The sequence below is a fragment of the Colius striatus genome, unplaced genomic scaffold (genome assembly GCF_028858725.1).
Source record: "Colius striatus isolate bColStr4 unplaced genomic scaffold, bColStr4.1.hap1 scaffold_38, whole genome shotgun sequence".
In the NCBI taxonomy this organism is placed as follows: Eukaryota; Metazoa; Chordata; class Aves; order Coliiformes; family Coliidae; genus Colius; species Colius striatus.
In genome coordinates this window covers 976035-1045488 of record NW_026908522.1, presented here as the reverse complement: position 1 = coordinate 1045488, position 69454 = coordinate 976035, and the positions used below count along the sequence as shown (strand labels likewise).

General features: G+C 52.9%; 2 protein-coding genes, 1 pseudogene and 1 gene segment (V, D, J or C); 1 reads left to right on the top strand and 3 right to left on the bottom strand.

Moving 5' to 3' along the window:
- LOC133629309 (acrosin-like) overlaps nucleotides 1–2252 on the bottom strand; it is a 2681-nt gene extending 429 nt beyond the window's left edge. Inside the window, exons 1-5 of the mRNA XM_062019962.1 lie at nucleotides 2179–2252; nucleotides 1447–1647; nucleotides 989–1257; nucleotides 338–483; nucleotides 1–143 (exon numbers count right to left, since the gene is read on the bottom strand). The exon at nucleotides 1–143 is cut by the window's left edge and continues 76 nt beyond it. Coding sequence (XP_061875946.1) covers nucleotides 1–143; nucleotides 338–483; nucleotides 989–1257; nucleotides 1447–1647; nucleotides 2179–2252 — 833 coding nt within the window. The remainder of the gene's footprint in view (nucleotides 144–337; nucleotides 484–988; nucleotides 1258–1446; nucleotides 1648–2178) is intronic.
- Nucleotides 2253–22125: 19873 nt separating this feature from the next.
- On the top strand, nucleotides 22126–24314 carry LOC133629308 (acrosin-like; the record flags this gene model as incomplete). The annotated part of the gene is made up of 6 exons (XM_062019961.1): nucleotides 22126–22274; nucleotides 22579–22844; nucleotides 23265–23276; nucleotides 23559–23701; nucleotides 23797–23995; nucleotides 24037–24314. Coding segments are annotated over 6 exons (1047 nt in total), but the record flags the coding sequence as incomplete, so codon positions are not given.
- A 12674-nt stretch (nucleotides 24315–36988) lies between these two features.
- On the bottom strand, nucleotides 36989–45487 carry LOC133629307 (T cell receptor delta constant-like; annotated as a pseudogene).
- Nucleotides 45488–49204: 3717 nt separating this feature from the next.
- On the bottom strand, nucleotides 49205–49909 carry LOC133629306 (Ig heavy chain V region C3-like). The segment is given in 2 exon segments: nucleotides 49205–49539; nucleotides 49852–49909. Coding segments are annotated over 2 exon segments (393 nt in total).
- Nucleotides 49910–69454: the final 19545 nt, after the last annotated feature.

Genomic DNA, 69454 nt, shown 5'->3' with positions numbered 1-69454 from the left:
ACCCAGTTGAAGAAGTGCTGGGTGGAGGTGTAGACCCCAGGCTGCTTTGGTCTGGCACAGCCTTTCCCCCAGCTGGTCAGGCCCACGAGCCAGAAGAAGTTGGCGTGTGGAGCTCTGCAGACGAGCGGGCCCCCGCTGTCACCCTGCAGCACAGGACAGAGGGTGAGGGGGGTGTTGGGGAGCCCCAGCAGTGTGAGGGTGATGCTGGGAAGCCCCAGCAGGGTGAGGGGGGTGTTGAGGAGCCCTAGCAGGGTGAGGGGAGTGTTGGGGAGCCCCGGCAGCCCCACGTGGGCCAGGGCTGCGGGTGCTGCCGGGGCTGGCCCGTGGCTGCTCCTACCTGGCAGGTGTCGATGCCGCCCCGCGGGTAGCCAGCACACAGGTTGTAGCTGCGCACGGCCCCTCCGTACCACTCGCTGCTGTTGCAGAGCTTGACATTGATGAGGCGGACCTTGGCCTCCTGCAGCACGTCGGATGTTTCTGCAGCTGTGAGCATGGCAAAGAATTAGCCCCCAGCAGCTCTGGGCCACTTCCCCTCCCCTGTCTGGGCAGAGCCCTTCCCTGAGCCTTGGCTTTGCACCCCCAAAGAGGCACTCGACCCTTGTCTGATTTTAGGCCATGACTCAGAATCATAGAATCCCAGATGGTGGGGTTGGAAGGGACCTCTAAACATCATCTAGTCTGACCCCTCTGCTCAAGCAGATTCCTCTAGATCAGGTCACACGGGAACGTGTCCAGGAGGGTTTGGAAGACCTCCAAGGAAGGAGCCTCCACGCCCTCCCTGGGCAGCCAGGGCCAGGGCTCCCTCATCTAAAGAGCAAAAAATCATCCCGGGTCCTGCAGCCTTTCCTGACGGGAAAGTCCCCTCAGTATCGCGGCAGCCTGAGGTAGCTCAGGCCCCTGCCTGCAGCCTGAGCCCGGCCCTCGGGCAGCCCGAGCCGTCTCCCCAGGCTCGCCCCAGGCACACAGGCGCTTTCCCGGGGGCACTCACAGCCTTCCGCGGTGTAGCCCCAGCCAGCGACGCGGCAGTCTGTGAGCTGCGACACCACCACGTCGGAGAAGTGAGTCACACACGCCAGCTGCACGTAGTCGCTGCACTGCACGGGCTCGTCCAGCTCCAGCAGGGCGATGTCGTTCTCCAAGGCGCCTTTGCGGTAGCTCTCGTGGATCAGCAGCCGCTTGCTCTTGCGCACTTGGGCCTCGGGGCCCAGCTCAGACAGCCGGGTGGCCCCGATCACCATGCGCCACGTCGGGACGTTCCTGGGGGGCAGATGGGGAGCAGAGGGCTCAGAGGGAGCCCAGCAGTTCCCTGCCTCCAGCTCGCCGAGGGAGAGGCCAGGTGCCCCGCGAGCCCCGGGCTGCAGGAACGGCACCAGCCCAGCCCGTGCCGAGCACGGGACGGGAACTCTGCCAGTGCTGGGGGCACGGCCCTGCCCTGCTCCTACTCACCTGTACTTGTCAAAGCAGTGTCCTGCGGTCAGGACCCACCGGGGATGGATGAGGGAGCCTCCGCAGATGTGCCCGCTGCCCGCTGCCCCGGGAAGCTGGATGCTGACGATCCAGGGCCAGGCTCCCGGGGAGGCATCGCTGCCGCCCACGATGCGCGACAGCCCGTGCTGCTCAGCCAAGGGCCGGGTCCCGCAGCTTCTCCTGTCACCAGAAAGTCACGAGTGTCCTGCTGGAGGGCTGGCTGCTGCTGGGGCTGCAGGGCAGCCGTCTGCCCTCCCCACCGGGCAGCGCACGGACAGCGGGGCCGGGGAACCCTGCGCCCCGGCTTCTGCCTTCGCCCCGCAGACGAGTGGTGCCAGCAGCCCAGCTCCCAGCTCCTGGGGTTTGGGAAGCTGTGGCAGGGCCATGGGGAACCAGTGAAGCCCATCATATCATCGAATCACACAGTCACAGAATGGTGGGGGTTGGAAGGGACCTTTAGAGATCATCCGGTCCAACCCCCCTGCAGAAGCAGCTCCCACCTTGATCAGGTCACACAGGAGGGTCTTGAAGCCCTCCAAGGAAGGAGCCTCCACACCCTCCCTGGGCAGCCTGGGCCAGGGCTCCCTCACCTCACAGAAAAAACTGCTGCCCCAACCTCCTGACACCCACCCTTTAGATGTTTGTAACTATTAAGAAGATGCCCCCTCAGCCTCCTCTTTTCTGCCCAAGCTCCCTCCCAGAGCCACTTACCCACAGCTTTGCACTGAGGCACTCACAGGCCAGCAGCACAGGCCCAGCAGGACCAGGACAATCAGAACTTTCATCACGCTGACAGCACGTGGCAGCTCCAAGAGCCAAGGGCACGTGGCAGCTCCAAGAGCCAAGGGCACGTCACCCCCAGCGCTGTGTCTGATGCCGTAGTGCTGATAGTGCCTGGAAAGCCTCGGCCGGGGCGCTGATGTCACAGAGCTGCTGCTTCCAGGGGGATTCTGTGTGGGGCACCACGAGGGGCCCAAGCTGGGGGGAGGCAGAAGCAGGGGTGGACACCTGAGGTCACACCACGCTCAAAAAGCCCCTTTTCCTCCTCTTTGCTCTTGGTCAAAATTGGTTTGGGAGCAGCATGACTTGTCAGAGAGCCGAGATCTGGGTTGTAGCCGCAACCCCAAATCTCCAGGGTGCTGTTTGGCTGCGCACAAGGGCCAAAGGCCTGTGTGTGTACTGCCTGCAGCAGGGAAATGCCACTTGGCTTTCCCTGGCTCTCGGTACCACCTCCTGTCCTCTCAGGATCCAGCATTTGGTCAGCAGAGAGCCTCAGCAAAGTTGTTTCACCTTAACTGCGGTGGGATGAGGATGAGGCACAGGAGGGGGTCCTGTTCTCAGGGACTTGTAAGGGTTGCTGGGTAGCTGAGTAGTTGTCGTGTGCAGTGTTCAGCGGCTTCACCGCCCCAGAGCTCCTGTAAGTTCAGTCAGTGGTGGCTACAGAGTGATGTCACTTGACTAGCCAGCAGCTATGTTGGGTGACTTGGACCCTGGTCTTTTTGGATTGCAGTGGGAACTCAGGCAGCTGACACAGCCCCTGTATTTACATGCTCACTGACTCACAGCGTCAGTAAGCACCAGGGGACATCCCACTAGGCTCATCCCAAAGCAGCCTCCATTGCTCCTTCCCTTGATGAAAAGCTGAGCCTTCCTTTTCTGGTAAATAAGCCAGTCATTGCACGGTTACTGAGCCCCTCTCACTTGCTGGCAGAATTTGCAAGCCTGGGACCTCGGACTTGCCTGACAGATGTGACAGTTTCCCTGGCTCTCGGTCTAAATGGTCTTCGTGGTGTTCTGAGGAAAAGGAACAAGAGCTCAGTGACACCTCGACGAGCAGGAAGAGCTTATGGTTACATCTTCCTCTGTCAAGTGCCCTCAGCTCAGTCTCTGCTCCCAGGTCTCAAGGGTCACCCCCAGACACAGGTCAGAGTGCCAGAAGCTGCTCTGCTGTCCCTCTGTGCTCTTGACCAAGGTCTTGTCTGCAGAGGCTGAAGGAAAGCAAAGAGGTGGGCAGCTGCTGCTGAGCTCTGATGTTTGGTACCTTACGGTGTGCACAGGTTTCTGAAGGTCTTGCAAGGAGGCCAGTGCTGAGGTGAAAGTGACTTTCCAGCCTAGGCCCCTTTTTGGGCTGAGACAAAGGCGACCATTGCTCTGCATCAGCTTTGCTCCTCATGGATTGTGTTTCCTCTTTCGGCAGGTTCTTGCCCCCGTAGACTGTTTTCCTGGTGGAAAGCCTGACCTGTCTCGCCTGCTCTGCTTGTGTGGACGAGTCACTGAGGCTGCACAAGTGGCCTGCTGAACTGTGACAGGAAGGAGGCTGTTTCAAGGGACATTTTGAGTGCAGCTGGCTCCACATCTCCACCTGGCCCTTGGGATGCCCAGGAAACAAAAACACCAGCACCACCATTTTGCACCCTAAATGTGCACATGAAGAATTCAAGTTCCTTTAGACACAACAGTGTCCAAAGTCTTGGAGTCTCTGAAGTGTGCCAAGGCGTGTCTCCCTTGCCCCAGAGAGATAAACTTCATCAGAAGGAAATCTAGGCTGGAAGAGGTGGTTTTCCAGTGCTCAGTGCTCACTGCACAGGACAGCTGCCACCCAGCTTGCAGAAGAAAGGGCACAGTGCAAAGCAAGTAGAATCAAACTTGACTGTGCTGTATATGAAGGAAACCTAAAATGCAGGTTCTGTGTGCTGAACACAAGAGTGTTCTGTGGGAGGTGGAACTGAAAATGCTGTGTGCCTGTCTGAAGGGAATCCCTTCAGGGCCAGTGTAGGTCGAATTCCCTGCACTAGATCATTGCCACTAGCAAAAGCTTCTCACAGGGACAACTGCCCAGTGCTGCCTCTGTGCCTGGGGGCCCTCAGCAGAAGAGCATTTCTTCTCTGCACAACAGTGTGCTCTGACCACAGATGGGATTTTTAAAGCACAGCAAGTGTCAAGTTCAGCTTTAAGTCTTCCAACCCATCCAAGCAATTTGGGTATTTGGGCGCAATGGGCAGAGGAGCAGGAGAGCCAACTGTTCCTGCTTAGCAGAGGGACGGGGAGTAAGAAACAACAAGGATTGTTCTAACCAATGATGAAACTCAGATAGTTCCAGCAGAATGAGCTGTCTGAGAAGGCTTCCAGGTGGTGTTAACTGAAGTCAAGGAGCTCACAGACGTACAGGAACTGGGGGGGTGCTGGGTTTGCTGATTCTCTGGAATTCTATTGGTAGCAAAACTGAGTGATGGTGTTTCAATGACGCAGCTGCCTGTTCTTTCCTGCTCTTCTCCAGCCCAGTGTTTCCTCACTAACCCAGCATCTGGAAGAGCAAACAATGGGTGCTTTAAAAGTCTCCCTCTCACTGCAGTGGTGACAGGTTTCTGTTGATCTCCTAAGGACTTTACTTTGGCTTTGGTTTGACATTTTGGCCACCTGGACTTGAGAATTCTCCCTCCCTTTTCCACCCCCCTTTTCACATTTGTTGCCTGGGATTCTCCCTTTACAGTTCTTGCTGGACATTTATCCACACTCTGTGCTCTGCACTTGAAACAACCAGCAAATGATTTCCGATGGAACCTGAGGCTCTCTACACCGGCCTGATGCAAAGGCAGTTTGCATCAAAACTCCTCCAAAATCCTTTTTCTCTCTCAGAATTGCACCAAAACCTCATTTTATCCCTCACAACTCCCCCAAACCCCACTTTTTCCCCTCGAAACAATTCCAAAACTCCACTTTTTCCCTCAAGATGGCACTTTTTTACCCAGCACTTCCCAAAAATCCCACTTTTTCCCTCAGAATAGCACCCAAAACCCACTTTTCCTCTGAAAATACCTCCAAAACCTCACTTTTTCACTCAGAACTCCACCAAAACACCACTATTTCCCTCAAAACTGCACCAAAACCCCGCTTCTTCCTCACAAAGTTCCCCAAAACTGCACTTCTCCCCTCAGAACTCCACCAAACCCCACTTTTTCCCCTCAAAACTGCACCAAAACCCCATTTTCCGCCTCAAAACACCACCCAAACTCCACTTTTACCCTCAGAATTTCCACAAAACCCCACTTTTCCCCTCAAAACCCCACAAAAAAAATTGTTTTTTCAAACATCCACCCAAACCCCACTTTTTCCCTTTAAAAATTTACCAAAACCCCACTTTTTCCCTCAAAACTCCACCCAAATCCCACCTTTTCCCCTCAGAATTGCACCAAAACCTCATTTTATCCCACAACTCCACTGCTTTTGGCCCTCAGAAATGTACTCCATCCCCACTTTGCCTCTCAAAACTCTTCCAAACTACACTTTTCCCTGCAAAGATGCACCAAAACCCACTTTTTCTCCTAAAACTCCAACAAAACCTCACTTTTGCTCTCAGAAATAAACAAAAACTCTACTTTTTCCCTCAGAATTGCTCAAAAACACCGCTTTTCCTCTATCAAATTCCACCCAAATCCCAACTGTTTTCCTTTAAAATGCCAAACCTCACCTTTCCCCTCAGATTTGCCCCCACACCTCATGTTATCCCTCAGAAATCCCACAAACCCCCTCCCCCAGCACCCAAACCCCCTCCCCCAGCACTCAAACCCCCTCCCTCAGCACCCAGCCCCCCTCCAAAACTCCTTCCCCAGCACCCAAACCCCCTCCCCACCACCCAGGCCCCCTCCCAAACCCCCTCCCTCAGCATCCAAACCCCCTCCCTATCCCCCTCCTCAGCACCCAAATCCCCTCCCAAACTCCCTCCCCAGCACCCAACTCCCCCTCCCCAGCACCCAACCCCCTCCAAAACTCCTTCCTCAGCACCCAAACCCCCTCCCCAGCACCCTGAGCCCTCCCCATCCCCATCCCCCATCCCATCCCCCCCCAATACCCCATTAACCCCTTCTGTGCCGCCGCCCTCCCCAGACGTGGACGAGTGTTCGGGCCCCCCCCGCTGCCAGCCCGGCCGCTGCCTCAACACCGCGAGCTCGTTCCGCTGCCTGTGCCCCCCCGGCCTGGCCCCGCCGCTGCCTCCCCCGCGCCTGAGCCGCCCCCCGCCGTATTTATTGTGTAGATCAAGAGATTTAAGGCGGGGGGGGGGGGGCGGCATTGTGGCCCTCGGGATGATGGCGGGGGGGGACACCTATGTGTGTGTCCCCCCCCTTGGCACCCGCTGTGCTCCCCCCTTCTCAGTGTTGGGGGGTCGCGGGGGGAGGTTTGGGGGACCCCCCACCCCAACACACACTGTTACAGAATAAAGGTTTTGTATAAAATGAGGGGGTTTTGTTTCGCCCCCCCCCGTGAGAAATGGACGGGCCGAGGGGAGGGGCGGGGCCTGGCGCTGAGGGGAAAAGGGGCGGCTTTGGGTCTAAAGGCGGGAAAAAGGGGGTTTTGAGGGGAAAAAGGGGTTTTGGGGTCTTAAGGGATAAAAGAGGGGTTTTGAGAGGAAAAGGGGGGGTTTGAGGGGAAAAATGGAGGCTTTGAGGGGAAAATGGGAGGTTTTGGGGTCTAAAGGGATAAAAGAGGGGTTTTGAGGGGAAAAGGGGGGGTTTGAGGGGAAAAGGGGGGGTTTTGAGGGGAAAATGGGAGGTTTTGGGGTCTAAAGGGATGAAAGAGGGGTTTTGCGGAAAAAGTGAGATTTTGGGGTCTTAACGGATAAAAGGGGGGGTTGAGTCGAAAAGGGGGGTTTTGAAGGGATAAAAGGGGTTTTGAGAAGAAAATGAAAGATATGGGGGTCTAAAGGGATAAAAGAGGGGTTTTGAGGGGAAAAGGAGGGTTCTGAGGGGAAAAATTGAGGTTTTGAGGGGAAAATAGGAGGTTTTGGGGTCTAAAGGGATGCAAGAGGTTTTGAGGGGGAAAAAGGGGGGGGTTGAGGGGAAAAATTGAGGTTTTGAGGGGGAAAAGGGGGGTTTTGGGGTCTTAAGGGATAAAAGGGGGGGTTCAGTCGAAAAGGGGGGTTTTGAGGGGATAAAAGGGGTTTTGAGGAGAAAATGGGAGGTTTTGTGGTCTTAAGGGATAAAAGAGGGGGTTTCAAGGGAAAAAGGGGGGATTGAGGGGAAAAACGGAGGTTTTGAGGGGATAAAGAGGGGTTTAGGGGTCTTAAGAGTTAAAAGAGGAGGTTTTGAGGGGAAAAAAGGGGTTTTAGTAGGGAAAAGGGAGGTTTTGAGTAGAAAAAGGAGAGATTTGGGGATCTTAAGTGTCCTGGTTTAGGCCCATCAGGGAACAAAGACCACGATTAGCCTCCAGTATGGAAGAGGCTGAGAATTGCTCAAGGGCAGGGAGAGCTTAATTGCCGCTGAAGGTTCAGGACAAAGCAGACCAGGCCACTCGGTTTGGGGAAGAAAATAGAGAAACAGTGTAATGCAACATCAACTAAAACATACCCCCAAAAACCCAAAACATAACCAAAATGAAACAACACAGAGCAATACATCAATGAGGAGTCCAACCAGCCTTTTGAAGAACACCTTCTTGCCACCCCTCCCCTCTTCCCGGGCTCAGAGCCCTGATCCCGGGGCTTTTACCTTGTTCCCCCCTGCACGGTCCGGGGGGGCAGGCAGTGGGGGTTTCAGTTAGTCTGTTCCCCATAGCTTCTGCCGTTTGTCCCTCCCCAGGACGGGTGAACTCCACACCAGTCCTCCCTGCGAGTCCGTGGGGTAACTCACACGCATGGCAGCCCTGCACGGGCTGCTCCGATGCCCACTGACTCCAAAGGCTGCAGCTCGTCTCTGCCTCTCGTGTGGGGCTGCTCTGCGGCGTGCAGGCTCTCCAGCACGGCCTGGGCCATGGCCCCTCCCCACACAGTCCCTCTCCCGTCCGGGCTCACTCACACGGAGCTGCTGGGAACTCTCGCTCCTGCCATGGATCTCCAGAGGCTGCAGGGGCACAGCTGCATTCTCGCCACGGCTTGCAGAGGAGTCTCTGGTCTGTTGCTTCTCCTTCCTTCCTCCTTCTCTGGCTGAAGGGTCCGCGTGGTCGCCTCCATCTCCTGTCACTCTTACACCTCCTGCCTCGCATTCCAAATTCCCGTCCCCTAAATAGTGCTGGCAGAGGCGCCAGATTGGCCCAGCCGGGCCGGAGGTGGGTGTGAACCCAGGAGCCGGGGGAGAGTCCGCAAACTCTTTCTCGGGTCTTCACTGCAACCCGCTCCCCCTGTTACTAAGCCAAAAGCTGCTCCTTGCTAAACCAGAACACAAATAAACAAAAACTCTACTTTTCCCTCAGAATTGCTCAAAAACACCGCTTTTCCTCTATCAAATTCCACCCAAATCCCAACTGTTTTCCTGTAAAATGCCACCCAAACCTCACTTTTCCCCTCAGATTTGCCCCCACACCTCATGTTATCCCTCAGAACTCCCACACACCCTCACTTTTCCCCTCCAAATCCCAACAGAAAACAACTTGTTCCTTCAAACCTCCACCCAAACCCCCACTTTGGACCTCAGATAGTTACCAAAACCTTCCTTTTTTTCTCATAACTCCACCCAGACCCCCACACTTTCCCCTCAAGATTTCCCAAAAACCTCACTTTTTCTTTAAACACCCCAACAAAAACACATATTTTCCTTCCAAACTCCACACAAACCCCCACTTTTTCTCTCAGAATTGCTCCAAAACCCCACTTTTCCTCTCAAAACTACACCCAAATCCCAATTGCTTTCCCTCACAATTACCCCAAAATTACCGTCTTTTGATCCCTCAGAACTCCCCCAAAACCCCACTTGGTCCTTCAAAACTCACACAAAACCCCTTTTCTCCTCACATCTTCCCCAAAGTCCCTCTTTTCCCCTCAGAATTACTCCAAAACCTCACTTTTTCCATCCAAACTCCACCTAAACCCCACTTTTGCTCTCAGAAATTTAACAAAACCCTGCTTTTTCCCTCAAAACACCACCCAAATCCCACCTTTTCCTTCAGAAATGCCCCAAAAATCTCATCTTTTCCCTCAAAACTCCACCCAAATGCCACTTTTCTTTCTCAGAAATGTACTCAAACCCCACTTTACAGCCTCAAATCTCCTCCAAAATCCTTGTTTTTCCTCTCAGAATTGCACTAAAACCTCATTTGATCCCTCACAACTCCCCCAAACCCCACTTTTTCCCCTCAAAACGCTTCCAAAACTCCACTTTTTCCCTCAAGATGGCACTTTTTTACCCAGCACTTCCCAAAAATCCCACTTTTTCCCTCAGAATAGCACCCAAGACCCACTTTTCCTCGGAAAATACCTCCAAAACCTCACTTTTTCACTCAGAACTCCACCAAAACACCACTGTTTCCCTCAAAACTGCACCAAAACCCCGCTTCTTCCCCCAGAAGTTCCCCAAAACCGCACCTTTCCCCTCAAAACTCGACCAAAACCCCATTTTCCCCCTCAAAACACCACCCAAACTCCACTTTTACCCTCAGAATTTCCACAAAACCACATTTTCCCCTCAAAACCCCACCAAAACACTTGTTTTTTTCAGAAATCCTCCCATACCCCACTTTTTCCCTCAAAACTCCACCCAAATCCCACCTTTTCCCCTCAGAATTGCACCATAACCTCATTTTATCCCACAACTCCACTGCTTTTGGCCCTCAGAAATGTACTCCATCCCCACTTTTCCCCTCAAAACTCTTCCAAACTACACTTTTCCCTGAAAAATTGCACCAAAACCCACTTTTTCTCCTAAAACTCCAACAAAACCTCACTTTTGCTCTCAGAAATAAACAAAAACTCTACTTTTTCCCTCAGAATTGCTCAAAAACACCGCTTTTCCTCTGTAAAATTCCACCCAAATCCCAACTGTTTTCCTGTAAAATGCCACCCAAACCTCACTTTTCCCCTCAGACACGCCCAAAAACCTCCTTTCATCCCTCACAACTCCACTGAAATCACACTTTTTCTCTCACAATTGCGCCAAAACCTTATTTTATCCCTCAGAACCTCCCCCAAGCCCTACTTTTCTTCTCAAAACTCTACTAAAACCCCACTTTTTGCCACGTAAGAGGCAGGAAGGAAAAACCAGAACAGGGAGCTATCTTCAATCCCACCCATTTGGACTGCTCAGCTCCCACTGAAACAACACATGCCCTCCCTTAACGTATACCACTGAGTATGGGAGCTACAAGAAAGCAGGAAGGCAGACCCCAGCTACAGTAGTAAGTAGGTCCCCATGCAGTCTATCAGCCAGCACGGTGTCACATTTGCAGCTGCTTTCCTGTGGGAGCTATCTTCAATCACACTCACTTTGACTCCTCAACTCCCATTGAAAAAATAAACACTGTCGGTAGAAGTTATATATCTCAATGGGAGATATAGAAAGCACAGAAAGAACCACTTAAAAATCAATGGGTGTAAGGGAACTAAAGAGAAAAAGGGACAAAATGGGGTCAGAGACTAAAAGGGACGTGGAAAGAGAAGAAGAGAAGGGAACGAGGAAAGGCAAGGGAAAAAGGAAACAAATAGGGCAGCAAATGGATGAAAAGCAACAGACAAAATTAAAAGCAATTAAGGGAACGAGGGGAAAGTTGAAAATGAGCGTCAGGGAACCACTATGGACGTGCAGAATGGACATCTAATATACTTTGGCAAAGACATTGGAGGCAAAAAACCATCAGCATGTCAAGAATTGTTGTGCTCATAGTGGGGTCAGCACAAAGGACACGGGCAGCGAGTCAAAAGGAAACAGGCTGATTGATACTGACATCTAAAGCGTGAGCATACACTACACTCCATCCACCAACTGCATCCAGTCATGGACAGTAACTAAGGAAGAGACATCGGCAGGTGCCTGAGTTCTCATCACGCAGACCCGCAGTGGCTGGGGAGCCCCAGTGCAGCCAGGACTTGCAGAACCTGTTGCTGCAACTGGGGAGTCCCACGCAGCGCGTCCACTCGTAGGGGAGGTCTCCAAGAAGGTCCAGCTCTTCTCTTCTCGAATCAACAACGTCACATCACTCCCAAAGCGGGAACAGCTGGTTGCACACTGCATTGAGATCCCCCCCGGAGCCTGGCCAGGGCTCAGGGAGGAACCAAGGGAGTTTCTTTCCCTGTTCGGCTCTGATCATGTATTTTCACGCCAGGCCAGACACCTGGTTTCATGACCTCGACAGTTGCCTCCAAACAAGCAAAGGAATCTCGTGGCATCTCTCTTCACTAACAATTCTATTCTGTCTGGCTACGTCTGTCACTAATCATCACACGTATTTCACTGATCATCAGACACTCACTTCATCTCCTATTTGGCTGTGAGGTTCATTAGAGGTCAGCTTGAGTTTGGGGCCTGCTGCTCAGGCCTCAGCACTTCAGTTGGTCTTTTGACCGACAGGTGAACCCTCACAACATTTCTTTTCCTTTGTTGGCCACATAAAACATGAAATGAGACACGGAACAGAGATTAGAACAGTGACTGCAAAGCCACCAGGCATTGCCAGCCTGGGCCCACGGTCCTGTTCCATCCCGCCCTGGGCTCAAGATGTTGATCCATCATTTGGGTTGCAGTGGCCAAGCCAGCCAGGTGCCTTCTGAGGCACAGCCAATAGCTCCTCATAGTATGTGATGAGCAGCTCTGCCATCCACATTTGCTAACAGGAATCCACAAGTGATGACAAAGCATCTGCTTGACGTGGCCTGAGCAGAGCCGGGCCAAATACCAAGCCGAGGTTGCTGCCTGACGTGCTTTTCCTCATAGTCCTGCATAAATAGGGAAAAACCCCCAAATCCCCAGGAGTTAGAGGGTTTTACCACTTCTGAAATATTTTAGATACTAAAATATTATGTCTAAAGAGGCCAAAAGTCAGTAGAAACCTGACCCTTCAGTGCAGCAGCTGGGACTGACCCTTCAGTGCAGATGCATTGGGCAGCAGCTGAGACTGACCCTTCAGTGCAGATGCATTGGGCAGCAGCTGGGACTGACCTTCAGTGCAGATGCATTGGGCAGCAGCTGGGACTGACCCTTCAGTGCAGATGCATTGGGCAGCAGCTGGGACTGACCCTTCAGTGCAGATGCACTGGGCAGCAGCTGGGACTGACCTTCAGTGCAGGTGTATTTGGCAGCAGCTGAGACTAAGGGTTTTCTAGACAGGGTGTTTTTCCCATGCCATTGGGTGAACACAGAGAATTGCCCCAGGGTTCCAAGAAAGCTCTTTTTTTGGGGGCTCATTTGAGAGTTATTTCTGACTCCACCTCAGAGCTCAAGATCAGGGATCTCAGTTGAGACCTGCCCACCAGTCCATGGGGTAAGAAGCCCATTGTTATCCACTGCCTCCATGGTGAGAGTCCTCCTGAGAAATGCCAGTCTTGATGAGTGGATGGAGTTGCCACCAACCTTCCTGTATTCCTCGGAGCTTTTCTTCAGAGCCTTCTCAATCAAGATGGTAGAGTTTGGCCTGGAAAGATTGGTTCTGGACAGTGAGGGCCTGGAGGGCAGACACACCAATAAACACCCCAACCATGTTCTCACTCCTCTTCCACTCACATGAGGCAGCATGTGCTCTGAACCCACCAAGGGAGCTGGACAGGGCTTAGAAAGCCCTGCCATGGGCTGCTTGAATATGCAGTGCCTCAGGGAAGCCCGAAACCCCCGCAGCACCTGCGGCTGCTGACCCTGCCTGGCACCGCTCTGTGAAACTGTCACCCTGTTGCCTTGGGCTGCAGCAGAACAAGCCTGTCCTTCCTTCAGATTGCTGGCATTTCTATCTCAGGCATGAAAGAGCCCATTGGTGTGGATCCTGGAGTTAGAAAGAGGCAGGAGACAGCCCACCCCTGCTTCCATCACCTTGCTGGGCTTCTAACGTGGCAACAGGCAACGCTGAGTTAGTGGTGTGGACTTTCAATGCTCATCCATCTCAGAGCTGGACACAGCAACAAGATGTTCTTTTAAGCAATTGTGTTGCTGTTACCATCCAAAGCATTCACTGAATCCCAGAATGGCAGGAGTTGGGAGGCACCTCTGGAGAGCACCTAGAGGTGGAGGCCATCCACTGCTCTCCCCTCATCTACCCAGCCAGCCATGCCATGGTAGAAGGCCATCACCTTGGTTACACCTGGTACCTCTCTCTGTGCAAGAGTAAAAGTCACAGCTGCTGTGAAACTGGTGTTCTTCTCTGGGACCTGACACCAGTGCTCTTTGCACAACTGCTGAGCTGCCTCAAACTGCCACAGCCACATGAGAAATAAAACAGTGGAGCTGCCAACCTGGAGAGACAGGGCTGGGGAATGAAACAGGGGAGCTGCCAACCTGGAGAGACAGGGGTGGGGAATGAAACAGTGGAGCTGCCCACCTGGAGAGACAGGGGTGGGGAATGAAACAGTGGAGCTGCCAACCTGGAGAGACAGGGCTGGGGAATGAAACAGGGGAGCTGCCAACCTGGAGAGACAGGGGTGGGGAATGAAACAGTGGGGCTGCCAACCTGGAGAGACAGGGCTGGGGAATGAAACAGGGGAGCTGCCAACCTGGAGAGACAGGGCTGGGGAATGAAACAGTGGGGCTGCCAACCTGGAGAGACAGGGGTGGGGAATGAAACAGTGGGGCTGCCAACCTGGAGACACAGCTGCATTTGAGCCTTTTCCATTTGGTGAGCACTGGTCAGTTCTGGGGAAGAGACAAAGACAAGACACAAGACTTTGCTCAGAGAATTGCGAGGTCCAAGAGCACAGACATCGTGAGCAAAGAGCAATTTGGGATGCAGTCTCAGGGCATGGAAATTGAGTAGGAAACCAATAGCAATATCTCCTGTGACCTTGGTCAGTTGTTGGGAGGATCAAGACTTCTGACCTAAATTTAGCCATGCCATGCTGGATCCCATCTGTGCCTACAGGAGAAGGGAAGAGACTGTTCTCAACTCATGGGATGCTCTGGCCTGTGTCTCTGATGGACAGAGCACAGAGCTAAGCAACAGGGCTGACTTTGGGGAAAGGGCTGGAAGAACCTACTGGAGCTCTTTGAAAGTCAGGGACTCGTCCTTATGTGAAAAAAACCCAAAGGAGACTGTGCAGAGAGCTGTTAAATGTCAGCTCCAGCACGTGGAGAGACACGTCTTTAGTTACTGAACCCACAGGCAAGAACCAGCTCTGTCTGCAGCATCAAATCCCGCGGAGCCATTGGAATACAGACCCGAGGGAACGGTGCTGAGGGGCAGGTTTGGGATCCCAAAGCCGCAGAGCTGAGGTGCTGAGGGCCACGGTCAGTGGTGGCCGTGGCAGGGTGAGGGCAGGGCTTGGACTCCAGCAGAGCCCCGTCGGCAAACGCCCGGGCGAGGAGCAGCCCCAGGCGGCCGCGGGGCCGGGGCTGAGGGGACGCTTTGTCACTCGGGGCTGCGGCCGCACACTCACCCAGCCCCCGCCTCTGCCGCCCGGCCCCGCTCCCAGTCTGCCCCGGGAAAGGGACACGAGCGGGGCAGAGACTGGCACCGTCACACACGGACACCAAAGGATGGGGTCAACAGAAGATTCTAGAAGCCCCTGTGATGCTGGAAGGAAGGAAAACACTGGAAAGCAGCAAACGGATCCAAATGGGCTCAGAAAGAACAACGACAAACCAAAGGGTGTCGGGGAACTGGAGAAAAAGGGATGAAATGAGGACAGAAACCATGGGCACAGCAAGAATCGTTCTGCTGGGAGCGGGGCCAGCACAAAGCACACAGGCACCGAGTCAAAAGGAAACAGGGGCAGTTTTATTGACAACTAAAGCACTAAGAGAACCAGCGAAATAACACAACAAACGGAGCCCAGCGACAGCGTGAGGAAGGCAGAGCCCCTCACTTGAACTCCAGTTACCCAGAGAAAATACATTCAAAACAATACCTAGAAAATACATGAAGGAAAGGACACGAGCAAACAGCAGTTATCACTGTCCACACCCGCTGTCCCTGCTGTCATCTGAGGCTCTCCTGATTCGCCATCCTCCCATGCACCCACACTCTGGAAATGCAGCTGCACGTTGGGTTTCCCCAGTTGCTTGTAACAAGAACTTTGATGTAAGGAAAAGCTCTGGGGAGCGGCGTGTTCTGTGAAGAGAGACAAGGAAATGCAGGCGTTCAGAGCAACAGTGCAGCCATATCTCCCCCTGCCAGCCCCGCTCCTGCTCAGGGATCAGGCTCCCCAAAGCAGCTGGGCATCCTCTGCACGTCGGCCCCGCTGGGGCTGCGCCTCCTTCCCTCGGCCCTTTGCCTCTGCTGCTTGTTCTGTGCTGACAGAGAGGCCCAGGAGGGGCTCTGACGTGTAGGGCAGCTGCTGGGCAGCCCCACCAAGCTCCCGCTGTCCCCTGGGCTCGCCTTCCCCTGCAGCCTGAGGGCAGGGGACAGAAGGGGCTGTGCTGGGAGGAGAGGACACTGTCCCACCCACCACAGGCCACAGGACGCAGCGCTGGTGCTGCCCGAGGGCTTTTGGCACTGGGCACCCCTCTTTCTGCAGGGCACAAAGGCCTTGTGCAGTGTCTGTGTGTGCAGCTGGCTCTGCTGAAGGCAGTGGCTGCAGCCAGAGATCTCTCAGAGCTTGTGCTCCCACCCGCCCGATCCTGCCCGTGTTCTCCTTTTGCTGCCACCACCACACGCTGCTCAGCTCTCACAACCCCACCAGGTCTCTCTCAAAGCGAGCCAGTGCCCAGGGAGACAGCATTCACACGCTGCCTGCTGTGCGCTTGCAGGCAAACCCTTTTTGCTCCATGGCATCTCTCCCCCGTGCACAGGCCGTGCCTTCAGAGGGAAGGGCTGAACGGCCTCTTTTGCCACGTCGTACGTGAGGGTCCCAAGCTGAGTTTCCTCTTTTCCCGACGCCTCCAGTCCCTCGGGGCAAAGCACAAGGAGAGCAGCTCAGATTCATGTCAACAAAGAGGCAACGTGCAGAATCACAGAACCAGAGCATCTCAAGGGTTGGGAGGGACCTGGAAAGCTCATCCAGTGCTACCCCCCTGCCAGAGCACGACTCCCTAGAGTAGGTCACACAGGAACTCGTCCAGCTGGGTTGGAATGTCTCCAGAGAAAGAGACTCCACAGCCCATCTGGGCAGCCCCTTGCAGTGCTCCCTCACCTCAGCAGGGAACAAATTCCTCCTTCTGTTTCTTTGGAACCTCTTCCGTTCCAGTTTGTCCCTATTGCCCCTTGTCCTGTCATTGGCCATCCCTGAGCACAGCCTGGTTCCATCCTCCTGACACCCACCCTTGATGCATTTGTAACATGAATGAGGTCACCTCTCAGTCTCCCCTCCTCCAAGCTACAGAGCCCCAGCTCCCTCAGCCTTTCAGCACAAGAGAAATGCTCCACTCCATCATCTCTGTGGCCCTATGCTGAACTCTCTCCAGCAGCTCCCTGTCCTTGCACTGAGGGGCCCACAACTGGACACACTGTTCCAGATGTGGTCTCACGAGGGCAGAGGAAAGGGGGAGCAGAACCTCTCTCCACCTGCTCACCACAGTCCTTCTAATCCAGCCCAGGATGCCATTGGCCTTCTGGGCCACGAAAGCACATTGCTGGCTCATGCTCATCCTGCTGCCCACCAAGACCCCCAGGTCCCTTTCCCCTACACTGCTCTCACAGTTCATTTCCCAACCTGTGCTGGTACATGGGGTTGTTCTCTCCCAGGTGCAAGACTCCACACTTGCCCTTGTTGAACTTCCTTAGGTTTCTCTCTGCCCATTCTCAGCCTGTCCACGTCTGGTTGGATGGCAGCACAGCCTCTGGGGTGGCAGCCACCGCCCCAGTTCAGTATCAGCAGCAAACTTGCTGGCAGTGCCTCTGTTCCCACAGCAAGGTCACTAATGAATAGACTGAACAGTACCGGGCCCAGCACCGACCCCTGAGAGACTCCACTAGACACAGGCCTCCAGCTGCACCCTGCCCCATTGGTCACCACTCTGCCTTCTGCCCTTCAGCCACTTTACACTCTACCTCATGGTCTGATCATCCAGCCCACACTGCCTCAGTTTTGCTGCCAGGATGCTGTGGGAGAAGGTGCCAGATGCTTGACTGAAACCCAGATAAACCACATCTGCTGCACTGCCACCATCTATCCACCTGCTTACACCTTCAGCAAAGGCTCTCAGGTTGGTCACACGACTCCCCCTTGGTCAAGCCACGCTGATTGCTCCCAATGACCCTCTTGTCCTTTAACTGCCTGGAGACAGCGCCCAGGAGAAGTTGTTCCATCCTTCCCAGGGATGGAGCTGAGGCTGAGTACTCTGGAGTTTCTCAGCTCCTCCTTCTTACCCTTGTTGCAGACTGGAGTGACATTTGCTCTCCTCCAGCCCTCAGGCACCTCTCCTGCCCTCCATGAATTACTGAAGAGGATGGAGGGCGGTTCAGCAATGACTGCCTCCAGCTCCCTCAGCACCCGCGGGTGCATCCCATCGGGGCCCATGGATTGATGCACATCCAGCCTGCTCAGCTGATCCTGATCCCAGTCCTCAGCAACCAAACACAACTCCTCCTTCAACCTGACTTCCTCTGGAGTCTGGGGCTCCTGAGGGCAGTCTCCAGCAATATACACAGAGGCAATGGAGGCATTCAGGAACTCTGCCTTCTCTGTCTCCTCTGTCACAAGGGCACTCACCTCGTTCAGCACTGGGCCTACATTGCCTCTGGTGTTAGTTCTACCTGCAGTGTATTTGAAGAAGCCCTTCTTGTTGTCCTTGTCCTCCCTTGCAAGGTACAACTCCAATGAGGCTTTAGCTTTCCTACTTGCCTCCCTACATCTTCTGACAACAGCCTTACATTCATCCCAAGTGGCCATCCCTTCCTTCCATCATCTCTAGACTCTCTCCTTCCACTTGAGTTTGCCCAACAGTTCCCTGCTGAACCATGTGGGTCTCCTGGCTCCCTTCCTGGACTTCCTACCCGCTGCATGCTCTGATCCTCAGCCTGGAAAAAGGGACCTTTGAATACAGACCAACTCTCTTGGGCCTCTTTGTCCTCTAACACCCTGTCCCACAAGATGTCCCCTAGCAATTGCTTGAAAAGGCCAAAGTTGGCCCTGCTAAAGCCCAGGGCTGTGATCCTGCTTGGTATTCTGTTCCTACCACACCAGATCCTGAACTCCACCATCTCATGGCTGCTGCAGCCAAGGCTGCTCTCGACCTCCACCACTTCCACCAGACCCTGCTTGCTCATGAGCACAAGATCCACTAGTGCTCCTCTCCTAGTTGGCACATCCACCACCTGCGTCAAGAAGTGATCATCCATGCACTGAAGGCATCTCCTAGACTGTAAGCGGCAGCCATGTAGGTCTGCCAGCAGGTGTCTGGGTAGTAGGATGTGCTGCACCAGCCCTGCTACCCACCCGCCCTCTCCTGGCCAATAGCCACAGCCTACTGCTGGCTGGGGAGGAGCTCAGTCTCTGCCTTGAGCTTTGGTCAAAAACCCTGAGGGGCTTTGGTCAGAATAAGTCTTGAGAGGGGTGAAAGCTCTCGAGCCCCTGAAGCACCTGGCTAGGGCACTGCAGTGCTCAGCAGAGAGCAGGGCAGCAGCCTCAGAGGGGCACAAAAGCAAGCGAGTCCCTGCCACGTCCCCCCAGGGCCAGATGCAGCCAGAAGCACCCAGCACACACTTACAGAGACAGCCACGTCTCTGGGAGCACTGCTGACAGCCACGGACAAGGAGCCTTCCTCAGGGACGTGCTGCAGAGCCACGGCACTCAGCTGGACTCGTGCTGGCAGCCTGATGACAACCTGGCCAGAATGCCCTGGGAAACACCAGCGCCTGCCCCGGGAGACATCCGTCTGCAAAGCAGCACAGGACAGCACTGAGACAGAAGCGAGTGCTGGGGCCAGCGCCGCTGCTCCTCTGGCCTGGAGCACAGGCGCCGTGTGCCTGGGGCTCTGCTCCAGCTGCAGGAGGAGGCACTGCCCTGGCCTTGGGTGGAGCTGCTTTTTGCTTGGCAACAGGGGAAGGGAACTGCAGCGCTGTCCCTGTAAGCAGCTCTCAGAACATGCCCTGGATCTGAGCTGGATCCACCTCCAGCCCGGCCAGGCCAAGCTGGTGCCTCTGCCATCACTACTGAAGAAGCGAAATCTAAGCCAGAAGAGGAGGTGGTACAAAATGGAGCAGAGCATGGGGATCCCAGTCAGAGAAGGAGGAAGGAAAGAGCAACACTGGACCAGAGACCCCCCTGTAGCCCGTGGTGAGAGAGCAGCTGTGTCCCTGCAACCCCTGGAGAGCAATGGCAGGGCTGAGAGCCACCAGCAGCTCTGGGTCAGTGCACTGGTAGGGAAGAGGGTGGCAGCGGGGTCACAGCAGGGCCCCTCAGTCCTGCTCCGCTCCCTTCCTGAGGGAAACTGCTGGTTTCTAGCAAGCCCTGCCCTGTCTTGGAGCTCTGGTTTCAGGAACCTGACCAACGCTGTGGGCTTCCACAGGAGCAGTGGCAGGCAGGCAGGCAGGCAAGCAGCACTGATGGTTTCTGCTACAGTACCTGCAGGATGGTATCAGGCCCATCCTCAGGGTACCTTCTGCTCAGAACAATGTTGGAAGATGCAATTCCAGCTGCACCTGTAGGTCTTGGAAGTTCTTGTCAGGTCAATGGTGGCACCTGTGAGGAAGGGAGAGCAGATGACTGCAAGAGCCACAGATCAGGAGGCCTCGGTGCCCCAAGATCAACTGAGCAGCTCCAAGCCTGTCACTCCTGTCCCTGTGGCAGGACAAAGGCTGAGGGTGCTGGGAGACAGCAGGCGCCCATGTGGGTGTCAGCAGAGCAAGGCTGAGGGCCTGCTGCACCAGCAGCAAAGATGACCCAGCCAGTCTCCTTCCAACTGCCATGGAGAGGAGCAGAGTCCCTCCATCAGCACAGGAACGTGTGTGGGGGCAGCAGCAGGGGCACACACGGGCTGAGGGCAGGAGTGGGAGGCTCTCTGAGAGCCACGCTGCCACAGCCTTCCTCTTGGGCTGCAGTGAGCGTGGCAGCTCCCCCACTTTGGAGCAGTGCCTGGAGCACAGTCTCCTTGGGGCTTGCTGCACACAGGCACGGGGCAAGGAGATGGGGCTGCCTGTGTCCTTACCCAAGCTTTTCAGGGCCCAGTTAGACTTGATCTTTCATACTAGAAAATGCTGTGGGACCTGGGGCTGTTTAGTCTGGAGCAGAGGAGACTGAGGGGAGATCTTATTAATAGATACAAATATCTAAAGGGTGGGTGTCAGGAGGTTGGGGCAGCACTTTTTTCGATGGTATCTAGCCACAGGACAAGGGGTGATGGGATGAAGCTGAAACACAAAAAAGTTCCACTTAACCATAAGAAAAATGTCTTTCAGTGTGAGGTGAGGGAGCCCTGGCCCAGGCTGCCCCGGGACGGTGTCGAGGCTCCTTCCCTGGAGCTCTTCAAGACACATGTGGGACATGTTCCTGTGTGACCTGATCTAGGTGGGACCTGCTTCTGCACGGGGGTTGGACTGGATGATCTCTAAAGGTCCCTTCCCAACCCCCACCATTCTGTGATTCTATGTGCAGAGCACTGGGCAATGGGGCATGGGAACAGTGGGATAAAAATGGAGCAGAAGCCACTTGGGTGGTTAACAGCAGAGGTTCAACGGACCGTCCTGGTCCTGCCCAAACAAAACCCCTGCACACTGTGGGAGGAGAAGAGGTCCCTGGAGTGCACCCAGGGCAGTGGCTGGGGAAGGCAGGATGGGCTGCACCTTGTAGGAAGGGCTCCTGGAGCCTTGCTTCAGGATGGGTTTCCCACGCACTCACAGCCTCCTTCAGGCATCCACCCGCTCCAGCGTGGGCTCCTCCATGGGCTGGGAGTGGCTCTCTGCTCCACCAGGCACCTCTCTGGGCTGCAGGGACACAGATGCCTGAGGTGAAGCACAGAGAGATGCAAAGTACTGACAAGAAACACCAAGCGTGAAAGCTCCTTTGTTTTTTCACTCACGCCAAAGAGATTTGCATTCTCATGTAGGCACTTGGAGTGGAAGCACGTGCACAGATGAGCTGCAAAGCTGTGCACAAGCAGAAAAAGGGCTGCAGGCAGCTGGCTGCTGATGGGAGCTGGAGACAGAGTCCTCCTTGGGAAGAGGCAAGAACTGGACTGTGGTTGAGTCAGAGAGACACTCTTTGACTTGTGTGAGCTGCTGCTGCCGCCAGCTGCCGGAGGCAGCACGGCCACGTTCTCCCCAGGCCCCCGAAGCACAGTCTGTGCTGCAGTTTGTTGCGGGAGGGGTGTCCCATCCCTGCTTGTGCCTCCCTCCCCTGCTGGCCCCCTGCGTGGTGCCCCACGCAGAATGGCCCCCGCCCCAGCGCCCGCAGGCAGCGGCTCTGTGACATCAGCCCCGGGGCCGAGGTGCCGCGGGCAGCGCCAGCACTGCGGGCATTGCATCGGCCGCAGCGCTGCTGGGCACGAGCCCTCCCTCGGCTCTGGCAGCTGCCGCGTGTTGCCGCAGCAATGAAGCTTCTGCTGGTCTTTGTGCTGCTGGCCCTGTGCTGCTGGCCTGCGAGCGTGGCAGGGGACAGCTGTTGGTAAGTGGCTGTGGGAGGGAGCTGGGGCAGCCCTTCCCTGCAGGGTGCGCCGGTGCCACGAGCTGGGAGCCGGGCTGCCGGCAGCACTCGTCTGTGGAGCGAAGGCAAAAGCCGGGGCGCAGGGTTCCCCAGCCCCGCTGCCCGTGCGGTGCCCGCTGGGGAGGGCAGACGGCTGCCCTGCAGCCCCAGCAGCAGCCAGCCCTGGAGCAGGACACTCCTGACTTGCTCTTTGCAGGGGGAGCTGCGGCACCCGGCCCCTGGCTGAGCAGCCTTGGCGCGTGGTGGGTGGCGTGAATGCCCCCGTGGGGGCCTGGCCCTGGACCGTCAGCATCCAGAATCCCTGGGGAGCGGGCACCGGGCATTTCTGTGGAGGGAGCCTCATCCATTCCCAGTGGGTCCTCACCGCAGGACACTGCGTCGACTTCTACCGGTGAGTAGGAGCAGGGCAGGGCCGTCCCCCCGGCACTGGCAGGGGCCCTGTCTGCGGCCCGGCCTGCCGCTGGCGTGCCAGGGATGGCGTGTGCCGGGCACGGGCCGGGCTGCTGCCGCCGCTTCCCGGCAGCCTGGGGCCGGCGCTGCCTGGAGCCCAGGGCACGCCGGGGCAGCCGTGCCCTCCGCAGCGCGGCTCGCCTCTCTCCCTCGGCCAGCAGCAGGCAGGGCACTGCTGGGCTGGGCCGGGCTGCAGCGCACGGCTCCGCTCCCTCTGAGCCCTCTGCTCCCCATCTGCCTTCCAGGAGACTGCCGTGGTTTCGGGTGGTGGTCGGGGCCAACCAGCTGACTCTGACGGGCCCCGAGGTGCAGGTGCGATACACCACGCGGGCGCTGCTCCACCAGAGCTACTTCAACGTCACCGACTACGACATTGCCCTGCTGGAGCTGGACCGGCCCGTGGAGTGCAACCAGTACGTGCAGGTGGCCTGTGTGCCTCACCCCGCCGACGTGCTGGTGTCCCAGCTGAGAGACTGCTACATCGCTGGCTGGGGCCACACCACCGCACGAAGTGAGTTCCCCTGGGGAAAGCGCTGCTGTGCCCAGGGCAAGCCTGGCACGCTGGGGAGACGGCTCGGGCTGGCGCGGAGCCCAGGCGGGAGCCAGAGTCGGGCTGCGGGGACGGGCGGCTGCAGACGGGCCTGAGCTCCCTCAGGCTGCCACGGTGCTCAGGGCTCTGGGACACCTTTCTCGTGAGGAGAGCACCTGGAGCTCTCTGACCTTTGAGAGGAAACCTTCTCCATGCTGAGAGATAGCTCAAGGGCTGGGGTTTAGAGGCTGGGGCCAGGTTGTTTTGGCTGGGGGCCAGTGACAGGACGAGGGGTAAGGGGCACACGCTGGAAGACGGCAAGTTCCCCTGGAAGAGGTGGAAAAATGTCTCTGCAGTGAGGATGCTGGAGGCCTGCACAGGCTGCCCAGGGAGGCTGTGGAGGCTCCTTCCCTGGTGGTTTCCAAACCCACCTGGACACGTTCCCCTGCCTCCTGCTTGAGGAGAACCAGCTTGAGCAGGGGCTTGGGCTGGATGAGCTCTCGAGGGCCCTTCCCACCCCCAGCCTTCTGGGACGCTGTGATTCTCAGCCACGGCCCCAAGGCAGCCCCACGGGAAAGATGTGTCCGATGTCTCTTTGGCAAGGTGCAAAGCCAAGGCCCAGGGAAGGGCTCTGGCAGCCAGGGGAGGGGAAGTGTCCCGCAGCTGCTGGGGGCTAATTCCTTGCTGTGCTCGCAGCCCACGGATCCGACGTGCTGCAGGAGGCCAAGGTGCGCCTCATCGATGCCAGGCTGTGTAACAGCAGCCAGTATAACAATGGCTCCATCCACAGCTACAACCTGTGTGCCGGCTACGCGCAGGGCGGCATCGACGCCTGCCAGGTAGGAGCAGCCGCGAGTCAGCCGCGGCAGCAGCCGCAGCCCTGTCCCACCTGGGGCTCCCCAACACCCCCCTGAGCCTCTGTCCTGTGCTGCAGGGTGACAGCGGGGGCCCGCTGGTCTGCAGAGCTGCGGGCGCCAACTTCTTCTGGCTCGTGGGCGTGACCAGCTGGGGGAAAGGCTGTGGCAGAGCGCACAGGCCCGGGGTCTACACCTCCACCCAGCACTTCTACTACTGGATACTGGAACAGATGCGCTCAGCAGGAAGGGCTGCTGCTCTCACCCGGGCGTGGAGACGTTTTCCCAGCGCCTCATGGCCCTTTCACCGGCCAACACAGGCACCGACCGCGGCACCAAACCCGGCGTGGAACTGGAATCCAACCAGCTCAGGACCCTTTACCTGGGCAACATTTGCCCCAACTGCAGCACCAACCGTGGCACCAAACCCATCGTGGAACTGGAATCCAACCAGCTCAGGACCCTTTACCTGGGAAACATTTGCCCCAACTGCAGCACCGACACAGGCACCGGCCCCGACACAAACCGCAGCACCAGCAGCAGCGGGCCAGGTTGGGTCCTGCCCATTTCCCCTCCAGAAGCTCAGGGATTTCTTTAGGCGGGTCCAGGAGCTCCTGCAGGCCATGAAGGGACAAGCGGCTTGAGCAGCAGGACGCCGCTGGAGGTGCAGGCCTGGGCTCTGCCCCTCTGCTGCAGGTCTTTAGCAGTAGCCATTAGGTTGGAGGAAGTAGAAGCTGTAGTTGCAGTGTGTCTGGTATCTTGCCCTGGCTTCAGCCAGGATCGAGTTCAGTCTCCCTTTGTGGTGTTCTATTAAACTGTCCTTGTCTCAACCCGTGTTCTCCTTTTGCTGCCACCACCACACATTGCTCAGCTCTCACAACGCCGCCAGACCAGGACCAGCAAGAGGAGGTCACACAGGAACTCCTCCAGGTGGGTTTGAATGTCTCCACAGTCCATCTGGGCAGCCCCTTCCAGGGCTCCCTCACCTCAACAGGGAAGAAGTTTTGCCTTGTGTTCCTTTGGAACCTCTTCTGTTCCAGCTTGTGCCCGTTGCCCCTTGTCCTGTCATTGGCCATCCCTGAGCACAGCCTGGCTCCAGCCTCCTGACACCCACTCTTGATGGATTTGTAAACATGAAGTCACTCCTCAATCTCCTCCAAGCCCCAGCTCCCTCAGCCTTTCATCACAAGGGAGATGCTCCACTCCATCATCTGTCTGGCCCTACACTGAGCTCTCTCCAGCAGCTCCCTGTCCTCCTGCAACTGAAGAGCCCAGAACTGGACACAGTATTCCAGATGTGGTCTCACGAGGGCAGAGGAGAGGGGGAGGAGAACCTCTCTCCACCTACTGCCCACAGCCCTTCTAATCCACGCCAGGATGCCTTTGGGCTTCTTGGCCACCATGGCCCACTGCTGGCTCATGCTCATCCTGCTGCCCAACAGCATCCCCACATCCCTTTCCCCTACACTTCTCTCTGAGTTCGTTCCCCAGCCTGCTGTCTGGGTAGTAGGATGTGCTGCACCAGCCCTGGTACCCACCCGCCCTCTCCTGGCCAATAGCCACAGCCTACTGCTGCCTGGGGAGGAGCTCAGTCTCTGCCTTGAGCTTTGGTCAAGAACCCTGAGGGGCTTTGGCCAGAATAAGTCTTGAGAGGGAGAAAGCTCTCAAGCCCCTGAAGCACCTGGCTAGGGCACTGCAGTGCTCAGCAGAGAGCAGGGCAGCAGCCTCAGAGGGGCACAAAAGCAAGCGAGTCCCTGCCACGTCCCCCCAGGGCCAGATGCAGCCAGAAGCACCCAGCACACACTTACAGAGACAGCCACGTCTCTGGGAGCACTGCTGACAGCCACGGACAAGGAGCCTTCCTCAGGGACGTGCTGCAGAGCCACGGCACTCAGCTGGACTCGTGCTGGCAGCCTGATGACAACCTGGCCAGAATGCCCTGGGAAACACCAGCGCCTGCCCCGGGAGACATCCGTCTGCAAAGCAGCACAGGACAGCACTGAGACAGAAGCGAGTGCTGGGGCCAGCGCCGCTGCTCCTCTGGCCTGGAGCACAGGCGCCGTGTGCCTGGGGCTCTGCTCCAGCTGCAGGAGGAGGCACTGCCATGGCCTTGTGTGGAGCTGCTTTTTGCTTGGCAACAGGGGCAGGGAACTGCAGCACTGTCCTTGTAAGCAAAGCAGCCCCACACGAGAGGCAGAGAGGAGCTGCAGCATTTGGAGCAAATGAGCGTCGGAGCAGCCAGTGCAGGGCTGCCCTGTGTGTGAGGGACCCCAGGGGCTTGCAGGGAGGACGGGTGCAGAGCCCACCTGCCCTGAGGAGGGACAAAGGGCAGAAGCTATGGTGAACAGACTGACTGAAACCCCCACTCACTGGCCCCCAAGCCCCCCAAGCCATTCGGGGTGTGGAGGGGGTAAAGACACTGGGATCAGGGCTCTGAACCAGGGAGGAGGGGAGGTGTGGCAAGAAGGTGTTCTTAAAAGGGCTGGTTGGACTCTTCATTGTTGTATTAATCTGAGTTGTTTTATTTTGGCTATGTTTTGGGTTTTGAGGTTATGTTTCAGTTGATGTGGCATTCAATTATTTTCTGTTTCCTTCCCCAAGCCCAGTAGCCTGCTCTGTTTTGTCCTGAACCTTAAGTTGCAATTAAGCTCTCCCTGCCCTTTGGCAGTTCTCAGCCTCTTCAGTACTTGAGGCTAATGGTGGCCTTTTGTTCCCTGATGGGCCTAAACCAGGACAGTGACCCACAGTGCTCCCCCTCCCCTGGGATGGCCTCTGCAATCATTCCTGGCAATCATTTAGAACTTCAGCTTCTACTAAAGGCACAGCACTGTTCACACTGTCAGCAAAAGTCTAACACTGAGCAGGGCTGCAGGGAGGAGGCAGCTGGGGTGCAAGAAACCCACTCCACAGTGGCTCCCTGGGACAGCAGCACGGAGGCTGGGACAGAGTGGAGACTGCGTGGGCAGCCCTGTGAGCTCTTGCAGAAGAAGGGAGCTGCAGGGTACTGTGGAACTCACAAGCTGCATGTTTGTGATGCCAGGAAAGTGCCAATCAGCAATCAGTAGCCAATGTGACTATCAAGCAGCCCTTTCTGGCAGCGCTGGGCACACAGGGGATGGCTCCACCAAGTGTGTGCCCTGCTTAGAGCAAAACTTTCCACATGTCCCAGACTAGATCTGCATGTTCATTGCACCTTTTCATGAGTTCCCCCCATGGCCCTGCCTCAGCCCGCCCAGGTCACAGCTCCCTCACGCCTCCTTCGCTGAGCCACAGGGGCCTCTGAGGATGAAGATCTGAGTCTTCCTCACAGTGTATTTCTCACCTTTGGCTTCCTGGTGTTTGTCCAAACCACAGGCTTGAGCGGGTGCTGATTCATTTGTCTCACTCTGATGGGTCCAAGATAAGTTCTGCTCTTGCCAGATCACAACAGGAGTGAGATGTGCTGCAGTGACAGCTTCTTGTGACTCTAAGAGATCAGCCATGTCCTGAAGCTGGTACTGCCACAAGGGTAACAAGTTCCTAATGGCAATATTTCAAACGGTTACAGATGTGTGCTTGCAGTTTTCTGGCCAAATGCTGCTCTGTAACATCTGCAATTCATTGGACACCCTGGGCCAAGAGTCTGTCACTTTTCTAGCAAGCGCTGGGCTTTGGGTGCACCTTGCTCATCAGACTCTCATTATCATGGGGCTGTTTAGTCTGCAAAAGAGGAGACTGAGGGGGGATCTGATGAATAGTGACAAATATCTCAATGCTGGGTGTCAGGAGGCTGGGGCAGCACTTTGTTGTGTCTAGGAACAGGACAAGGGGTGATGGGATGAAGCTGGAACACAACAAGTTCCACTTAAATAGAAGCAAAGACTCTTTCAGTGTGAGGGGAGGGAGCTCTGGCCCAGGCTGCCCAGGGAGGCTGTGGAGGCTCCTTCCTTGCAGGTCTTCAAGACCCGCCTGGGCACGTTCCTGTGTGACCTGCCCTAGGTTGACCTGCTCTGGAAGGGGCCTTGCACTGGATGATCTCTAAAGGTCCCTTCCAACCCCCACCATTCTGTGATTCTATGATTCTAAGACCCAAACACAGCTCCATCCCAAAGCCCACCCACCTCCAAGCTGCCACCAGCCCTCACTGAGCGTGTGCTCTGCATTCTCCTTACCCCACACCTTTAAAAGCAAAGCCAGAGCATTTCCCAGCAATCCCGATGAAGGTCTGTGTGCCCAGAGTCACTCCAGCCCCACCTCAAAGGGAAAGAAAGACTATAAAATGGCTTAAGAAAGGGGCTGTTGGGGAAGGCACCATCGTGAATAAGTCAGGGAAGGTTCCATCTCAGGCTGCCTCTGACTCCTGGGAGCAGCCAACGGCTGCAGCTCCCTCCCCCCACAGGGACGCCTCTGGCTCAGAGCTGGTTGTGCCGAGGGCTGGCTGGGGAAGCTCAGAAATCCCTCTGCACAGTCGCTTCTCTCATCTCCTGCTGCACCATTCGCAGTCTCAGCTTCTGCCTGTGCTTTGGCACACGCTGTGTCCATCCCCAGCAGCCCACCAGCACCTGGGGAACCTGTTGCTGCCAGCAACTGCACCGTGGCTTCAGCTGGGTGTCAGAGTCTCAACGCAGCTGGGGAAGGGTCACGAGAACCGGTGTGATGAGGAGAGGCTCAGGGAGCTGGGGATGCTGAGCCTAGAGGAGAGGAGGCTGAGAGGACACAGGATCACTCTCTACAGCTGCCTGAAGGGGGTTGTAGTGACCTGGGGGTCAAGCTCTTCTCATTTTTAGCTTGCAAAGTGGTACCTTTTGGAAGAAAGCCTCATTTTCACCATCCAAAGTGAGAGTTTTCTCTTCCAAACCCTCATTTGGGGGCCCATACCCTCCTTTTTAGCTTCCATTGCCTTCTTTGGAGGCCTAAGCCTCCATCTTAAGCTTTCAAACCTCACTTGGTGACCCAAACCCTAAGTTTTGCTCCCAAAGCCCGATTTTCAGCTTCCAGACCTTCGGTTTAGATTTCAAATCGTCCTTTTCTACATCCAAACCATCATCTTTACTTTCCAAAGTCTCATTTTTGTGTTCAAACCCCCATTTTATGCTTCCTAACCCTCATGTCTTAGCTTCCAAACACTCAATTTTAGCTTCCAAATGCTCGTTTTATGGCCCAGATGCTCATTTTTAGCTTCCAAAGCCTCTTTTTTGCCTTTTTTAACCTTATTGCTTGGATCCCAGCCCTCAAGGTTTTGATTCCAAAGTCTCACTTTGTGGCCCAAGTTCTTCTTTTTAGCTTTAATCTGTTCCTTTTCAGCTTTCAATCCCTCATTCTCGGGTCTCAACCTCAGTTTTTAGCATCCAAGGCCTCGTTTTTAGCTTTCCAAAGCATCCTATTGGGTAGATTTAGACCCAAATCCAGGTGTTATACACCTAAAAGAAGGATTTAGACCCTAAAAACTAGGCTTTAGGCCCAAAAAGTCAGGATTAAGACCCTTAAACCAGGAGCTTAGACCCAAAAAAGATGATTTAGACCCTAAAAGCTTGGGGTTAGACCCAAAAATGGGTCTACAACTGGGGGTTTAGATCCCAAAAACAAGGCTTTAGACCCTAAAAGCTAGACTTTAGATCAAAAAAATGAGGGTTTAGACCCCAAAACTAGGGTTTTAGCAATAAAAAAGAGGGTCTAGACCCTAAAACTAGGAGTTTAGACACCAAAAATGCATATTTAGATCCTGAAACCAGGGATTTAGTTCTAAAAATAAGGATACAGACCCTAAAACTGGGAGTTTAGACCCGGAAAACAAGGATTTACACCCTAACAACAGGGTTTAGTCCTAAACCCAAGGATCTAGACCCTAAATCTGGGACTTTACACACCAAAAAAAGGGATTTAGACCCTAAAACTGTGGGTTTAGATTAAAACATGGGGATTGAGACCCTAAAAGAGGGGGTTTAGGCCAAAAACAAGGATTTAGACCTTAAAAACAAGACTTTAGGCCCAAAAAATGAGGATTTAGACCTTAAAACTGTGGGGTTAGACCCATAAAATGAGGATTTAGATCCTAAATGTTTGGGATTAGACCCAAAAATGGGTATACACCTGGTGTTTTTTAGGTTCAAAAAGACCTGCTCCTTTTTAGCTTCCAAACCCTCATGCTAGGGCCCAGGTTTCTTTTTTTGTCTTCCAAAGCCTTGTATCTAGGTCCAAACTTCTGGTTTTAGCATTGAAAGCCTCGTTTTTAGCTTTCCAAAGCACCCCATTGGGTCAAACCCCCTCCTTTTGAGCTGCCAAGGCCTCCCCTTGGAGGGCACAAGCAGGAGCTGGGCAGATGCTGCCCTTGTGTGTCTCTGTGCCCGTGCGGCCGCTGCGTGCCGCGTCCCCTCACACCCCAGGCTGCACATGGGCAGTGCCTGGGGGTACCCAGGGAGGGCCTTGGGTGGCCGCCCCTGTGTCAGCGTGTGCCCGGCACCCCGTGTCCCGTCCCTGCCCACCACACAGCACACACCGGCCCCAGCCTCTCGCCCCCCGCCCTGCAGGGAGCCCTCAGCGCTGAGAAGGGCCCCTGAGCTCAGCCTTCTCCTCTGCAGGGCCACAGCAGCTCTGGCTGGGATCTCTGTGCTGTGTCAGTGCCCCACAGAGAGCACAGACACACTGAGGCACAGACGGTGCTGCTGGGCGGGGAAATGAGCCCTCAGTGCCCCACAGAGAGCACAGACACACTGAGGCACAGACAGTGCTGCTGGGTGGGGGAAATGAGCCCTCAGTGCCCCACAGAGAGCACAGACACACTGAGGCACAGACAGTGCTGCTGGGTGGGGGAAATGAGCCCTCAGTGCCCTTGGCTGGCCGTGGGGGGCTGAGAGCTTGAGCAAGGGCGAGACACGGAGTGGTGTGAGGGGGATCCCTCTGCTCTCAGCAGGGGCTGGGGCTGTGCAGGCGCACAGGGGACGGGCACAAAGGGGCAGCAACAGGGCGCTGGGCACCAGGCAGGGGCACAGCCCGGCTGCCCTGGCTCTGCTCTCACCCACAGCCCGTCCTCTGGCCTCGCAGCCCTCGCTCAGTTCTCCCTGAGGGCAGCAGAAACGCTGAGGGCTCCTGTGCAAATCCATCCCTGCACAGACACTGCTCTCTCCTGCTACACTCAGTGCAACTGAACCCCCCTCAACGTCCCGTTTCTGCTCTGTCGCCGCTTCCTCTCAGAGATGCAGCGAGAGAACAGAGCAGGGCAGGAGCAAGTCCTCAGCTGTTTGGTCTCTGCTGCACAAGTACCACAAACACAAAGCCTGGACTACACTCCTTCCTTGAACCATCAGCCATCAGCAGAGGAAGACAGCTTCAGCCAGTCGGTGCACCCCTGCTATTACATCTGGGCACCAGAGACAGGACTCCAGTTTGGCAGCAAGAAACAGCTGCATTAGCTTATGGCAAGATCCTCCCCAGAAATGTGACACAGAGAGGCCAGGGCACACGGCAGGCTACAGGAATGGCAGCCTTGGTGGTGACCTGCTGATCTGTGCTGATCCACCTGCTCATACACAGAGAGAAAGGGAACTGTCCTCAAGAAATAAAACCCCATCTGCCTGACATCAATGCTGTAACCATGGCTCACAGAAATGCCACCATGAAGTACTCGGGTCACTGGGCCAGTTCAAGGAACGCAGCATTTGCTCTGGCACACCACGCTGGGGACGGGGCTCAGGATGAGGAGGGAACCCCAAAACACCCCAAAAGTCTTCGACACCCCCCAAGACTCTTCAAGGACTCAAAACAACCCAAAAGGCCTAAAAATGCCCCAACTCCCCTCTCCAAAGGCTCCCACATCCTCCCAGTTTATCCCTCAGTAGCCTCCTCTCAGTAGCTCCCAGAAGTCCCAAATCCCTCCCCAGGAACCCCCAGTTCACCCCTAGAGGCCCCCAGTAGCTCCCAGTGACTCCCAGTTCTCCTCACTGCAGCCCCTTGTGCCTCAATGAGCCGCCCAGTAATACCCCGTAGCTCCCAGTTCACACCCAGTAACTCCCAGTACTCCCCAGTGCCTCCCAGTAGCCACACAGTTCACCCCTCAGAAGTCCCAAACAGCTCCTCCCCAACTGCTCCAGCGTGGCTCCTTCCCACGGGCTGCAGCTCCTCACCGACTGCTCCAGCCTGGGGCCTGCCATGGGGGCAGCTCCTCACACCCTGCCCCAGCGGGGGTCACCCACCGCCACAACAGTCCCACGGGGACACACTGCTCCAGCCCGGGGCCCTCCCAGGCTCACAAGCGCTGACACAAACCTGCTCTGCACGGCCACCTCCCCACAGGCTCCCAGCCGCTGCCAGGAGCTCGCTCCACGATGAGCTTCCAGCACAGCCACAGCCTCCTGCAGCCCACGCCAGCGGGGCACGAGCAAGGGCTCCGCGCGGGGCACGCTGGGAACCCGAGGCCCCGCCCCCTCCGCCGCACGCCGCCTCCTGCCGGGCGCCGCCGCACAACTACAGCTCCCGGCACGCACCGCGGCTCCCGCCCGCGGCTTTGGGCGGCAGCGACGCGCTGGGGGTGATGGGAAATGGAGGCTGCGGGGAGCCAACGAGCCTCCGCACCTCCCGCTTTTAGGGTCTTTATCCCAGTTTTGCAGATTAAACCCCTGGTTTTAGGGTCTAAATCCTTGTATTTGGGGTCTAAACACCCAGTGTTAAAGTCTAAGTCCTAGTTTTTGGTCTGAACTCCCTGTTTTAGGGTCTAAATCTCCTTTTTTGGGTCTAAACCCACAGTTTTAGGGTCTAAATCCAGATTTTTGCAGCCTAAAGTCTAGTTTTTAGGGTCTGAATCCTTGTTTTGAGGTCTATACCACCTGGTTTTGGGTCTAAATCCTCGTATTTGCTGTCTAAACTCCCAGTTTTAGCATCTGGATCCTCTTTTTTATGGCTAAAACCCTAGTTTTAGGGTCTAAATCCTCATTTTTGGGGTCTAAACCCTCAGTTTTAGCACCTAAATCCCCTTATTTTGGTGTCTTAACTCCCAGTTTTAGGGTCTGGATCCTCGTTTTTAGGACTAACACCCTGGTTTTAGGGTCTAAATCCTTGTATTTGGGGTCTAAAGACCCAGTGTTAGGGTCTAAGTCCTGGTTTTCAGTCTAAACTCCCTGTTTTAGGGTCTAAATCTCCTTTTCTGGGTCTAAACCCACAGTTTTAGGGTCTAAATCCTCATTTTTTGGGCCTAAAGTCTTGTTTTTAGGGTCTGAATCCTTGTTTTGAGGTCTATACCACCTGGTTTTGGGTCTAAATCCTCGTTTTTGCTGTCTAAACTCCCGGTTTTAGGGTCTGGATCCTCGTTTTTACAACTATACCCCTGGTTTTAGGGTCTAAGTCCTTATTTTGGGCATCTAAAAAACCAGTTTTAGCGTCTCAATCCTCCTTTTCAGTATAAATCCTACTGTTTAAGGGTCTAAAGCCTTATTTTAATGCCAAAACTCCTAGTTTTAGGGACTAAATTCTCTGTTTTGGTCAAACCCCCCTGTTTTAAGGTCTATCTATACCACCTAAATCCCTAGTTTCAGGGTCTAAATCCTTGTATTTGGGGGTCTAAACCCACTGTTTTAGGGTCTAAACCCTCATTTTTGGGGTCTAAAGTCTAGATTTTAGGGTCTAAAGCCTTGTTTTGGGATCTAAACCACCAGTTGTATACCCATTTTTGGATCTAACCCCAAACTTTTAGGATCTAAAGCCTCGTTTTTGGGGTCTAAAGTCTTGTTTTTAAGGGGTAAATCCTTGTTTTCGGTCTAGTCCCCCTCTTTTATGCTCTCAATCCCCATTTTTTAGTCTAAACTGACACTTTTAGGGTCTAAATCCTCTTTTTTGGTGCCCGTGCAGAGCAGGTTTGTGTCAGGGCTTGTGAGCCTGTGAGGGCCCCGGGCTGGAGCAGTGTGTCCCTATGGGACTGTTGTGGCGGTGGGTGACCCCCGCTGGGGCAGGGTGTGAGGAGCTGCCCCCATGGCAGGCCCCAGGCTGGAGCAGTTGGTGAGGAGCTGCAGCCCGTGGGAAGGAGCCACGCTGCAGCAGTTGGTGAGGGACTGTCTCCCGTGGGAGGGACCCCACAGTGCAGCAGTGGGAAGTGTGAGGAGGCCTCTCCCTGAGCAGCAGCAGCGGCAAAGTCCATCTGTGATGAACTGACCACAAGCCCCATGGTCTGCGCTGCTGGGGGGAAGGAAGGGGAGTCCTGGCCAGAGGAGGGGTGGGGGGAGGGGTTTTTCAGATGGTTTTATTTCTCATCTCCCTGCTCTAATTTTGTAATCATGAAACCTTTTTCTGCCCAAGTTGAGTCTGTTTTGCCCGTGACACTCACTGCTGAGTGACCTCTCTGTCCTTAACTCACAAGTGCTTTGTTATATTTCTCTCTCTCTCCAGTTTAGGAGGGGCAGTGATTTAATGACTGGGTGGACATCAGGCTAAACCACCACAAGTAGAAGCACAATTAAAAATGTCCTGATGTTGGTAAAATTTAACAGCACTTGAAATGCTATTGAGAGTGGAATGTAAACCAGCTCATCTTATCTAAAACATGATGTTGTCTTTATGCAGTGTCCAGAAGAAGAGATTTTTCAGGAGTTAGCAAAGTAGTTTAGATTTTAACTTGAAATCTAGATGTCATCATCATTATAATGGACTATTACACAGGAAAGCAAAGTCACTTTCTGAGCAGCTTGGCTATAGAAGTTACTCTACAGTTAAACTAAATCTAGCAGAGAAATAACCATGATGATATTTAGACAAAAATGAAAGTCTTTCAGACATCATAAAAAGTAAAACCCAAGTCTATACAACTCGTCAAAGCCTGCAACAAAATGACTTGAACTTGCAGAAAGCTGTCATGTCAGAATTTGATTAAGGATTGTAAATATTGCCATTTTGTGTCAATACAGATGCTGATTGTGAAATTGGTTCCTTAAGCTCTCTCTTCAAAATGCTGTTGTATTGCAGTAGATGTACTAAGACACAGAAATACTCAGGAAAACTAAAGCAATAAAGCAAATAACTGTATTCTTCTCCACATACTTAGTGGGGAAAGGTGTATTATGTGCTCTCCCCACCTTGAACAACCTGACTGACACTGGAATGCTTTTAAGAGGTGAATTAGTCTACATGTTGGGCCAAGGAATCTCAAAAGCTTTTGCACTGGTTCTGATCCTGAACACCCTAAGGATGCCAGGATCTTGAACTTAGAAGCTGCCAAGAGCTTTATCTGCCACATTACAACAGACTTCTGGATATTTTAAGTTTGTCTCTCCTTTTCATGTCTTCCAAGATGCCAAACAAGATTTAGAGCCTACATGTCTTCTTTGTCATTTGACATCCATGGCAGTCCTGCAACAGCAGCTGCAATGCTAAAAGCCCACGGTCCCCCAGAGATGCTGTGACTCACCTGCTGTATCATCTCTTTGCATCTCATTTGGACTCCTGAGAACTATCCAGGAAAATGTCATTCCATGGTTTTCATGGAGACACAGAAATGGTACTCCCAATCTGAGTCTTGCCTGAGAGATTGCAAAGTGTGGAGTGCAAGATAAAAAGGTTCAGGGTGATGCCACAAAATCATGATCAAAACAATCTGCTAGTGAATGGCTTCCCCTGATACACAGTATGGTTGTAGGATGAACTAAAGTATGATGCTGGTTTGGAGTTTGTCATGCACATTTCACTTCTCTTCATACAGTGAGGGTCATCTAGGTGTGTGTAGGGACTGACTAACCTGGAAAAGCTTAATTAAACTGACCTTGCTATGCACTCTGTAGGAGCTGTCTTAAAGCCATCAGTAGAACAGTCAATATATGAAAAACCTTATTTCCCCTTCAGGATGTGGTTAACTTGTTTTTCAAACAAAGGGGGATTTAGTCTTGCCTGGTGTAACTTAGTCATAAGGTTGACCACAGCATCCTGTCTGTTGCTAGCGAGAGAAAATGAGTCGGGGGATGTGTATGTTGGGGTCTTTTGAATAATAACCAAGTTGCTATGGAAACTGTTTTTCCATCACACCACCTTACATTAATTCCTCTTGGCCTGTTCCTAGTCTCAATGAGTGGAAAAAAAATAGGATGCTTTTTTTTCTGAAATGTGCATTTTCCTTCCTCATACTCTTATCAAACTGTCTTTTAACTGATTGCTCCTTAGACATGTGCCTTTCTGTTACCATGCAAAAGAAAGATGCATCAGAAAGGCCAGACCTCATTTGAATTTCTATTCTGACTGATCATTAGGTCAGTTGTGTTTCAGCAATCTCCATCTCAAAGTCATAAGAAAAAGCACAGAACAAACCACAGCATTTAGGCTTAGTAAAGCTTTCTTTTGGTCACCACTTCTGTAGCCTAAACTGCTGTGTGCCACACATTTTGCAGGAGAAATGCAGGTTTAATAAAGAAACACTTCCTTGGCTGAACATTATCTGGTTGAATTGAATCACTTCACATCCAACACAGGTCTCATCTACACTATAAAACTGCTGATGCTAGAGCTATCTAAAAATCATTAAAGCTATAAATAGCATCTCCTCTGCCTGAATTCTCTCAGCAGTAATACATCAATAACGCAACATGCCTGTAAATGCTGTTTTTAAAGGGTCATATATCTATGAGGACTGGATTTTTCAAAGCTATTGAAGCGATGTAGAGCTTTATACTAACATGTACTAATAAACCTTATACGAACTTATCGCAATAGTATCAAGCTTATTTTTTCAGACAAAATAAATTCACACAGGAGCTGTAAAAAGGTCGTGGTTATCTCCTCACACAACCTCCCGGGTCCTCCAACTTCCTTGAGGGCAGAAACCGGTTCTGCAAGGGGCCAAGTGATATCTCAAGTTGCCCAAAGATCAGGGGTGAGAAAGCCTCAGGACTTATCAGCCTTCATCTCCCGAGGCCCCAAAGACCATCACCGGGAGACACCACGCAAAGGAAAGGAAGAAAAGACCTAATTTACATGCCAAATCGGGGACAGGTTGTGTCTTTGTCTAGGTGGATAATGTCACCATACGATTTTGTGACTTTGTAACAAATATAAGTCAAGCAAGTTGCCCAGTCGGGTGGGCAAGTTTATACACCCCCTGCCCCCACCGTGCCGAATAAACATCCTTCCTTATCACTCTTGGAGCGACAGAGTCTGTTTCCGCGAGTCAGAAGCAGGTTGGATGCTGCTGTGTAGAAGTGAGAACAGTGGCGTGATCAACTTCTACTTAGCAGGGGGTTAAGAAAAAATACAGTCTCCTCAGTTCACAGAGAAAAAGAAACAGCAAAAGCAGCTACAAGTCTTCAAATGAAATCCACTGGCCAGGCAGGACTCGGCAGTACGGAAGGTCTGAAGGGGAGGGTGCTCTGTTGTCTTCTGCGTGGTTGTTGTCAGTAGATTTGACGTTGGCCGTTTGACCCGTTGTGCTGCTGGGACAAGCTCTCCAGCTGCTCTTCACAGTGCTGCTGCCTTGTTTCCACATCGGCCCTTTAATGCAACCGGGGCTACATGCCATTGTCTGACAGCTGTGAGATCAAGACAGGCAGACACTCACAAAGCTTAACCTGGACTATCTTTTGTGCCTCTTTGTACACCTTAATTTAAAAAGCCTCCCCTCTCCTCTCTCTCCTCCCACTACTTCACATGTCAGTGTTTTCAGAGCCTTGCTTTTAACCCCTTATTTGTGTTCATTTTTCTCCAGGCTTTGTGCTCTACCACTTGAAACAGTCAGTGAGATCTCTCTCAGGCACTTCTGGTAATACCTGAGTTGTTCTGGCAAAGAAAGTTTGCTGCAAAGAAAATTTGGGTACCAGACAGCAAGAACTGAGCTTTGGATATGAAAGGGGCTGTTTTCTTGGTGGTTTGGGAGTGACAATGGGACGATTTTCAGGTGGATTTTTTTGGTTGTTGTTGGGGATGAGGTTTAGATAAGCATTGTGCTTTTTCCCAGAAACCTACAAGAGTTATTTAAAGGGAGCAGGAGCAGGTGAACAGGTGTAATGACAGAGAACTACAAAAAGACAAGGGGTCATTCCTGGCATGAGCTTCCAGTTTTTCTATAGATCAAGCTATGTGCTTCCTTACCTCAGAAAAGAAACAGCTTGATGCTCATGAGTGCATTGAAGGCAATACTTTTTGCCAGCAGGACTCTCAAGCCCAACACAGTCACAGAGAGCATGTTTGTTTTCTCCCCTTCAGCATCTGTTCAGTGATAGAGAAAAGATGAGAGAGATCATGGTCTAGATTTGGATATCGTGACACTGTCAGAAAGTGGGAAAAAAACCAAACCCAAAGGTTATCGATTCAGGGGAAGATGACAGAGATACATGACAACAACATGGGAGGAGGATATCTGTCTACACTGGGTTTTGCTTTATGATGCTTGTCTGCTGCTAAAGCAGCTGCCTTTTAAAGCAGCTGTATTTTGATTCCCCTACCCCTGAGAAAATAGATTTGCATGCATTTACCACCAACATTGTCATGTATCTTCACAATCTATTAGGTAACTAACCTTGCATAGAGATGTCTGTGGTGTTGCAAATGTTCCCTGTTACTGATTCTTCAGCCTCCTTTTCTGTAGCATGATAATAAAAAAACGTTACAAATGATAGTCACATTTTTAAAAGGATTAAACAAAATGTTCACATGACCCTTCCCATAGGAACACTGGGCAGTACAGCCTGAGGCTCCACTGCCCACTCACTAATTCTAAGATTAATGAAGAGGAGGAGATTTCTCCATGCATTTGCAGAAAACAGAAGAATTATTGAATTGCTTTGGGTTTAGTGTTTGAATGAGTAAAAAAATCAATCCCCTTTTTCAAGAAAAAGAAACAAAATCCCACCACTGTAACTTTTTGCTGTGTTTACAAAGGCTATTTCAGGCTGTGCCAAGATGTTTGCTTCCAGGGGGAAACTATTTAGTCATAACTAAATGTGCATTTTTAAAAAAGACTGTGCCTTACTTTTCTCCCAAAAAAAGTAACTCCAAGTTGTTAAACAGTTCAGATTGTTTATGCTTTTAAACATCTGTCATCTCCACTTGCTCATGTACCAGATGTCTTCCCCATTTCTGCTGGTTACCCAGCACAGCACTCACTAGCAGGAGAAACAGCAAGCATCAGAAGATGCTGCCTCCAGAAATAAGCTGCAGCTGTACCACAAAACTGTACCTAGCAATGCTTCTTTGCCATCGTGTTTGGCTGTGCAAGCCACCTCTGTGCCTTTTGTTGCACTGACCACCTTAATGGTATCGTACAACCCTTCTGATGTCAAAACGGGGGTATTTTGCTCATATATGGCTTCATTAGAGGACACCTCCAAGATGACATTCTTTGTATAGAACTTCCTTGCCAAACAAGCTACTTTCTCGGTGTTGCCATCTTCTTCCAGTTTCTCGACTTCACCACAATGACTTGTGGGTCAGAACTCCTTATGTTGTCTGTAAAAAAAATAAAGCATTGTTTGGGCATGGTTTGGTTTGATTGCCAACTTGTCTGAGGTGCTGTCACTTAAAGTTCATATATACTCCAGCTGTGACTAATTCCTGGCTTTATCAATGACTAACTGCCTTTTCTTCCTCATTATTTCTTACTGCTGCTTCTAAAAGATCAGATAAAGGCAGAGAGTAGGGGTTTTTATGGGAGCTTTCAGTTCACAGGATTCTAAGCCTCCTTTTTTCCAAAGCTCATTCTTTATTTATAAGTAAAGGACCTGCAAACCAGAAGAGAACATTTATTTATTCCCTTCCAAGAGTCAAATTACACCGCTTTCTCAACAATTTAATTCCTAAAAATAACACTTTGATCAAGGACTGTCTTGCATATTCCAGAGACATAGGAGAATAACTGGTTTTCCTTAACTCTCCCTCCCCTCCCCCAAATCTTCTCCTGATGTGGCTAAAAGGTTTAACCACAGCAAGAGTAACAGGACAAAGAGATGTCAGTTTGTTGCTTCACTATTGTGCAAAGTTACCCCAATGAATGACGTTGCAGAAATGAAGTGCTGCTGCTGGACTGGGGGACAAGGTTGATCTTTTCTAGAACAAATGCTCAGATGCAAGAACGACTTTTGTCTCTAAGATGGGGAAGTAGGAGAGAAGCAATCAGAAGTCTGTGAATTGTGGATCTCCACTTCTCCAGGAGTTCCTGACAAGGTCAAGAACTTTCAGCTGTGGGGAAAGTTTTCCTCACTAGACATTGCACGTGCTGTGAGCTATTCCGACACATCAGGAGACAATGAAAAAGAGTAATACTGGTACTTGGTTCAACAAAAATTCTTTTGCTTGTTCTGAAAAGTGTGACCTTTCTCATCCATCTGCTGTGACATATTGTTTGTTCCACAGCTCCAGGGGCAGTTAGAAGTATAATGCAGAATTGGTATAATAAACTGATTTGAAGGGAAGAACAACCCGAGGCCAATGAACTTCTGATGTCCATGGACAAATCTTCTTACAAGCTTCCTTAAATTAGTGCAATAACCTTCAGAGGTAATGTTTTAGTGTTAAGAAACCAACAAACTTCAAGGCATGACAAATGTGCCCGAGCATTGGAGCTTTGAAAGAGCTTAAAAGATGCTGATAAGCTTTCAGAGGATTTGAAATCCCTGCTCTCTCATCTTTCCAAAGAGTTACTCTGAAACTTTTATATACTTTTCTTTTTCAGTTTCGAAGGCATTTTAGAGTTCAGTTCCCAATTCCAAGCAACACACATGAATGATAAAGGTTTCACAACTGCAGAAGCCTTAATTTCAACTACACAGCAGCAGCCTTCTCAAGGAATTTCTTATGACATACAAGTAATGAAACATGATTGCTTAAACTTGAAAGAGATGTCTTTTCAGGAAACAGTGGTCTCAAAATGATTCAGTAGCCAATAAATCATTGTGATTTCTTGAAAAATAAAATATCTTTGCCCTCAGATCATAGATGGAGAAACCAGGCTGGTTCCACATACAAATGTCAGGACAAGATTAGCAACATGAATTTTGATAAAATCAAGAAACTGCAGGGAATCATCCAGCGTGCTTCCTTGCCAGACAGAGCTCAGCTTATGAAGGCTGGTTAGACAGACAAGAAAAGATTTACATGTCCAGCTTGTCAGGAGCATGCTGATGGATCTCTCTGCTAAAAAGAGGTGCATTAGGCTTTGAATTTTGCATGGCATCTGCCTTGCAGGGTGGTCAAAAGATCTTTCAGGTGTAACATTTTTCTCAACACAGGACACTTTTTTAAGGTTTGATCAAGGGGCTCTGATTTTACTCTCTTTGCCACCGGTACCCCAATACTGAACAACTGAGGTGAAAGCCAAGTAGTACTCTGACATAGCTTCACCTACAGCAAACAGATACCAAACAGGAATCAAACATTCACTGAATTCAGTTGACCTATTCAGTTTAACCCCAACTCTGAATAATTTAGTGTCAGGAGGTTGGGACGTCCCTTTTTTCTATAGTAAGTAGCAACAGGACAAGGGGTGATGGGATGAAGCTGGAACACAAAAACTTCCACTTGAGTACAAGAAAAATCTATTTTCCTGTGAGGGGAGGGAGCCCTGGCCCAGGCTGCCCAGGGAGGGTGTGGAGGCTCCTTCCTTAGAGCTCTTCAAGACCCACCTGGACATGTTCCTATGTGACCTGATCTAGGTGAACCTGCTTCAACAGGAGGGTTGGACTGGATGATCTCTAAAGGTCCCTTCTAACCCCCACCTTCTGTGATTCTGTGATTAAACTAGTACAGAAATGTTCATAAGGCTCCATTCAATGCTTTTGTATATCATCCTTCTCTCGTCTCAGTGCTGTGTTTCTGATTCTGACATAATAGAAATTCTTAAGGACTTAAATGTCAGCCTGCACAGAAACTTTATTTCCCTTTAAACTGTCAAAGCATGACTTTAATACTTAAATCATCTAACTGCATATGAGAATGTAATAGATAGAAAGCCTACAGTCTAAGTAGCTACTTTAAGGCATTAGGGAGTCTGAGTTACAACTCAGACAAGGTTAGTACATAAAGGACATCTACTTGGCTCCACAGTCAGTTGAGTGCTGTTCCCAAAAACAAGCGCAGCTCTAACAGTTTAAACATGTCAATCAAAAAAGGCTCATTTTGCTATTCCTCCCACATGCATTTCCTTTCCAGGTGCTGTAACATGGTTCTGCCAGAGTCTGCCAGTCCTGTGGTTTCTTTGTTATCTGAGAAGAGGCTTTTCATTTTTTCTCATCTCCAGCATTTTTAAACAGTCAATGTACTAGCAAGCTGCTTCTCTGGCATGATGCACTGGGTAAGACTTTCAGCAGGAGCAAATGTACACAGTGCAATTGTGGTTGATAAAGAGAATTATTTCCAAAAGCATCAACTGAGCCCCATTATTTTGCATTATCTGAAAACACATACACAAATCCCTACAACTGCTTGCTTTTGGGAGGGATTTATGTACATACAGGACTCTTGATGTGAGAAACAAGAGCATCATACCAGCATTTCTGTGAATGTCTGAAATGGCAACACCACTGCTCAGTCTTCCCTCTCCCTGTCTTTTGTTTCCTTCTTGCCACATTCTACTATTCTCTGTGGCATATTTTGCTTCTTTCAACAAACAAACAAGCAAATATCATCTTCCAATCAACGTAGAGTGATGTTAAAATAATGGAATCTGGCAGTTTTGTCTGGCCCTACACTTGCAACTGAGGATTTGCTGGTTGGGAGGAACAAATCTTTCTCCAGAATGATAACTTTGTATTCCTTTAGCCCTTTGGAATTTGAAATGGACTTAAATTGTTCCAAAGCAGACATTTATTCCCATGCAAGACACCCAACAGACCTGGACAGATATTAGGCAGCACCTAAGGGAGTCCCATGACTTTCTGGAAGGAGAGCAGGATGTTTTAGATACGTAACATTACATGGGACATTTTTGCAGCACTTTAAGGACATGCAGACCTCTAAAAGCATCGTAACAAGTCTTAAGGTATGCACCTGGACGTTCAGGATAACGAAGATCTACTTAACAAATTCATCTCCTGTCCCATTATTCATACTTCCACAAAAAACCTTGGGGTGACATCCACCTATTCTTTACATCATAAAATTCCAAATAGAGCTGGGAAGAACTAAGGCTTGTTATAATCCCTGCTCATCACATTTGCATTTTCAGAGCCTAGGCAACTTCACAGCCAATTTTCTTTCATTCTAAGCAGTCTTAGACATGAGGCAGCTGTGAAAATTTAAGCCCAAGGATATTGAAGCTCCTTTCTCCTCTGTTTCCATGCCAGTGGAATTATTTACCTGGTGAAACTATGAATGTGGTGTTAGTGTCACTTATGTTAAAGCTAAACATGAAGAGAAATAACAAAATAACTGCCATGCTCCATTCATCTCCTCTTCAGAGGAGCCTGAGGGGTGACCTCATTAATCTTTACAAATCCATAAAGGCTGGGTGTCAGGAAGATGGAGTCAGGCTCTTCTCAGTAATGTCCAATGACAGGACAAGGGGCAATGGGTATAAGCCTGAACATAAGAGGTTCCAAAGAAACAGAAGGAATAATTTCTTCACTGTGAGGGTGAGGGAGCACTGGAACAGGCTGCCTAGGTGGGTTGTAGAGTCTGGGAACATTCAAAACCCACCTGGATGAGTTCCTGTGTGTCTACTCTAGGTGGTCCTGCTCTGGCAGGGGAGTTGGACTGGATGATCTATCGAGGTCCTTTCCAACCCTTAAGAATCTGTAGTGTCAAAAACTAACTTCTTATACCAGAGAGCTAAAGATCCATCTGAAAACATCTCTCCACTGTCAACTCATGACTAAGTTGTTCATTCCTGCTCAAAATGATTCAGTGAAAATCCACTGGAGGGTAAGACACTTCACAGGAAATTTGGGCCAAATTGCTATCCAGTTAACACGTTAAGTAATGTGAGCCAGCAATGTGCCCTCGTGGCCAAGAAGGCCAATGGCACCTTGGGATGCATCAAGAAGAGTGTGGGCAGCAGGTCAAGGGAGGTTCTTCTCCCTGTCTACTCTGCCCTGGTGAGGCCTCATCTGGAGTCCTGTGTCCAGCTCTGGGCTCCTCAGTTCAAGAGGGACAGGGAAGTGCTGGAGAGAGGCCAGTGCAGGGCCACCAAGATGATCAGGGGACTGGAGCATCTTTCATATGAGAAAAGGCTGCGGGACCTGGGGCTGTTTAGTCTGGAGCAGAGGAGACTGAGGGTGGATCTCAATAGTTACAAACATCTCAATGGTGGGTATCAGGAGGTTAGGACATCCCTTTTTTCTATAGTAAGTAGCAACAGGACAAGGGGTGATGGGATGAAGCTGAAACACAAACAGTTCCACTTAAATATAAGAAAAATCTCTTTTCCTGTGAGGTGAGGGAGCCCTGGCCCAGGCTGCCCAGGGAGGGTGTGGAGGATCCTTCCTTGGAGACTGGACATGTTCCTGTGTGACCTGATCTAGGTGGTTCCTGCTTCTGCAGGGGTTTTGGACTGGATGATCTCTAAAGGTCCCTTCCAACCCCACCATTCTGTGATTCTATGAAGTAATGCACACCCAGTGCTTGGGGATGATGGAGCAATAGCAATATATAGAGGCAGCCTTCCTTAGCAGGCTCAAGCTGAGGATTCACCTGGAAACCCTGGACAGAGTGATTATTGCAGCAGAAAGTTCTTACAATGAACCCAAACTGTTAGATTCCTTCATCCTCCTCCACATTAACAACATTTTACAAATAACATAATGACACTTACTTGGCTCAACTGTGAGAGTCGTCCCTCTTCCAAAAATAAGCTTATCTGTCCTCACACTGCTGATACTTACTGCAATCAATCACTCTTTCCTTGTGGTATTCAAAAATGTTGTAAGAACAGGGGTTGAAAAGCCAGATATTTGTCCTAATCATCCACATGTGCAATCCCATGAGGATTTCCAGATCCACATTTTCTTCCAAAACTGGAAAGGGAAAAACAATAATGATTTCAAAGTGAGGACAGAATTTCCAGCTTCTACCTTTCGTCCACCTTTTAGAGACCCTTTGAGCTCTATTCCCAGGATAAACAGAAATATTAAAAGAATGTTGCATTTGCCTCCTTAATCATTTCAGTCACTCAGCTGCTTTTTTCCCCAAAATATGTTGCCTTTTTTCCTCCTCTAGGTTTTTGTACAGGACCCTATGCTGTTTATATCATTGTGGTGACCCAGCCACCACAGTGATAGATTTCATTGCAAAAAACTGTCACTTCCCGCTTCTTTACTACTCAGAATTTGGATTCTAGTCATGTGACTTCTTGAGTGGTTTCTGATGCAATACACCACATAAAGAAATGTGATATCAGTAAACAGTAAAGAAACATGAAAATCCAGCACTTTTAGTGCTATCTCAAAGCATTTATGACAATCTGCTTCACCTTGAACCTGGTTTCAGTTCTCAGGAGTTTATCTGAGCTCTTATCTGGGCTCTAAAAGTTGGTGTCTGAGGGTCATTTAGTGCCTTAGAAAGTCTTTATGCTGGTTTGAGACAAGGAAGCAGGCAAAATGATTGTTCATAAACACAGACTTATTGTGCACTGTTTGAGCTCAGGATCCAGAGAGGAGAAGACAATGCAGAAAAGCAGGACTGGAGCCCTGGACTTCAGGAGAGCAGAATCTGGGCTCTCCTGCTTAGAAAAATCCCATAGGTTATGGCCTGGGAAAGAAGAGGGCCCTGGAGCTGCTTGATTTTCAGAGATTAACTCCTCCAAGTTCAAGAATGTTTCATCTTGACGATGCAGCAAATGAAGAAACTTTCAAGAACATCTGTGGACCAGTTGCCCCAATCTTACCAATTTCTAACTACTTTCATTCTAAATTTCCTAACTCTTTCTGGACTCTCCAGTATTTATGGTCTCAAAACCTGTTTTCATGGGAAATGACAAACATCACATTTATGAATTGTTAAAACATTCCTTTGGATTAGCTGACAGTGGTTTGATGGAATCTGCCTTGATGTGCTAAAGCTGCTTATGCACTCAGGTATCTGATTTTTACTATCTCTTGAGTTATTTTTATAAGGGTTTTGGAAGGATTTTCCCAATTACTCCAGCACCTTTTTTTGTTTCTCAGTTTCTTTGCTCTTGTGAGCTAGATTATTTGACCACAGTGTTGGCTATTCTGTGGGCTATTATTTATTTACCTAAGCCCTTGGCTGAGCTTGAAGGGGGAAATATCTAGTTATGACTGACCAAAGCTGGCTTTTTAATTGGATCATGGAGCAGTCTCTGCATCTTCACACCCAGTTCTAAGACACAAAACGAAACAGCATTACTTCATCCTATTCACAAATCAGTGACTCCCCACTGATACAGTGGTTCCCCACTGGATTACTCCGTGTTTATTTGCATTACTGTTGTCATTACTCTTTATTGTGTTTAAGTGTTTTCTCCTCCTTATTCCCTCATTCCTCCCAGGAAAATGTTGAGATGTCTGATGTGATACTTTCAGTCTCTTGAAATGTTGGCAGAAGAAAGAGAACAAGCTCTAAATGCCTCCTGTAACAGACCTGGGTACATCCAGGTGCCTCTCTCACAGCCTTTGCCTGCTGCCAAGTCTTCCCAGAGCAGTGAGAACACACCCAGTTTGTCACTGGGCTCTCAGATGCAACTGAACAGCCTTTTCCCTTTGGGTGGCCACAGAAACACACTTGCCATCACAGCCTCCCACAAGTTGTTGCAGTACCTCTATGCCCCTTGCCAGGAAAGTCAGCTCAGAGAGGTGTAGCAAGTGCCTTGCCTTGCGGCCAGCAACAACCATCCATGATGGATTTAACCCCCCTCTTTCCAGGTCTGCTCTGGCCCTGCCTGTGTTGCAAGCACTCTGCCCTTTTCAGCCCTCTGCTGCTGCAGAAACAGGGTAGTGAAGTGACACTCTGTTTCCATGGGGCACCAGAAACCATGGTGTCTCTTTCCCCAAGATGCTGTTTGCTGATGACTCCATCAGCCTCCCACACAATCACTTCCTTCATCTTGCTCAGAGGCCACCTGGCCAGTGTCTGTCTGCTTCAGTGAGGAGCAATAAACTGTGATCACTCCAAGGAGCAAAGACTGGAGTGATGCTGGTGTAGCATCAGACACTGGACTGGTAGGAGAACTAAATGGTTCTCTGTGAACTCAGCAGAAAAAGTTTAGCAGAGAAATACAGCTGGCACCAGGAAGGAGGCAACACCTTCCCCTCTTCTGTGTCAGACAGGAGCTTTTTCTGATTTTCCCATTCAAAACAGTAAGTGCATCTGAAGGACAAAGCCCTTTCTTTCCCAAGCTGGGATGGTGAGGAATCCACTCTCCTGCCCCTGGAATGGCTCTGAATGAGCACAGCAGGGACAAGGACCTCTCACAGGCAAGTAGGGAACAACTACACTGCCCTCCTGAAACCTGTTTTTTTTAAGATGGGCTGCAGTGCCCCATGAGCAGTTTCCAGCCCCAGTTACACCACCAGCCCACAAGATGAGTGAGCAGCAGGTTGGTGCATCCCCATCCCACCTCTGCAGAGGCTGGTCAGATGTCCAACACTGCTGTGCCCTGCAGGGATGGCAGGAAGGGAGCCAGGGGCAGGTCAGGCTGCAGCAGCCAGCACAGCTCCACAGAGCCCTGCAGAGCACAGGGGCAAGCTCAGTTCCCAGGAAACATCAACCCTTTCACTTACCTGTGATGGGGAACATCAGCACACACACGGCAGCACACGTGGCCAGAGCCGCTCGCTCTTGCCTCTCTGCCCGCAGATCAGCTCTGCCCACATCTTCCCTGCCTCAGCTTTGGTCACTGTACTCACCCCAGGCAGTGCTACAGGCTGGGACAGAGAGGCTGGAAAGCTGCTCAGAGGGAAAAGACAGGAGTGTTAATTGGCAGCAGCTGAACATGAGCCAGCGGTGTGCCCAGGTGCCCAAAAACGCCAATAGATTCCAGGCTTGGGTCAGAAATAGTGTGGCCAGCAGAACCAGTGATGGAGGTAACGCCTCTGTGAAGAACAGATTTGAGAAGGGAGGTTGTTGGTCAGTTGCAAAACTGCAGCAGCCACAGGGAGGGAGAATGTGAAAACATCTGGGCAGACCCCAAGGTCAGTGGAGAAGGAGGGGGAGGAGGGTGCTTGGGCACTGGAAGAAAGACTCCTCTGTGATATGTGGTGAGGACCATGGTGAGGCAGCTGTGCCCCTGCAGTCCATGAGGTCCTCAGGGAGCAGAGACCCACTGGCAGCCCGTGGAGGAGCCCAGGCCGCAGCGGGTGGATGCCTGCAGGAGGCTGTGACTGTGCTGGAAGCTCATCCTGGAGCGAGCTCCTGGCAGCAGCTGGGAGCCTGTGGGGAGGTGCCCGTGCAGAGCAGGTTTGTGTCAGCGCTTGTGAGCCTGGGAGGGCCCCGGGCTGGAGCAGTGTGTCCCCGTGGGACTGTTGTGGCGGTGGGTGACCCCCGCTGGGGCAGGGTGTGAGGAGCTGCCCCCATGGCAGGCCCCAGGCTGGAGCAGTCGGTGAGGAGCTGCAGCCCGTGGGAAGGAGCCACGCTGCAGCAGTTGGTGAGGGACTGTCTCCCGTGGGAGGGACCCCACAGTGCAGCAGTGGGAAGTGTGAGGAGGCCTCTCCCTGAGCAGCAGCAGCGGCAAAGTCCATCTGTGATGAACTGACCACAAGCCCCATGGTCTGCGCTGCTGGGGGGAAGGAAGGGGAGTCCTGGCCAGAGGAGGGGTGGGGGAAGGTGTTTTTCAGACGGTTTTATTTCTCATCTCCTTGCTCCTCTTTTGTAATAATCAAACCTTTTTCTCCCCAAGTTGAGTCTGTTTTGCCCGTGACGCTCACTGCTGAGTGACCTCTCTGTCCTTAACTCACAAGTGGTTTGTTCTATTTCTCTCTCTTTCCTGTCCCATTTAGGAGGGGGAGTGATTTAATGACTTGGTGGACACTGGTCTAAACTACCACAACTCACCTGGCAGCAAAACCTCTCTGGGCAAAAAGAGATGTGCTGTAGGGCCACCCCAAGTTTTCTCTGGAGCAGCACTGCACGCCGTTGCTGCTGGGATTCTGAAGATGGCCCCACAGCTCTCAAGCTGTCCCTTGCTCCTGTTACAGTCTCAGATCTGGGAAAAAAAAAGCACAAATTCCCTATTCTGCTCCAAAGCTTCCAAATGACACTGTATTTCCCTCATTTTCTCTACCCAGTCCTCAGGCAGCTAAGTTGTGGGCTACACTGAGTGAGCCTGAGCCATGCCCAAAACCACAGCAAGGCTATTTACAGACCCCACCAGCTGGGCCATGGCTGGGTGGGAACCAAAGCTAACAGCAAAAACTGTTTACAAAGGCCAAAAGGTTATGGAGTGTGACAGGGGTAAGGATCAGCCTGAGACATGGGGAGATGGCAATCAGAAGGGTCAGGACAGAAAGGGACAAAACCAACTGAAATGACCCTTTCAGAATCAACACTGGAAAACTGATGCTGTAACTACACAACTCTCCGGGGAGCAGCACTGAAAAAGTGTGGGAATAGTCCCCAGTTTTGAGGCCCAGAGTTGGGGCAGTGCCAGGAGGTTTCTGATGAAACTCATTTACATTTCCCGTCCCTGTGTGTGCGAACAGCACAGAAGTAGCGGGCAGAGTCCTGTGGGCTCGGGGCACTTAGAGACAGAGCTGTCCTAAACCGGGAATTGTCCCGGGACACAGAGGCTCGACCATTCACTGCCGGTGCACGTTGAATCAGTGATGAACTAGGGGAGATAAAGGACACCCACTCCAGCCTGCCTCCGGGTGCCTGACGGTACCATCTCATTGCGCATGTCCCGAAGTCGAAGCCGTGTCCGCGGCAGAAGAGGAGCACGGAGTCCCCGGGCGCTCGCTGCCCTCCGCCGGCCTCCACCAGCCTCAGCTGCGCCCACACGCCTGCGGACGGACGGACGGACGGAGAGCGCGGGCACCGGGCACGGCGCGCCCACGGCCCGAGGACGGGCACCCGCCGCCCCAGCGCCCCCCGCCCGGCCCGGACACAGCCGCAACAGCGGGGCAAGCCCCGCACCCGAACCCTCCCTCACCCTGCTCTTCCCTCTCTCCTTCTCACTTTCCCTCGCCCTCTCCCGGCTTCTCCTTCTCTCTCCACCCGTCCCTCTCCCTGTTCTCCCCCTCCCTGTCCCCCTCCCTCCCGCTGCCGCTGCCCCCGCCCCGGGCTCGCCGCCCTCCCCGCCCGCCGCCTCTCACCTGCCGGCCCCAAGGCCAAGCCCGAGCCCAGCAGCCACGGCCCCGGCCCGGCCGCCATCGGCGGAACAAGGGCCCGGCGGGGCCGCACACGAGCCGAGCGGAGCCGAGCTCGGGCCCGCCGCTACCCGCCCCGTCGCCTCGGCCCCTCGCCGCCACAGCGCCCGCGCCTCTGCCCGAAGCCCGCACGGCCGCCCCGGCCCGGCCCCCCGGCGACAGGGCCCCTCCGCGCAGGAGAAGGGGCGGCGCCACAGCACCGGCGCGGGCTGGCCCCCTGCTCGGCCCCAGCGCTCCTGCGCACACGCTCAGCCCCTGCCGAACGGTGCTGGCGAGCTTCAGAGCTGCAGGAAACGAGGGGACGGTGCCGCAGATGACCCGACGGCATCAAAAGGCTGCTCCGTTCCATCGGCGCTAAGAGCCGCGGCAGAGATGTGGCGGGGGGAGACGTGCGGGAACGGACAGCATTTGCCTTCAGCACATGTGCGGCTGACAGCGCTCTGCAACGAGCGGCTGATCCAGCGCAGGGTTGTGCTGCTGATAGCCTGAGGCACCTCAGCCGGCTGCAGCAGTGGGCTGCCAGCAGCCTCACAGAGCTCAACAAGCACTTAGGACACATTGCTGCACCGGGAGCAGAACAGCCCTAAGCACCAGGACAGTCCATGCTCACCCAGCTGGAAACAGCTCTGCAGAGAAACACCTCGGGGTTGTGGTGGACACCAAAGTTTCCGTGAGCCAGCAACGTGCCCTGGCGGCAAGGGCAGCCAGCGGCATCATGGGCTTCTCCTCTCTCTACTCCTCCCTCTCCTCCCCGCCTGCGCGCCACCAACAGCCCTGCGCAAGGGACGGGCTGTCAGCCGGCAGCGGCAACTCGCGGGTGTCTCCCCGTGCCCCGCACCCCCAGCCCGCTCTCTTTGACAACTTCCATCTCTTCTATCAGTTTCTAACCATCCTTTGACCAATTCTGTCTGTCTCTTTAGGATCACCCCAATTCAAGCTAACTTGAGGCCAGGCTGATTTGTTCAGGCTATAGGGTTTATGGCACATTCCTGCCAAATCTCTTCTCTCTGGACTGAACAACTCTCAATGGCATGTCACCATCAACTCAAGCTTTGACCTTGAACAAATATTGGAGAATGTTGACACACATTACCCACATTTTTCCTGACCCTGAACACTGATTTCCTCACACACATCACACCAGAGGGGCTTCAAATACCCTGGACACTGATTCCCTCACACACATCACACCAGAGGGGCTTCAAACACCCTGGACACTGATTCCCTCACACACATCACACCAGAGGGGCTTCAAACCTTTTATGTTCACACACTGGGCACAAATCATTTCCCACAGACACACACTGGCTGTTACAGAACAGTGGGGAGAGCAGCGGGGAGGGTGCTGCAGAGGCCGGCTCTGCAGGACGCCTCAGTCTGATCCCTCACCAGTGACCTCTCCTCCTTCCTCTCCTTCCTTCCCCTGTTGCCATGTTGGGCTCCCTGGCCTCACCTTCCCTCTGTGCCCTGAGGCGAGCCCGCCTCTGATTGGCTGCGGGGCTGTCACTGCCCTGGCTGGGCCCGCCCTCCCTGAGGCAGCGTTTTCTCTGATTGGCTGAGGAGCTGTCACTCTCTCCTGGGCTGGGCCCGCCCTCCCTGAGGCGATGGTGTCTCTGATTGGCTGCGGGGCTGCCACAGCTGTGGCTGGGCCCGCCCTCCCTGAGGCACCGCCGCCTCCGATTGGCCGCGGCGCACACGTCAATCACGGCTGTGCCCGCGTCCTGGGCTGCCATTGGCTGTGCGGGGCTCTGGCTCCCCTGTGGGCAGCCGCTGCCAGGACAGCAGCTCTGCCTCTGGGCTCGGCGCTGCCCGAGCCAGGCTGTAACAAAGACGCGATGGACACGGAGGGACAGGAGAAAGCCCCCAGCCCTTCAGGAAGGTCTCAGAGCAGCCTGTCAGGCAGCAAGGGCTGGGAGGGTGGAACTTGGCTGGCTGACATGGATCCTAGGACCTCTCTACAAGGGTAGGACACCCGGGGCTGAGGGCTTCCTTCTGTCCCTCAGCGTCCTGGCGTTTGCAGGGTGGGCTGAGCAGACTCGCTGTGCACCATGAGGGACACCTCACACCGCAAAAGAGGGAAGTGGGGCAGAGCTTGGCTGGCTGAAAGGGTCCCCTGGCATCTCTCTGGAGGGGAAGGAAAGCTGCGACTGCCGGCGTTCCTCTGCCGCTCAGGCTCTGCCGCTGATTTCTTGTCTCCGAGCCCCTCCTTCTGGCAGAGCAGCCGTCCTGCATGCGACTGACACCCCTCCCGCAGCCAAAGGGACGAGCAAAGTCCCTCACAGCCAGCCAGACTCCACATCTTGTCCCACAACACTCCAGCAAAAGACACCTTTCCCCTCAAAAACCCACCTGAACCCCACTTTTCCCCTCAAAACCTCACCCAAACGCCACTTTTCCCCTCAGAATCAGGAATTGTTTGGTGGTTAAAGCCCCTGAAGCTGCTGCAGTCCCAGCGCTCCCCACACCCTGCCCAGCCCAGCACTGACCCACGGCCTCAGCACCTCAGCCCCACGGCTTTGGGGTCCCTCCAGGGCTGGGCACTACCCCAGCTCCCTGGGCAGCCTGGCACAGGGGCTCACACCCCTCTCAGGGAAATGGTTCTGCCTCAGCTCCAGCCTCAACTCCCATCCAAACTGCACTTATTCCCCTCAAAACTCCACCAATAACTCCACTTTGCCCTCAAATCTCTACTAAACTCCCACTTTCTCCCTCAAAACTCCACCAAAAACCCACTTTTTCCCCTCAATTCTCCACTAAACTCCCACTTTCTCCTCAAAACTCCACCAAAACCCCCTTTTCCCCTCAATTCTCCACTAAACTCCCACTTTCTCCTCAAAACTCCTTGAAAACCCCACTTTTCCCCTCAAATCTCCACTAAACTCCCACTTTCTCCTCAAAACTTCTTAAAAACCCCGCTTTTTCCCCACAAAACCCCCAAAGCCCCACTTTTCCCCTCAAAACTCTAACAAACACTTTTTCCTCTAAATTCCAAGAAATCCTTTTTTTTCCCCACAATACTCCACCAAAATCCTACTTTTTCCCTCAAAACTCCTTCAAGATATGACTTTTTCCCTCCAAAACACCACAAAAACCCCACTTTTTCCTCAAAACTCCACTGAAACCCCTTCTTTCCTCAAAACTCCATCAAAATCCCACTTTTTTACTCTGAAAGCCCCCCAAACCCCCAGTTTTTCCCTCCAAACTCTGCCAGAATCTCAATTTGCCTTCAAAATTGCACCACAACTCCATCAAAAACCCCCTTTTCCCCTCAAATCTCTACTACCACTTTTTCCCTCAAAACCCCTTCAAAACCCAACTTTTTCCCACTAAAACACACCTTTTCTCCTCAAAGGTCCACTGAACTCCACCTTCTCCCCTCAAAACCCCCCTTTTATCCCTTAAGACCCCAAAACCTCCCCTCTTTCCCCTCAAAACCTCCGTTTTTCCCCTCAACCCCCCCTTTTCCCCTCAAAAACCCCTCTTTTAACCCTTAAGACCCCAAAACCTCCCATTTTCCCCTCAAAACCGCATTTTTTCCCATCAAACACCCATTTTCCCCTCAAAACCCCTCTTTTATCCCTTAAGACCACAAAAACTCCCCATTTTCTCCTCAAAACCCCCTTTTTGCCCTCGAAGGACCCCTTTCATCCCTTAAGATCCCCAAATCTCTCCTTTTTCTCCTCAAAACCTCCCTTTTTCCTCCTAAAACCCCCTTTTTCCTCTCAAAAACTCCTCTTTTAACCCTTAAGACCCCAAAACTTCCCCCTTTTCCCCTCTAAACCCCCCTTTTATTCCTTAAGACCCCCAAACCCCCCTTTATCCCCTCAAAATCTCCGTTTTTCCCCTAAATGCCCCCTTTTTCCCTTCAAAACCTCTCTTTTATCCCTTAAGATCCCCAAACCTCCCTTTTTTCACCTCAAAACCACTTTTTATCCCTTAAGATCCTAAAACTCCCCCTGTTTTGCCCTCAAATCTTGCCTTTTATCCCCTAAGACCGCAAACCTTCCTTTTTCCCCTCAAAACCACCTTTTATCCCTTAAGATCCCCAATCTCCCCCCCTTTCCCCTCAAAACCCCCCTTTTATCCTTTAAGACTCCACAACTCTCCCTTTTTCCCCCAAAAGTCTCCTTTTATCCCTTAAGACCACAAAATCTCCCCTTTTTCCCCTCAAAACCCTTTTTCCCCTCAAATCCTTCGTTTTTCCCCTCACCCCAGCCCTTTTTCCCTCAAACTCAACTTTTTCTCTCAAAACTCCACCAAAACTCCCCTTTTCCCCTCAAAACTCCTCTAAACTCCCACTTTTGCCTCAAAACTTCACCAAACCTCACGTTTTGGCTCAAAACTCCCCCCAAACCCCCCTTTTTCCCCTCAATACCCCACTTTTGCCCCTCAAGACCCTCAAACACCCCATTTATCTCCTCAAAACTCCCCCAAAACCTCCCTTTTCCCCCCTCAAAACCTCTCTTATCCCTTAAGACCCCAAAACCTCCCCATTTTCTCCTCAAAACCCCCTTTATCCCCTCAAAACCCCCCTTTTCGACTCAACCCCCCCTTTTATCCCTTAAGACCCCAAAACCCCCCTTTTTCCCCTCAAAACCCCTCTTTTATCCCTTTAGACCCCAAAACCTCCCATTTTCCCCTCAAAGCCTCCATTTTTCCCCTCAAACCCCCCCTTTTCCTCTCAAAACCCCTCTTTTATCGCTTAAGACCCCAAAACCCCTTTTTCCCCTCAAAACCCCCTTTTTCCCGCCTTTAGACCCAAAGCCGCCCCTTTTCCCCTCAGCGCCAGGCCCCGCCCCTCCCCTCGGCCCGTCCATTTCTCACGGGGGGGGTGCGAAACAAACCCCCCTCATTTTATACAAAACCTTTATTCTGTAACAGTGTGTGTTGGGGTGGGGGGTCCCCCAAACCTCCCCCCGCGACCCCCCAACACTGAGAGGGGGGAGCACAGCGGGTGCCAAGGGGGGGGACACACATAGGTGTCCCCCCCCCCCCCCGCCATCATCCCGAGGGCCACAATGCCGCCCCCCCCCGCCTTAAATCTCTTGATCTACACAATGAATACGGCGAGGGGCGGCTCAGGCGCGGGGGAGGCAGCGGCGGGGCCAGGCCGGGGGGGCACAGGCAGCGGAACGAGCCCGCGGTGTTGAGGCAGCGGCCGGGCTGGCAGCGGGGGGGGCCCGAACACTCGTCCACGTCTGGGGAGGGCGGCGGCACAGAAGGGGTTAATGGGGTATTGGGGGGGGATGGGATGGGGGATGGGGAGGGCTCAGGGTGCTGGGGAGGGGGTTTGGGTGCTGAGGAAGGAGTTTTGGAGGGGGGCTGGGTGCTGGGGTGGGCTGGGTGCTGGGGAGGGGGTTTAGGTGCTGGGGAAGGAGTTTGGGTGCTGGGGAAGGAGTTTTGGAGGGGGTTTGGGTGCTGAGGGAGGGGGTTTGGGTGCTGAGGAGGGCCCTGGGAGCTAGGGAGGGGATTTGGGTGCTGGGGAGGGGATTTGGGTGCTCGGGAGGGGATTTGGGTGCTGGGGAGGGGGATAGGGAGGGGGTTTGGGTGCTGAGGGAGGGGGTTTGGGAGGGGGCCTGGGTGCTGAGGGAGGGGGTTTGAGTGCTGGGGAGGACTCTGGGTGCTGGGGAAGGGGACCCGAGTGCTGGGGAGGGGATCAGGGTGCTGGGGAGGGGGTTTGGGTGCTGAATGAGGGGGTTTGGGTGCTGGGTTGGGCTCAGGGTGCTGGGGAGGGGGATAGGGAGGGGCTTTGTGTGCTGGGGAAGGAGTTCGGGAGGGGGTTTGGGTGCTGGGGAGGGGGTTTGGGTGCTGGGGAAGGAGTTTTGGAGAGGGGCTGGGTGCTGGGGAGGGCTCTGGGTGCTGAGGGAGGGGGTTTGGGTGCTTGGGGAAGGGATTTGGGTGCTGGGGGAGGGCTCAGGGTGCTGGGGAGGGGGATAGGGAGGGAATTTGGGTGCGGAGGAGGAAATTTGGGAGGGGGTTGGGTGCTGGGGCGGGCTCAGTCTTGAAAGGGGGCTCCTGGTGTTGGGGGGTGGTCAGGGTGCTGGGGGAGGGGTCAGTCTGGTTGGGGGGGGTCAGACTGAAAGGGGGCTCAGGCTGATCTGAGGGAGTCAGGCTGGTTTGGGGGCTCAGGCTGGTGTGGAGGTATCTGTTTTGGGGGGCTCAATCTGGTGTGGGGGTGTCTGTGTTTTGGGGGGTTCAGGCTGGTTTGGGGGTGTCTGTGTTTTGGAGGGCTCAGGCTAGTTTTGGGGGGCTCAGGCTGGTGTGGGGGTGTCTATGTTTTGGGGGCTCAATCTGGTGTGGGGGTGTCTGTGTTTTGGGGGGCTCAGGCTGGTTTGGGGGCTCAGTGTGTTTTGAGGGGCTCAGTCTGGTTTGAGGGCTCAGTGTGTTTTGGGGGGCTCAGGCTAGTTTGGAGACTCAGGCTGGTTTGAGGGCTCAGTCTGATTTGGGGGTGTCAGTGTGTTTTGGGGGGCTCAGTCTGGTTTGGGGGCTCAGGTTGGTTTTGGGGGGCTCAGTCTGGTCTGGGGGGCTCAGTGTGTTTTGGGGGACTCAGGCTGGTGTGGGGGTGTTTGTGGTTTGGGGGGGCTCAGGCTGGTTTGGGGGGCTCAGACTGGTTTTGGGGGCCTCAGGCTGGTGTGGGGGTATCTTTGTTTTGGGGGGCTCAGGCTTGTTTGGGGGGCTCAGGCTGGTGTGGGGGTGTCTGTGTTTTGGGGGGCTCAGGCTGGTTTTGGGGGACAGTGTGTTTTGAGGGGCTCAGGCTGGTGTGGGGGTGTCTGTGTTTTGGGGGACTCAGGCTGGTTTTGGGGGATAGTGTGTTTTGGGGGGCTCAGGCTGGTGTGGCAGTGTCTGTGTTTTGGAGGGCTCAGGCTTGTTTGGGGGGCTCAGGCTGGTTTGGGGGTGTCTGTGTTTTGGAGGGCTCAGGCTGGTTTTGGGGGGCTCAGGCTGGTTTGGGGGACAGTGTGTTTTGGGGGGCTCAGAGTGGTATGGGAGTGTGTGTTTTGGGAGGCTCAGGCTGGTGTGGGGGTGTCTGTGTTTTGGGGGGCTCAGGCTGGTTTTGGGGTATAGTGTGTTTTGGGGGGCTCAGGCTGGTGTGGGGGTGTCTGTGTTTTGAGGCGCTCAGGCTGGTGTGGGGGTGTCTCACCGACACAGTCGAGCTGCGCCGGGTCCAGCCGGTAGCCGGGGTCGCAGCTGCAGGTGAAGCCGTCGGGGAGCCGGACGCAGCGCCCGTGGTGGCACCCAGTGAGCACCCCACACTCCTCCCCTGGGCCTGGGGGGGTCAGGCTGGGGGTCAGCACCCCAAAATCCACCTCCCCTCCACCTCACCCACTCCCCAAACTCACCCTCCTCCTCTTCCTTCTCCTCTTCCTCCTCCACCAAGGCTCCGTGGGCTTGGTAGGACCAGGCGTGGGGGTCGGGGTGGGGTCAGGGTGGGGGTCGGGGGGTTCATAACGGAGTCCCCGAGGTCGGTGAGGGATGAAAGGTAAAGGGGGGGCCTCAAAATCATCCCCCTCGTACCGAGGGATGTAAAGAGGATCGTGAGCGCCGATGCCGCCAAGCCCCGCCCCGAAGGAGTAAGGGTCGTATTCGGAACGGGGGGGCAGAGTGGAGGGGGCGAGGTGGGACCCCCCCGAAATAGTCGGGACTGTAAGGTGGGGGTGGGGGGGGCATAAGGGGGGGGGGTGCTCGAAGGGGGGCGCGGCGTAGCCCGAGGGGCGCAGAACTTTGCACAGGAACTCGAAGTCGTCTGGGGAAGGGGGAGGAGAGAGAGAGGAGAGAGGGGAGTTATGGGGGACCCCCACACACAGTAAACGGGAATGGGAGGGGGTTGGGGGGCTGGGGAGGGGGTTGGGGTGGGGGTTTGGATGCTGAGGAGGGAGTTTGGGTGCTGGAGGTGGGCTCAGGGTGCTGGGGAGGGGATTGGGGAGGGAGTTTGGGTGCTGGGGAGTGGGTTTAGGTGTTGGAGGTGGGCTCAGGGTGCTGGGGAGGGGGTTGGGAGAGATCAGGGTGCTGGGGAGGGGGTTGGGAGGGCTTGGGATGCCGGGGAAGAGGGTTATGTGTTGGGGGTTTGGGTGCTGGGGGTGGGCTCAGGGGGTCTGGGTGCTGGGAGGGGGTTGGGGGGGACAGGGTGCTGGGGAGGGGGTTTGGGTGCTGGGGGTGGGCTCTGGGTGCTGGCCCAGCACGTCCGTGTCACTGGCGTGAGATCATGGGCGCCCTGTCTCTGCACCCACATCTCTAGTTCCCCCTGCTCACTCCCCAGGCTGTGTGCGTTGGTGTACAGGCAACACAGGGGCTCCCTCCAGCAGATGGGTTTCCCTGGCCCCTGGCAGGCCACACCTTTCCCCACTCCTTGTCCCATCTACGGACGGGTGTCTCGATGCCTCTTCACAGTGAGTCACCCCCAAGGAGCAGCCCTTGCTTTTTACAGGGCCTGTTGCCAGGGGCACAGTTGGTGGTGTATTGGTTGTTGAGATTTCCCCACCCAGACCGTGTTCATTCATGACCACATTTATTAGAGCTACAAAGGTATAATTTATTGGAACACGGGAGGGAGGGTCACGAAGGGGAGAGGGTCGTGTACCAGAGAGTGGCAAAGCGGAGAGGGGAGAGGGTCGCGATGCGGAGAGAGTCTTGAAGTGGAGAGGGACGTGGAGAGTGTCATGAACATAGAGAGCCTTGTGAAGCTGGAGTCCTGAAGCTGGAGTCTTGAAGCGGGGAGTCCTGAAGCGGGGAGTCCTGAAGCTGGAGTCCTGAAGCGGGGAGTCCTGAAGCGGGGAGTCCTGAAGCGGGGAGTCTTGAAGCTGGAGTCTTGAAGCTGGAGTCTTGAAGCTGGAGTCCTGAAGCGGGGAGTCCTGAATCTGGAGTCCTGAAGCTGGAGTCCTGAAGCGGGGAGTCCTGAAGCTGGAGTCCTGAAATAGGGAGTCCTGAAGCTGGAGTCCTGAAGCGGTGAGTCCTGAAGCTGGAGTCCTGAAGCGGGGAGTCCTGAAGCGGGGAGTCTTGAAGCTGGAGTCTTGAAGCTGGAGTCCTGAAGCGGTGAGTCCTGAAGCTGGAGTCCTGAAGCTGGAGTCCTGAAGCTGGAGTCCTGAAGCGGTGAGTCCTGAAGCTGGAGTCCTGAAGCGGGGAGTCCTGAAATAGGGAGTCCTGAATCTGGAGTCCTGATGCGCAGAGTCCTGAAGCGGTGAGTCCTGAAGCTGGAGTCCTGAAGCGGGGAGCCTTGAAGTGGAGAGGGTCACATAGTAGAGAGAGTCGTGAAGTGTAGAGGGTCGTGGAGGGGGTCGTGAACTGGAGGGTCTTGAAGTGGAGAGGGTCGTTAAGCGTGAGTCGTGGAGACAGTCTTGAAGTGGAGAAAGTTGTAAAGCTGCAAGGCTCTTGGAGAGGGTCTTGAAGCGGTGAGTCATGAAGCGCAGAGGGTGCCCGAAGTGCAGAGTCTTGAAGTGGAAAGGGTCATGAAGCAGAGAGTCGTGACCTTGAGATGTTTGTGAACTATAGAGTGTCGAGAAGCAGAGAGTCGTGAAGTAGAGAGGGTCGTGAAACTGAAAGGATAGTGGAGAAGGTCCTGAAGTGGTGAGTGATGGAGGGTCGTGGAGAGGGTCGGAAGCATCGAGTCTTGGAAGTGGAGAGGGTCGTGTAGTGGAGAGTTGTGAAGTTGAGAAGTTTGTGAAGTGTAGAGAGTCTTGGAGAGTCGTAAAGTGCAGGTGGTGGGAAGCACAGAGTGGTGAAGTGGAGAGGGACGCGAAGCGGAGAGTGGTGGAGAGAGTGGTGGAGACAGTCATGAAGCTGAAATAGTGAAGAGGGTCGCGAAACGGAGAGTGGTGGAGAGAGTCATGTACCTTAGAGTCCCGGAGTGGAGAGTGGGGAAGTGGGGAGGGTCGTTTACCTTAGAGTCATGAAGTGGGGAGTCGGGAAGTGGGGAGGGTCGTAAAGCAGAGAGGGTCCCGAAGCAGAGGGTCCAAGGTCTTGTGCTGCAATGGATTCTGACACTAGAGTGGCACTCTGACATCAATATTTCCGTGGTGTTGCAAAGAGGAGCCTTGGCATTCGTTTGTAGTGCCGGGACCCATACTGTGGTGGATCGACCTCCATGGGCTCTTCCCGATCCTGAGGTGGATCCACCTCCATGGGCTCCTCCTCATCCTTTGGTGGATCCACTTCCATTGGCTCCACCCTGTCAGCTGCTGGAGGAAAAGCCATTGCAGCAGGAGCAAGAAGAGTTGCGGGAGGAGGAAAAAATGGTGCGGGAGGAGGAAAAGGGAGGGGAAAGGCAGCCATCGGTGCAGGGGGGCAAGTCGTTGTTGCAGGCATTGCTGGAGGAAAGGCAGGAGGTGCTGGAGGAGGAAAGGTGAACGTTGGTGGTACAGGAAAAGCCATTGGTGCAGGGGGAAAAGCTGGCGGAAAGGCAGGTGCTGCTGGAGGAGGAAAGGCAGGTGTTGCTGCTGCTTTGTTGATCTTGAGAAGTCTCTGAAGCCACATCTTCACCCTCCTGAACTTCTTCCCTTCTTGGCCAGGCAGAGATGAGCAACTGCTGTCTTTAGTGCTAAGGATCCCCGTCCAAGTGTGCGGAGGTCACGACGCCAGGAGCTCTGCAGCTGAGAGTCAAGTGCCGTGTGTCGGTTGGTATGCTAATGGGGTTAACGGACATGGCAGGAGACAGCGTGATGTCAGCAGCACACGCTGGGGTGAATGCAAATGTCCACGCGGACGACTGTGATTGGCTCCTGTGTGTGTTGGCTTGGCAGCGTGAGCTTAGGACTAGATGATGGTCAAGGCCTTTTCCAAGCAAACTAATGCTATGATTTGATGAAAGGTAGCGTGGTGTGGGAGGAAGAGGAGGGCTGTGGAGGGGCAGAGGGCCCCTTCCTGGGAGTGTCCCCTCTGTGTCCATTGCTAAAGGAGGGCCGTAGCAGGGATTGGGTCTGACGTGTGGTTTCTAGGTGTTAAGTAGGAGAAACACAGCACGTCACAAGGCAAGGCTGCTGCGGCTTTCAAAGCTACCCTTGAACTCGATTTGTGACTTAGGCACCTTGATCTTGTAGAGAGGGCTTGGATGGGATTGCCGAGTGGGTGGCCTCCACAGTGCTCCAAAATATGCCTTTCTTGGCTGCTGAGAAGTGCCAGTGGGCTGATGCTTCTTGTCCAAGTGGTGCTTTGCAGCCCTACTTTCCTGACTTTGGGCCAGAGCCCTTCCGAGTGGGCTTGTCAAGCCCCAGAAGTGCCTTCTAAGCTGCACTGGATCTCATGGATGTGAAGCCGTGCCGTTGGTTGCCTTCTCTCCTTTGGCACTTAGTGCAGGGAGCTTTGGCTGCTTGTCTGTCAGCATCAGGATGTTGTGAGTTCAAGGCTCCTGCCTTCCATTGGCTGCATCCTGTTGGCTCTGCAGACTGGGAGCAGGCTGGCATTTTTCAGGCAGGAGCAAGGTAGTTCTGATCCTCTGGCACTATCAGAAAGCATCAGTGTTTGTGCTGTAGCAAGACTGAAAAGAGTCCCCCGCAGAGAGTGACTGGGAAGAACAGGCAAGCTGCTGCTGCCAAGGAAGGCTACGTCTTTCTGTCCAGCAAAGGCTTTCACGTTTATTGCCAAGGCATAAGGTGCCCGTCATGCGCAAACAGTTGCAAGGTGTCTTTGGAAGGCAGCAAAACCTGTTGCTTCCTGATCTCGCTTCACGTCTCCAACGTTGCTCTGCATGAAGCATCTGAAGGGTGGAGAGGAGTGGGTTGATATCTAAAAATCAATCCTGGTTTTGCTTAATTCTAAAGCAAAGATATCCTTGTGTCCTCTCATCTGGAGAAAGAGGATCCTGTGTGTAGTCAGGCACATAGTTAAATACCTTTATCTGGTAAGGCCATTGTTGCTGCCTGCAAGAAGATAATGTGCCCAGAGCTGCTGGAGGTGGGATTTGAACTCCTTCTCTTGTTGCAGATGGCGGAAGCTGTGCAGACTCAAGATCAGCCAATGGAGGAGGAGGTGGAGACCTTTGCCTTCCAGGCAGAGATTGCTCAGTTGATGTCTCTGATGATCAACACTTTCTGTTCCAATAAGGAAATCTTTCTGAGGGAGCTGATTTCCAACTGATCAGAGGTAAGTCCTTTAAGGTCTGCCCTCATTCATGTCAATAAAGCTGCTATAATGTTAAAAACCAGGCAATGCTAAAGCCTGCGTCTTCTTTTAAAGGCTCTGGACAAGATAAGGTACGAGAGCTTGACAGACCCAAGCAAGCGGGATTCTGGAAAAGACCTGAAAATTGACTTGGTTCCAAACAAGCACGATCGCCCACTGTGGATACAGGCATAGGGATGACCAAAGCTGACCTGGTCAACAACCTTGGTACTATTGCCAAAGGTGGTGCTAAGGCTTTCATGGAAGCACTGCAGGCAGGAGCTGATATGTCCATGATTGGGCGGTTTGGTGTTGCTTTCTACTCGGCCTACTTGGTTGCAGAAAAAGTGCCAGTGATCACCAAGCACAATGATGATGAGCAGGACGCTTGGGAGTGGTCAGCTGGAGGATCTTTCACTGTCAGACTTGATAATGGTGAGTATGAAATGTCTCTGCTCAAGTATGCTTTCTAGAAGGTTTTTGGTACTGGGATACCTAATGTATTCATTGAAAATGAAAGGAATTGGGACTAGTCATGTGTCAGGTGAAGCCCAGGCCCAGTTGTTCTCATACCATTCCTGTTTGAGTAGCTGTTGGTACCAAAGGGAATGCTTCATAATGAACAGTAAGCTTTCAAAGCTTGTAGATATCAATATTTCTGTAGGTTCCTACAGTTTATCTACAGAAACTTGAAAGAGACCATGTGAGTAGATGAATGAGTTTCAAATCTCTTAGACTTGCCTGAAGTACCTTCTAGGTACGGTCAGCCCGAGGAAGTGTCTGTGAGGCTGTTCCTGTGCCCAGAAGTTTCCCTTCTCCCAGTAAAGATACTGCAGGACTTAGTCAAAGAAAATCTGCTTTAGTATTCATTCCAAAGTCAAAGTGTAGGCTTCTGCTGCACAAATTAAAGCCGTCAACACCGTTCTAGGTGAACCTTTGGGCCCTGGAACAAAAGTCATCCTGCATCTGAAGGAAGATCAGACTGAATACCTGGAAGAGCGGCGAATCAAGGAGATTGTGAAGAAGCACTCTCAGTTCATTGGCTACCCCATCACACTCTTTGTACGTACCTTGCTTCAAGTTTTTACAAGGCTATTAATACATTTCACAAGATCTAGGTAAGTCATGTCATTTTAAGGGTTGGAAGGGACCTGGAAAGCTCATCCAGTGCAACCCCCCTGCCAGAGCAGGACCACCTAGAGTAGGTCACACAGGAACTGATCCAGATGGGTTTGGAATGTTTCCAGAGGAGAGTCCACAGCCCATCTGGGCAGCCCCTGCCAGTGCGGCCTCACCTGAACACTGAAGAGGTGTGTTTCTTTGGAAGCTCTTACGTTCCAGCTTGTACCCATTGCCCCTTGTCCTAGAGCACAGCCTGGCTCTATCCTCCTCACACGCAGCCTTTATGGCTTTGTCAACATGAATGAGGTCACTGCTCAGTCTCCTCCAAGCTCAAGAGCCCCAGCTCCCTCAGCCTTTCATCACAAGGGAGATGCTCCACTCCATCATCTCTGTGGCCCTGTGCTGAACTGTCTCCAGGAGCTCCCTGTCCTTCTGGAACTAAGGAGCCCAGAACTGTGCTGCCCGTTCCCAAAGGAAAACACAAAACAACCGAGGTCGTTTCATGCGGTGCTTTATTGAGGGCCCTGGGGACCTGAGGACTAGTGTCCAAAGTCAGAGCCCCCACTAACAGAAAATTTCACAGAGTTTATATACTTTCCACAAATGATTACTTCATCAGGTCCCCGTGATGTTTACCAGTTTTCTTAGACTTTAGGATTATGTCGTGCTCTTTCATGTAGTTACTTGAGACTATGCTTATCTGAATCCACAGCCAGAAATTTCCATAGATAACAAACAAGTAAACATTCGAGATAACGATTTCTTTGAGAAAAACAAGGTTCAGGTTCAGCATTCTTCACTAATCTCTTTGCTTTGTTTAAGCAAGAATGCACAAGCTCAGCATGCCCCACTAGTTCCCTAGACTGCTAGGTTACATCAACATCCCACACTGCTCACTAGGCCTGGATACAGACCTTAGCCTAACTACTTCTAACTTTCCATATACAGTAATGCTAACAACTGGACACTATTCCAGATGTCGTCTCACGAGGGCAGAGTGGAGGGGGAGCAGAAGCTCAGGATGACAGTCTCCAAATCACTGAGAAAAATGAAACACATCTTGATGTGTTGTCAGTGGTAGTTGAGTGTAATTGAAAGGAGACAGTATAAATTACATCAGCACATGGAAATACACCAGCACTTGTGCCTGGGCACGCAGAATGCAAGGAGGAAAGTACCGTTTCCCTGGTGCCATTTTCAGGCCAAAGAAGAGAAAGCGGCCTCGTTATCCCAGGAGATTTGTCCAAGCAGGTCTTTGAAGAGGCCCAAGTCAGCTGGCCGAAGCCCAGGCTTGCAAGCCAGTTTGGCATCCTGCTGCTTCTCCATAGCAGCTGGAACTGCACCATTTCATGGTCACTGCAGCCAAGGCTGCCTCCAACCTCCACATCCCCAAGCAGCCCTTCTTTCTTGGTCAGCACAAGGTGCAGCAGCACACCCCTCCTCCTTGGCTCACAACATTTGTCCAGTGCAACAGCTTAGTGTTATTGCTTGTGTTTCCAGACCAGTAAGGAATGCACAAAGAGGTCAAGAGACTTGCTGGAGGGGAGGAGGAGCGTGGATGAGACAGCTGGCAAGAGACCTCAAGTCTCCTTCCTCCTATCCCTGTAGTTTTCCCTGAAGACCGTTGTTGTGCGTATGAAATAAGACGGGGACAAAGGCTGTTTTCCTGGTAGTCTGATGTAGTCTTGAGGTCTGTGTTATAAACCCGGAGTCTGTTAGAATTCCAGCATATAATATAAGGACCCTGTAATGAAATGAGTAATACAGACAGAGAGATATTTGTAACTGTTAATAAGGTCCCTACTCAGTCTTCTCTTTTCTAGACTAAACAGCCCCAGTTCCCGCAGCCTTTCCTGGTATGAGAGATGCTCCAGTCCCCTGATCTTCTTGGTGGCCCTGTGCGGGACTGTCTCCAGAAGTTCTCTGTCCCTCTAGAGCTGAGGAGCCCAGAACTGGACACAGGATGTCATTGCTGTGAGTTTCATCTTTAGAAACATTTCCCTTCAAGGTGTTTACATTGAAATTCAAGGTGTTCTAGATGTGCCAAACCACTCGGGAAAAACCACTGGGTTTTGCCCTCTTAAGACTCAGCTGGTGGTGTTGGTAACCTCAACCATCTTTTGAGATGAGTTGAGATAGAACTGTGCGTGCTCAGGTTCTCAGCTGTGCTCGTCACCAAATGTTCACTTGAAATATTCCATCATTCACTTCCTCTTCTCACTTACCTTGGGGTCTGCGTAGACACTTGTCCCTCATGCAACTCCTTCCACTTCCCAGAAAAATAAGCTTCCTCTACTTTCTTTGTCTGACAAAGGGGTTGTGGAGGGTGCCCAATTGGCTCAGCCCCAGAGGTGGGTCTTACTTAGAGACAGGGAAATTTTTGAGCAACTTAGCATTACCATAAGGACCAATATTACAGCTCCTTCCCTGGGACCAGAACCAGCTCTACACAGAGCCAAGACGTTAGCTAATGTTGTTCCTTGTGTGTGTTTGTGTTTGTTTGTCTTGTTATTCAACCAGTTGCAAACCCTTGTTTTCAAATAGAATCCTAGAATCATAGAATGGTAGGGGTTGGATTGTTGACGGATCCGCAATCCATGAAAAACTTCCCTACACAGGAATGCAGAGAAGCAGGCACTTCTTTATTATGCAGCGCTGGGAAGACACGAGGGATAGCTCCTCCATAGGTGCTTCCTTGTTAGTTACCATTTTCAGGGTTTTTACAGAGCTGAAAGAAAAGGATCACATTTGCCAACACAAGCATGCATAAAATGTCCATCTGTCAGTTTAGCCCTTCACCTTGATTGGTTCCCAACAAACACAAAATTTCCAAAACCACAGTGATTGGTCAAAGAAAGATATCAGTCCCTTTGTTTTAGTAACAACTAAGGTAACAGCCAAGGTAACCTAAGGAATACATTGACCAGGGTCTTGTAGTTAAGGTAACAGCCAAAGTAACCTAAGGAATACGTTGACCAGGGTCTTGTAGTTAAGGTAACAGCGAAGGTAACCTAAGGAATACATTGACCAGGGTCTTGTAGTTAAGGTAACAGCCAAGGTAACCTAAGGAATACGTTGACCAGGGTCTTGTGGCTAAGGTAACACGTCCCCATCAGGTGTGGTATGTAACTCTTGCAGTTTGATCCTTATGTGATTCAAAGGAATACTTACTTAATCCATAGGTGTGTGAGTTATTTGAAGTGCTGAGCTAACTGATTGGTCTCTTACTAACTAGGTGCTTAACAAGTACTTCTGGTGGTGATAAGTGGTTCACTAAAATAATTGTGTGTGTGCAACAAGAAGGGACCTTTAGAGATGATCTAGTCCAACCTCGCATGGCAAAGCAGGTCCACCTAGATCAGGTCACACAGGAACATGTCCAGGTGTGTTGGGAAGCCCCCCAGAGAAGGCTACTCCCCACCCTCCCTGGGCAGCCTGTGCCCATGCTCCGTCACCCTGACAGTGAACTAGTTTTTCCTTAGGGTTAAATCATAGGATGATAGAATGGTAGGGGTTGGAAAGGAGCTTTCCCCTTCTCCTTGGCTCCTTGACCACTTGTGAGAGTTGGTTGTCACGAGCACTGTGCAGGAAGCTCCTGGCCTGTGTGTGCTTGGCTGAGTGGCTTTGCCAGCAAATATCAGGGGTGTTGAGGTCCCCGTGAGGACCGGGGATGATGATTGTGAGGCAGCTCTGAGCCGTTTCTTCGAAGGCCCGATGCATTTCTTCTTCCTGCTCAGGTGGCCTAGAGTAAAGTGCCATAGTAGGATCACCCACACTAGCCTGCCCCTTTGTTTTCACCCAGAAGCACTCACCCCAGCCCTCATCCCCACCCAGGCAGAGCTCAATGTGCTCTAACTGCTCTCTCACCTAGAGAACAACTCCAGCCCCTCGGCCCAGTTGCCTGTGTTTCCTAAACAGCACGTAGCCATGGCTGGCTGTGCTCCAGCCCCGTGAGCTGGCCCAGCACGTCTGTGTCACTGGCGTGAGATCATGGGCGCCCTATCTCTGCACCCACATCTCTAGTTCCCCCTGCTCACTCCCCAGGCTGTGTGCGTTGGTGTACAGGCAACACAGGGGCTCCCTCCAGCAGATGGGTTTCCCTGGCCCCTGGCAGGCCACACCTTTCCCCACTCCTTGTCCCATCTACGGACGGGTGTCTCGATGCCTCTTCACAGTGAGTCACCCCCAAGGAGCAGCCCTTGCTTTTTACAGGGCCTGTTGCCAGGGGCACAGTTGGTGGTGTATTGGTTGTTGAGATTTCCCCACCCAGACCGTGTTCATTCATGACCACATTTATTAGAGCTACAAAGGTATAATTTATTGGAACACGGGAGGGAGGGTCACGAAGGGGAGAGGGTCGTGTACCAGAGAGTGGCAAAGCGGAGAGGGGAGAGGGTCACGATGCGGAGAGAGTCTTGAAGTGGAGAGGGACGTGGAGAGTGTCATGAACATAGAGAGCCTTGTGAAGCGGGGAGTCCTGAAGCGGGGAGTCCTGAAGCTGGAGTCCTGAAGCTGGAGTTCTGAAATAGGGAGTCCTGAAGCTGGAGTCCTGAAGCTGGAGTCCTGAAGCGGTGAGTCCTGAAGCTGGAGTCCTGAAGCGGGGAGTCTTGAAGTGGAGAGGGTCACATAGTAGAGAGAGTCGTGAAGTGTAGAGGGTCGTGGAGGGGGTCGTGAACTGGAGGGTCTTGAAGTGGAGAGGGTCGTTAAGCGTGAGTCGTGGAGACAGTCTTGAAGTGGAGAAAGTTGTAAAGCTGCAAGGCTCTTGGAGAGGGTCTTGAAGTGGTGAGGGTCATGAAGCGCAGAGTTGTGGAGGGTGCCCGAAGTGCAGAGTCTTGAAGTGGAAAGGGTCATGAAGCAGAGAGTCGTGACCTTGAGATGTTTGTGAACTATAGAGTGTCGAGAAGCAGAGAGTCGTGAAGTAGAGAGGGTCGTGAAACTGAAAGGATCGTGGAGAAGGTCCTGAAGTGGTGAGTGGTGGAGGGTCGTGGAGAGGGTCGGAAGCATCGAGTCTTGGAAGTGGAGAGGGTCGTGAAGTGGAGAGTTGTGAAGTTGAGAAGTTTGTGAAGTGTAGAGAGTCTTGGAGAGTCGTGAAGTGCAGGTGGTGGGAAGCACAGAGTGGTGAAATGGAGAGGGACGTGAAGCGGAGAGTGGTGGAGACAGTCATGAAGCTGAAATAGTGAAGAGGGTCGCGAAACGGAGAGTGGTGGAGAGAGTCATGTACCTTAGAGTCCCGGAGTGGGGAGTGGGGAAGTGGGGAGGGTCGTTTACCTTAGAGTCATGAAGTGGGGAGTCGGGAAGTGGGGAGGGTCGTAAAGCAGAGAGGGTCACGAAGCGGAGGGTCCAAGGTCTTGTGCTGCAATGGATTCTGACACTAGAGTGGCACTCTGACATCAATATTTCCGGGGTGTTGCAAAGAGGAGCCTTGGCATTCGTTTGTAGTGCCGGGACCCATACTGTGGTGGATCGACCTCCATGGGCTCTTCCCGATCCTGAGGTGGATCCACCTCCATGGGCTCCTCCTCATCCTTTGGTGGATCCACTTCCATTGGCTCCACCCTGTCAGCTGCTGGAGGAAAAGCCATTGCAGCAGGAGCAAGAAGAGTTGCGGGAGGAGGAAAAAATGGTGCGGGAGGAGGAAAAAATGGTGCAGTAGGAGGAAAAGGGAGGGGAAAGGCAGCCATCGGTGCAGGGGGGCAAGTCGTTGTTGCAGGCATTGCTGGAGGAAAGGCAGGAGGTACTGGAGGAGGAAAGGTGAACGTTGGTGGTACAGGAAAAGCCATTGGTGCAGGGGGAAAAGCTGGCGGAAAGGCAGGTGCTGCTGGAGGAGGAAAGGCAGGTGTTGCTGCTGCTTTGTTGATCTTGAGAAGTCTCTGAAGCCACATCTTCACCCTCCTGAACTTCTTCCCTTCTTGGCCAGGCAGAGATGAGCAACTGCTGTCTTTAGTGCTAAGGATCCCCGTCCAAGTGTGTGGAGGTCACGACGCCAGGAGCTCTGCAGCTGAGAGTCAAGTGCCGTGTGTCGGTTGGTATGCTAATGGGGTTAACGGACATGGCAGGAGACAGCGTGATGTCAGCAGCACACGCTGGGGTGAATGCAAATGTCCACGCGGACGACTGTGATTGGCTCCTGTGTGTGTTGGCTTGGCAGCGTGAGCTTAGGACTAGATGATGGTCAAGGCCTTTTCCAAGCAAACTAATGCTATGATTTGATGAAAGGTAGCGTGGTGTGGGAGGAAGAGGAGGGCTGTGGAGGGGCAGAGGGCCCCTTCCTGGGAGTGTCCCCTCTGTGTCCATTGCTAAAGGAGGGCCGTAGCAGGGATTGGGTCTGACGTGTGGTTTC